Genomic DNA, 56,134 nt, shown 5'->3' with positions numbered 1-56,134 from the left:
CATTCCGCGCTAAGCTGGAACAGGCACCTCCAAAGATTGAACCCGCCAAAACACATGTGACTCAAGAGCAAGACAAGCAAGACGGAGTCAATGGTCATGACAAAAAAGAAGTAATCAATGATGATGATGATGATGATGATGATGAAGCAAAATTATGCGATCTTCACTTTATTGCCAACTGCCAGTCATGTCAGTCGTGGTACAATGAAATGTCAAACAATGCCAACGGGCAGGATGATGATAATCAAGGATGGATGTATCATGCTTTGAGCTTTGAAAAGGACAGGTTGGGCAAGGATTTGAATTGGAAGAAAAAGAACGAGGAGGAGCTGGTTGTGATTGATCCTAGGGAGAAGGCGAAGGATATCAGGGAGGAGCAGAGAGCGAAAAAAATGGCTAGGATGGGTGGGAGTAGTGCCTGGGATAGGGATAGAGATCGGGGCCGAATACCAGATAGGAGAGCGGGTGAGAAGGGGTGAAGATTCTTACACTGGATCATGAACTTAAGAGTAGATAGAGCTTAGGTCAGGGAAGTAGCCCATATAATGAAAAACCCATCTCCAACACCCACGTGGTTGTTTAAGTGCCCCGCCCTTTCCTACATGTAGAGAGAATTCAGGTTTGGAAGCTGTTGTTCATTGGTAGCTGCGGCTCGCGCTTATGATTCTCGGATAGCAGACCAATAAGAACAGCCCAATTATGTCATAAGGCTGATTGATATCATACAGGTCTTTCGGAGTTACAGATATTGTGTGATAGTCATTGCAATTGCGTCGCGCCAACTCATATTTCTATATCTGTGTACCAGAACTCTCTATTTCTTGTCCATACTTTCATGTAACCTTTCATGCGCCTCAGATATTGACTCCAAAGCACACTTGCCTCACTCCATTTCCACCTCTTTCCGGGATTGTCCCAGAGCAGTTCCTCAAATCTCTCTAGGCGCCTACCCTCCTTGAACAACAATTCTTTCATGTATGTTGCGTCCGTTGCATGTGTCTGACTGATACAGCTGCAAGAGACACATCAACAACGCCGCTCTGTGACCAAAGCCTTGCGTGATCAGGCTGCCGCCCCAAACACCTTCATAATCCTCCGTCGCCCTTCTACTAGATCGTACCGTCTTCTAGATCCTACTCCACACTCCGTGCTCCGCGCTCCGTAAGTTTCTCGATACTTTGCCTCCAACAGCGACCCCATGCTCGGGAAGCACCAACCTGCTTGAAGACTGGGACCTGGGGCCGCCTGATCCCATTGGAAGACTCGGGAAGCCGTGGCTTTATCCGAGGAGCAGTGACACATCTACGGCGTTCAGAGTACAGAGGAATTCAATGCAAGCGCAACGGGCTTCACTGAAGCGTTCAGCGTCTGGGGCCTTTGCGCGACAGCCGGAGGTACAAGAAATAGGGACACGCAATAGCCAGTCTCCAACAATGCCCACCCTCCGCGCCGGGAAAGCTATGCTCGTCCCCCACCAATCGCAATCCAATGGCCTTCCCAACTCTCCAGATATGTCCAACAGCCACGGTTACGCAGCGCGGGATCAGTATCAATACCCAACTCAAGCCGATGTACTCAGCCACATGCCCCAGAATCTTGAATCCACAGCCTTGTTGAACAATTACCGCGATCAAGGTAATCCGTACTTCAAAGAACAGATGCCCTCTTCTCCAGCACCCAGTAAAGCTATGCGATACATGCCGGACAATCAGATGGATATGGTGAAGTACCATAACAACAATACAATGAACGAATTTCCGCCAGCGCCAGGCTATGAAATGCAAGGGCCTTCACAAGGCTATTCGAATCAGGAAGATGACCTGGATCAGCAAGCTCTGCGGGCAAAGAGGGACGCGGAAGCAAAGCGCAAGCAGATACCGCCGTTCGTGCAGAAGCTTAGCAGGTAAGGCACCACAGCCTCTATGTAGGAGTTCAAGCTAACGTGCATAGTTTCCTCAAAGATCCAGCTAAGGAAGGTTTGATACGGTGGTCTAGGAAAGGAGACTCTTTCATCGTCATCGACGAGGATGAGTTTGCGAGAACCTTGATACCAGAACTGTTCAAGCACAACAATTACGCCTCATTCGTGCGACAGCTGAATATGTATGGATTTCATAAGCAGGTGGCTCTATCCGATGGTTCCATGAAAGCTGGCGAGAGAAAGAACAAAAGCCCTAGCGAGTATTCAAACCCATACTTCCAGAGAGACCGTCCGAATCTGTTATGGCTGATTCAAAAGCCGAAGAACGCTCCAATGAAGGGCACTGGGAAGGGAGGCACAAGAGCAAAGCAAGAAGATGCGGATGAGGAAGTCGATGACACCTTCAACCGAGATAGCTCGATACCCCCAAATTATGGACCGATTGACAGTGGTACCGGCATAGGCACTGGCCGGCAGCCTCTCATGCTAGGCAATGCCGGGACTAGTCTTCCACCTGACCAATTCGCAGCAATCCAGCAGGAGCTCGCAGACATCCGAGCCAACCAGGTCAAGATCACCAAGCTGCTGAACATGACACAAATAAGGCATGATCAGCTCTACCATCAGGCAAAGGCTTTCCACCACATGCATGAACAACATGATAACTCCATCAACGCTATCCTAACCTTTCTTGCGACAATCTACAACAAGAATCTCGATCAAGGAACGACAATGGACATGAGAAACCTCTTCAACGGTCTGCCAAATAAGCAAGGCCAGGGTAATGTTGTCGAGGTTGGCGATGACAATACTCAGAGTCCGAGCAATGTTCAAAGTCAGCAGCAGCCGTTCCGAAGACAGCCATTACTTCTCAAAGACGGTAGTGCGAATTCGCCAGCTACGACCCTGGACAGTCCCAAGAATTACAACCAATCCTACGGCAAAGCGACTCCAGACAGCTACGAATATCCTACCAGATCTCGCTCCAACATGGATTCTCCAGCAATTCGAGAACTCTCTGACCGCGGTACCTCTTCCAATCGGTCCTCCCAATCGCCCCAGATCAAGCCAAACCACGACGCTGACCAGCAAATGCCCGAGGCAGACATAATGTCAGTGATCAATTCGCACAACGCAAATGCGCTATCTCGGAACGATTCCACCAGCACCCGGATGGAATTTCCTGAAGCTTTCTCTCATTTGCAAAATAGTAACAATTTGACACCACGCCAGCGGGAGGACATGCTGAGCATGATGTCCAATGAACTGGCTAATAGCCCTCAAAATGGCGCAAACCACGGGAACAGTAGCTTAACGTCCTACAGTCCGATTGGCAGTACCGCCGGTTCCAATATCGAACAACTCGAGTTGGAACGGAATCGCATCAACCAGATCCAACAACAATTGCAGGAGCAATCCGCGCGTATGGAGAACCTGATGGGTAATGTGGTCCCATTGAGTCCGACTGGTTCGATTCCGGGAGTAACGGATCAGAACCACAACAATGCAAACCCGGAACTGGGCTTTGACGACATTTTCAATACGACCGACTACTTCAACGGCGACAATAATCTCAACGGGGATTATGACTGGTCGAACAGCAATGGCAACCTACCGAGTTACGACTTCAGTGTCGACGCGCCCCCTAGTGACAATGGGGCAGACACCGGGGAAAACATGTTCAGTACCGACGGCGCAGGAGGAGGCAGAGTCACGGAAGCAGGCAGCAGTGAGGCCACGAGTCCGGCTAACACGGTGGACGATGGCGCCGCTGGCGGGGACGAAGCGGTGGGAAGTCCCGGAAAGAGGAGACGCATACGTTGAATCTGGGGGGTTTGCGTGCCACCAGAACGACGCAAAAGGTGTGGAGTCGCTCTGTTACTCCCGCCCGAAGAGGCTACAAGGATAGGATTATTGATTTATGATACCCACGATCATTGATTTGCTGTGAAGCGAAGGCCTTTAATAGGGGTTTGAATCGGATGATACCTATGGACAGACATAGAGATGGAAGCATTGTATTTTTATTAGCTCTGTGAATGAATCGAAAGCACCTTTCTCAGGGGCAAATTCTAACCATTGATTCAAACCGTCCAAAATCCTCAACCTCGTGCTTTTAACCCGGACACAAACAGCGTATGACATACCGTCAATCTTGCCACCGTCGACCCAGAACCCGGACAGACGGGTGGGTGGGTGGTCAAGCAATAGCATTCGCGCGTCTTAGACCTAACACATACGTATATGTAGTAGATCCCCTTCCTTCCTTCCCCCCACAGCGATCGAAAACGGTGCACCTGGCTTGTATGTAAAACTGTTGTGTGTAGTCTCGCTCACCCTCTTGAATCGCTTCTCCTCTAGATTACAAGGTGAGGGAGGGCGGGAGGGTAATATGTATGTTCGTGTTCATGTTCTTTTGTTCATGTTCATGTTCATGTTCATGTTCATGTTCATGTTCATGTTCATGTTCATGTTCATGTTCATGTTCATGTTCATGTTAGGAAAAAGGAGTGATCACTCGGTTCTGTTGGTCTGTCTGTCTGTCTGTCTGTCTCTATCGCGGCTGCAACCCCCATCCCCATCCCCCCCCCCCATCCCCATCCCCTACACATCCCGAAGAACCGAAACGCGGAAATGGGGGCTACCCGTTACGGGCGCGGGCGCCGGCGTGCTGGACTCGACGACGGGAATGACGGGACGGTCGAGGTTGTCTGATTGGGGAGGGGGTTAAATGGGTGGGGTTGTAGGGCTGGATGTTGGGGTTGGGGAGGAGTCATTCATTCATTCATTCATTCATTCATTGATTGATTGGTGATGTTTGTTCTGGTTGCTGGGCTGTGGGGTAGGGGGGATGGGATTTGTCTAGGTACGGTGGTGGAGGTTGGTCTTGGAGGCAATGCAATGGGACGGGGCGGGTCGGAGGGTAACGTTTGGGGAAATGGGGGGGGGAGGGTGGGTTGATACGACGTGGATGGCGTATCTACACGTGTGATGGGATATTCAATGTGGTGTCATAATGGCGATGTTGCAGATGGGACGGAGGGAGTCACTCTGGGGTTGTTGGAAGGTGCACAGTGGATGAGTTTGAAAATGTAGCAATTCATTTAAACCTCGCTAACATGAGCACACAAGTCTAATTACACGCCGAAAGCACCAGCTTTTCTCCTTTCGCGAAATGCATCATCGTAGCAAAAGTTGCTCTTCTAAGTAGAACTAGGACTGGGCGTATTCGCATCTATGGGGGCGCGGAGCAGCGCAGTCGAAAGTAAGGAAATTGGGCGTGGTTGCTTTAATCGACCTCCTCAACGGTTCTGCCAAGACAGTTAGTACACGATCGACCTTGTCAGCAGTCGAAAGATTAGAACTTACGGTCCGTCATCGCCACCAGCTGCACCACCAGGGCCACCAGCACCTGGGAAGCCACCGCCGGGCATTCCTCCACCTGGCATGCCACCCATACCACCCATACCGCCTGGCATACCACCCTCGCCGCCAGCGCCACCATACATCTTAACCATGATAGGGTTGGCAACACCTTCAAGCTGCTTTTGTTGGCCTTCGTATTCTTCTACCGTAGCAGTCTGGTTGTCATCCAACCAGTTGACAGTCTTATCGATCTCGGCCTTGAGAGTCTCCTTCTCTGAAGCATCGAGCTTCTCGTCGACCTTGGGATCACCGATAGTGTTGCGCAATGAGTATGCGTATGACTCGAGTGCGTTCTTGGCGGAGATACGAGCAGATTCGGCCTCATCCTCAGCCTTGTACTTCTCAGCTTCAGACAACATACGCTCGATGTCTTCCTTTGACAGACGGCCCTTGTCGTTGGTGATGACGATCTTATTGGTCTTACCGGTGCCCTTCTCAAGAGCAGAGACGTTCATGATACCGTTGGCATCGAGATCGAAGGTAACCTCGATTTGTGGGACACCACGAGGCGCAGGTGGGATACCGGAGAGTTCGAACTTTCCGAGCAGGTTGTTGTCCTTGGTGCGGGCACGCTCACCCTCGAAGACTTGGATAAGCACACCTGGCTGGTTGTCCGAGAAGGTGGAGAAGACCTCAGATTTCTTGGTGGGGATAGTGGTGTTGCGCTTGATGAGCGCAGTCATGACACCACCAGCGGTCTCGATACCGGAGGACAATGGCGCAACGTCCAAGAGGAGAATCTCGTTGGTGGACTTGGATGATGTATCGCCGGAAAGGATGGCTGCCTGGACGGCTGCACCGTACGCAACAGCCTCGTCGGGGTTGATTGGACTTGTTCGGCTCCTTGCCGTTGAAGAAGTCGGACACAAGCTTCTGGACCTTGGGGATACGAGTAGAACCACCGACCAAGACCATCTCGTGAACCGAGGACTTGTCGATCTTGGCATCGCGGAGGACACGCTCAACGGGCTCCATGGTGGAGCGGAAGAGATCTTGGCAGAGCTCCTCAAAACGAGCACGAGTGATGGAGGTATAGAAGTCAATGCCCTCGAAGAGTGAGTCGATCTCGATCGAGGTTTGTGCTGATGAGGAGAGAGTTCGCTTGGCCCGCTCGCAAGCAGTTCGGAGACGACGCAGGGCACGGGCGTTGGAAGATAGATCTGGTGATAAACGTTTAGTAAATGAACAAGTAGTAAGGAACGGCACATCTGCCAAAGGAGGGAAGGAACCTCAGTCCATCCGAGGAAGAGGCCATTTCAAACAAAGAGAATTCAAGTAAAAGAGATGGGAGGGAATGATCACTAACCTTTCTTATGCTTTCGTTTGAACTCCCCGACGAAGTGGTTGACCAGACGGTTGTCGAAGTCCTCACCACCCAAGTGAGTGTCACCAGCAGTGGATTTGACCTCGAAGATACCCTCCTCGATGGTTAGGAGAGAGACGTCGAAGGTTCCTCCACCCAGATCGAAGATGAGCACATTTCGTTCACCCTCGGCTTTCTTGTCCAAACCATAGGCGATGGCTGCCGCGGTGGGCTCGTTGATGATACGGAGAACGTTCAGACCAGCAATCAGACCAGCGTCCTTGGTGGCTTGACGCTGAGAGTCGTTGAAGTATGCGGGGACAGTGACAACAGCGTTGTTGACAGTGCCACCCAGGTATGATTCCGCAGTCTCCCTCATCTTGGTCAACACCATTGAGGAGATTTCTTCTGGGGTGAAAGATTTCGTCTCGCCCTTGAACTCGACTTGGATGACTGGCTTGGCCGCTTTGTCAACGACCTTGAAGGGGAAGTGTTTCATATCGGCCTGCACTTCAGCATCTGCGAACTTGCGTCCAATCATACGCTTTGCGTCGAAGACTGTGTTGCTGGGGTTCATGGCGACTTGGTTCTTGGCCGAGTCACCAATGAGACGCTCTGTGTCGGTAAAGGCAACGAAGGAGGGAGTGGTGCGGTTGCCCTGGTCATTTGCAATGATCTCAATTCGGTCATCACGGTAAATACCTACGCACGAGTATGTCGTGCCCAGGTCGATACCAATAGCTGGTGCCATGATGCGTGTTTATGTGATCAAGGTGATGTTAAGTGGATAACAATTTAATTCGACTGTAGTCTATTGTCGTGACAGGCGTAAAAAGAGAGGGAGAGAGAGATGAGTAGTAGAGTGTGAAGTTGTAGAGGAAGAGTTGTGCTGTTGTGAAGAAGACAATTAAATATGAGAATGTGAGGCTGGTGAAATTTGCATCGAAACTTCTTTCTCGGCGTTTCTAGCGTCTTCCACCACCCAAGAGAACCTTCTACAAACTTCGCGACAACACTGAATCGCCGCGAAATTCCCAACTTATCTCCGAAAGCTATGGAAACTCAAGTATCTAATGAGCTTCGTCTATGCTAAATGTCACTTTTAATATTAATTTAATGATTTATAGTCAGACTTGAAAAGAATCAGACACAGAATGGGAGAATTTAATTCCATCCTTTTTTGTCTGCACTTCGCAACGTCATATTTGGTACTACGATAAGATAAAGATCTCGCTTAGAGTACTTAGCTTGACTTCGGACAGGACATATTAATTGAACTTAGGACTCTGCAGTCAGAAATCTCAAATCATCATAAGAGGGATTCCAACCTGGCCATCGCTGAAACCCCATTGATCATGTGAAAATTTACCATCAACTACAATCATGAGTCGGTTTGAAGAGCTTCCAGACAACTTCCATGAGTCGCTCAATCTCAATCTTCCCCCAGCGCCAGCTCATGCACCACCCTCCGCCCCGATGTGTTCCCAGCAGCTTCCTCAGATTCCACCCCATTTCCAATTGATGCAAGCCGGCTAGAGCAAAATGGAACCACACCGGCACTACCGCCTCATATGGCATCTGTACGGTCTCATACCGCAGATGAAATTGTACAGATGATGAACCGTACACCATTGTTTATGACTTCCCTTGAAAGCGCCGAAGGCGAAGGTATGTGGCATGTGGCAGACTTCAGTCGAGGAGCGTATTCATATCTAAGAACAGGCTAGACGGAGAGAATGTGGAGCTTGATGCTCTTCGAGCACTACAATACGAAGGCACTCCAGCCGAGATCGCCCAAGGCTTCAAAGAGCAGGGAAACGAGGTGGTCAAAATGAAGCGGTGGAAGGATGGGAAAGAGTACTATACCAAGGGTCTTGCTGTGCTTGCGCAGAGGAAAATGGTTCGCTCGCTCAGATCACCGGAGGAGACTGGGGAGAAGCCTTCAATTGCAGAAGACGAAGCAGAAATAAGGAAGCAAAAGGAGCTTGAAGAAGCTTGCTACGTCAACCGAGCGCTTTGCAATTTGGAGTTGAGTATGTTCTCCCAGTCTCCGACTCTAGCTCATGCAGACCCAAAGCTTACATCTACGCAGAAAATCACCGATCTACAACCCTCGACTGCGCATCAGCCCTTCGCCTTAATCCCAAGAACGTCAAAGCATACTACCGCTCTTCTCTTGCTCTCTTTGCTCTCGACAAGCTTGCCGAAGCTTCGGACGCCTGTACTCGGGGTCTTACAATTGACCCTTCAAACGCCGCCTTGAAGGGATTTGCCACTAAGATCGAGGCCCGGCACACATCGCTGAGCGCCATCGAGCAGAAGAAGCGGGAGCGCGAACAGCGTGCACAGAAAGAAAGGTTCATGTTAAAGACTGCACTTCGCGCTCGCAACATCCGCATGCGCAATACTGCACAGCCCCCCGAAATGGAAGACGCATCTATTCACCTGTCACCAGATCCAATTGCTCCCACCAGCACCTTAATGTTTCCAGTGGTGCTGCTCTACCCGCTCCACTTGCAATCGGATTTCGTTAAAGCCTTTTCGGAAACAGATACAGTTCCCAACCACTTGGAGTACATATTTCCATTGCCGTGGGATGAGAAACACGAGTACATGCTTGGATCTGTGGAATTCTACATGGAGACTGGCAGCGGAGGGTTGATCAAGGTGGGCAAGAAAGTGAGTCTGGGGAAGGTGCTAGGAAGTGATGGCATGGAAATCGTGGACGGCATTGTAAGAATCAATGTACTGCTCAAGGCGAGAGCAGCTGGATGGATCGAGGAGTTGAAAGTCAGGAAAGCTTCTTAAGGAAACTCCGTAACGAATCATATTGAAATCAGGCGAGAATAAGATTCTGACGCTCCTCGCTCGGCCCAATGTTTGGGATTGAGACACCTGAGAAGCCTGAGAAGCAGAAGCACGCTCGAGTTTATACCTTCCACAAGCCGGAATGCCACTCTGCAGCTCCGACACGACCTCTTGGCTGCCACCAGACTTGGGAGCCAACTTGAAAGCTTGATGACAGCAAAATCTCATTGTGCAGATTCATACCTAAGCGAACCAATCACAATCTGTCAGGGTCGAAACGTAGTGTGATTCTATAACAAGCGACATGGGCGGGGCAGGCCTGCTTCAGCTCAAGGTTCAGAAATCCTTGCTGGCACAGACGGAACGTTTTAGGTACTAGGTACTTCCCCCAAATGGTTGGTGCTCGCCCGACAGCAGCAACGAGTCCCAGGGTAATAGCTGTACGGTTTCCCCGCCTTTGGGCGCTGGTCCTGCACTGATGGACGTAGATGATATTTCGGAACTTTTGTGTGGCTCGCAGACGAAGGCCTGGGCCCGGTCAGCCCCGAGATCTGTGAAGTGAAAGCCATTGGACGGACGCAACCAGATGGGCGGCCGTCAGGAGATAAAGTCGATAGAGCCTAGAGGTCCGGGAGTTGGGCAGAGGGGTGATCATGCTCGAAGACGTGTCCTTCCAGTAGGCGCACCAAAAGTCGTATTCGGATTTTCGCTTTTAGTCAATTGTCCTCAAGCGCAATGAGTCTTGCTATGATATGGTCCATTGGCCAGGCTGAGCAAAAGCATGAATGTAGAGATGATGATCTTCCAGTCATACGGTTGTAGATTATCATTTACCAAAACACCGGCATCATTCTTACCAGTTGAAAAGACAGTATCTTTGTCCTATGATATGCATGGGAATACGATATAGGAAAGGTGAAATATCAGAGTGGAAAAAGTGGAGTGCATGAAGTTTATTCTCTATTACGCACTAATACTGCAAAGATCTCAAAAACCGCTCTTCCCATTGGTCCATCGTCGCTTATCTCTATCGAACGAATTTACTTCAAAAATCAACGGCAAAACTGCAAACTACAAAACACAACTGCACAACATCTCCGCCGCCTATTTCTCTGCCTATTTCTCTGCCTTTCTCTAGCTGGACTGGGGAACAAAGAGGAACAAACTTCCGAATACTTTACTTTTGCTTGTAGCTTGTACTTTCCGCTGCGTCATCAATCAATCCGTGGCAAAGTCGAACAGTGTGGGGTTCATTTCGCCTCGACCAATAATTTTATTTTCTTCTTTCTTACCTTTTACTTCTTCCATTTCCCCCCTCCCATAACTCTTCCCCCACAACAGCCTTCTCAAACACCTTCTTCTACCTCTGCCAAACTTTCAAGTCGTCAACCTCAAAAGTCCCAAAGGCTCTACCAAGTTCCAAATTGCAAATTACCAACCACATTTCAGTCTGCGCGCGGAAAGAATACCAACGGTCGCCCTCCGTAGGATGGGTCTCGTGGAGGAAATTTATGGACCACAAATAGAGGAAGAACAGTCGTCTGCCAGTGTATACGAGTACCAAAACACCCCGGAGAACCGGTCATGGGCCGGGGCTCTGCCCGTGAAGCAGGGTCTTTACGACCCTGAGTACGAGAAAGATGCGTGTGGTGTTGGCTTCGCTGCGTCAGTACCTACCAGTCCCGGTGGCAAGAATCTTCGCTGACCTTTCGACAGCCACATAAAGGGCAATGCGAGCCACAAGATCATCAGCGATGGTGAGCAATCTGCCACGTATACCCTTTGATCCTACAAGCCAAACTGACATATGGTGGGGCACAGCACAAAACCTACTATGCAACATGACCCATCGAGGGGCCGTTGGCTCCGACGCCCGAGACGGCGATGGCGCAGGTGTCATGACCTCGATGCCCCACAAATTCTTCATCAAGAACTTCGCAAAGGAGACAGGGTTCGATCTGCCTCCGCAGGGTCAGTACGCTGCAGGAAATCTCTTTTTCAAACCTGACACAGAGATCCTTAAGGAGTCCACAACCAAGTTCGATGACATCGCGGAAGATTTGGGCCTGAGGGTGCTCGGGTGGCGAGAGGTACCTCGGGATTCAAGCTTGCTGGGGCCAGCGGCGCTTTCAAGAGAGCCATTGATCCTGCAGCCTTTCGTCGTTTTGAAGTCGGCTTATGGCAATGGGAATGCACCGGAGATCACGGATGCTGAAAACTTCGACGAGCTACATTTCGAGCGTCAGCTCTACGTTCTACGAAAGCGCGCCACCCATACCATTGGCCTACACAATTGGTTCTACCTGTGCTCGCTGAGCAACAAGAACATCGTGTATAAGGGCCAGCTGTCACCCGTCCAGGTGTACCAGTACTACCATGATTTGGTGTCTGTCGACTATGAAGGCCACTTTGCCCTGGTGCATTCGCGATTTTCGACCAACACATTCCCCAGCTGGGATCGGGCTCAGCCACTGCGATGGGCAGCTCACAACGGTAAGCCGCAATCCACCGCATGACTATTTGAGCACCATCGACTAAGGAACTACAGGTGAAATTAATACGCTACGAGGCAACAAGAACTGGATGAGAGCAAGAGAGGGTGTCATGAAGTCAGACTTCTTCAAAGACGAGCTGGATCAATTATACCCGATCGTTGAGGACGGAGGTTCTGATTCCGCCGCTTTCGATAATGTGCTCGAGCTTTTGACCATCAACGGGGTTCTCTCCCTCCCCGAAGCCATTATGATCATGATACCCGAGGCTTGGCAGGACAATGCTGCGATGGACCCTGAGAAGGCCGCATTTTATGAATGGGCAGCTTGTTTGATGGAGCCTTGGGATGGCCCAGCGCTCTTCACCTTCGCCGATGGCAGATACTGCGGTGCAAACCTGGACAGAAATGGATTACGACCTTGCAGATACTATGTTACGGACGATGACCGTATTGTCTGTGCATCCGAGGTCGGGACGATTGCTATTGAACCAGAGAAAATTGTGCAAAAAGGCCGACTGCAGCCTGGCAAAATGCTTCTCGTTGATACTGTAGCAGGTCGCATCGTAGATGACGCAGAGCTCAAGCACAATGTGTCTACTCGACAAGATTTCAGATCATGGCTGCAAAAGGAACTCATAGAGCTTCCTAGCGTATACCAGCGTCTTGATGAGGGGGGCATGGATCTTGGGTACAAGCTCAATGAAACCAAAGTGCAGGAAGATCCGATGTTGAAGGCCTTCGGCTACTCATTTGAACAAGTCAGTCTGCTACTGGGCCCCATGGCTGCAGACTCGAAGGAAGCGCTGGGCTCAATGGGCAACGACGCACCTCTCGCATGTCTCGCGCAACAGCCACGACTTCTTTATGAGTACTTCCGTCAGCTCTTTGCCCAAGTCACTAATCCTCCCATCGATCCCATCCGTGAGGCCATCGTCATGTCTTTAGAATGCTACGTTGGTCCTCAAGGCAATTTGCTCGAGATGGGCTCATCCCAGTGCCACCGTCTGATGCTTCCCTCTCCTGTTCTTTCCATCCAGAATTTTAACGCCGTGAAGAACATTACTACACTGTATCGCGAGTGGACCGTCAAGTCGATTGACATCACGTTCCCCAAGGAGGAGGGCATCCAGGGCTACATTGATGCATTGGACCGGATTTGCGAGTCGGTAACGGAAGGAATCGAGAACAAGGACAGAGTGATCATCTTGTCTGATCGAAACACCAACGCCGAGCGCGTTCCTGTCTCTGCACTTTTGGCTACTGGCATGGTCCATCACCATATGGTCCGCAACAAGTGGCGATCCCAGGCAGCTCTCATCGTTGAGACTGCTGAGGCTCGTGAAGTGCATCACATGTGTGTCCTGCTTGGCTACGGTGTCGATGCTGTCTGTCCCTACTTGGCCATGGAGTGTATCCTCAAGATGAATCGCGAGGGGCTTATCAGGAAGAAATTGTCTGATGAGCAAATCATTGACAACTACAAGTATTCTTGCGATGGAGGGATCCTGAAGGTCATGAGCAAGATGGGTATCTCTACACTGCAAAGCTACAAAGGGGCACAGATTTTCGAAGCTCTGGGAGTCGATAACAGTGTGGTTGACCAATGTTTCACTGGAACAGCTACCCGCATCAGTGGCATGACTTTCGAGCTTATCGCCCAAGATGCTTTCGCTTTCCACGAGAAGGGCTTCCCAACTCGTGACATTCACAATATTCCTGGTCTGGCGGAATCCGGCGAATACCATTGGCGAGATGGGGGTGAACCCCACGTCAATGACCCGGTGGCTATTGCCAACATCCAGGATGCGGTCCGAACAAAGAACGACAAGTCTTATGAGGCATATTCTATGTCAGAATATGAGGCGATCAAGAACTGCACTCTCCGTGGCATGCTGGACTTTGACTTTGACCAGAGAGTTTCTATACCCATCGATCAAGTTGAACCATGGACGGAGATAGTGCGTCGCTTTGTCACTGGTGCCATGTCCTACGGCTCAATCTCCATGGAGTCCCACTCAACTTTGGCCGTCGCCATGAACAGACTCGGCGGCAAGTCAAACACTGGTGAAGGCGGTGAAGACCCCGAGCGGAGCCAGATCCTTGAGAACGGAGATACCATGCGCTCTGCTATCAAGCAGGTCGCCTCTGGCCGATTTGGTGTGACATCCAACTATCTGGCCGATTCTGATGAGCTACAAATCAAGATGGCTCAGGGCGCTAAGCCCGGTGAGGGTGGCGAATTGCCAGGCCACAAAGTTTCTGGACCCATCGCTCGCACAAGACATTCAACTGCCGGCGTTGGTCTCATCTCGCCTCCTCCGCATCACGACATCTACTCCATTGAAGATCTCAAGCAGTTGATCTACGATCTCAAATGCGCCAACCCTCGAGCACGTGTATCAGTGAAACTGGTCTCTGAAACCGGTGTTGGTATCGTTGCCTCAGGTGTCGCAAAGGCCAAAGCAGACCACCTGTTGATTTCTGGACATGACGGAGGAACTGGTGCCTCTCGATGGACTGGTATCAAGTACGCCGGTCTGCCATGGGAGCTTGGCCTTGCGGAGACTCACCAGACTCTGGTGCTCAACGATCTCCGAGGGCGTATCATTGTACAGACTGATGGTCAGCTACGTACAGGCCGAGATGTCGCAATTGCATGTTTGTTGGGCGCTGAAGAGTTTGGATTTGCTACCGCTCCTCTCATTGCCATGGGGTGTATTATGATGAGGAAATGCCACCTGGTAATGTCCCTGTAGCGGTTTCTGATTTATGCAAATGCTGACTCAACTTCCATTAGAACACATGCCCTGTCGGCATTGCGTCTCAGGACAAAGCACTTCGTGCCAAATTTCAAGGCACGCCCGAGCATGTCATCAACTTCTTCTACTACGTCTCTAACGAGCTCCGAGCCATCATGGCTAAGCTTGGCTTCCGCAACGTCAATGAAATGGTTGGCCACGTTGAGACCCTGAAGATGCGCGAAGACCTCCGTACACCCAAGACCGAAAACCTGGACTTTGGCCTCATCCTTACCCCAGCCCATCAACTGCGACCCGGTGTTGCGACTTATAACGTGCGAAAGCAAGACCATAAGCTACACGTCAGACTCGATAACAAGCTCATCTTTGAATCCGAGCTGGCTCTCGAGAAAGGCCGACCCTGCCGTATTGAGTGTGACATTGTCAACACTGATCGGGCATTGGGCGCGACACTGTCTTACCAGATCAGCAGACGATATGGTGAAGCGGGTCTTCCTCAAGACACCATCCATGCGAACATCAAGGGCTCAGCTGGTCAATCTTTCGGTGCCTTCCTAGCCCCTGGTGTCACTCTAGAATTGGAAGGTGACTCCAACGACTATGTTGGCAAAGGTCTTTCTGGCGGTCGTCTGATCATCTACCCACCTCGATCTGCAGTCTTCAAGGCTGAAGAGAACGTCTTGATTGGAAACGTTTGCTTGTACGGTGCGACAGGCGGGACTTGCTACTTCCGTGGTATGGCAGCCGAGCGCTTCGCAGTCCGGAATTCGGGCGCCACTGCCGTCGTGGAGGGCGTTGGTGATCATGGATGTGAGTATATGACTGGTGGACGTGTTCTGATCTTGGGCGGCACCGGTCGCAACTTCGCTGCCGGTATGTCTGGCGGTATTGCATATGTTCTTGACATGAACCAGGACTTCGAATCCAAGGTCAACACTGAGATGGTCGAGATCTCCAGTATTGAAGATCCATCTGAAATTGCTTTTGTCCGTGGCTTGATCGAAGATCATCATCACTATACTGGCTCTGAGCTTGCTGCTCGTGTCCTGTTGGACTTCAACCGCGCTTTGTCAAGGTTCATCAAGGTCTTGCCCACGGACTACAAGCGTGTCATGGCTGAAGAGGCTGCCAAGGCAGAGGCTGCAAAGAAGGCGGAATACCCATTGCCTATATTGCCAGGCAACGCGGTACGGTCCAACCACGAGGAATCGAGGAAAAAGATGCACGAGAAAGAAGCTCACGAGAAAAAGAAGGATATGCTCGATATTGAGGAGAGTGTGGGTGACAACAAGGCAGAGAAGAAGAGATCTGCGCTGGTTTTGGATAAGACTAAGGGTTTCATGAAGTACCAGAGGCGAAGCGAGAAGTACAGGAAGCCAGAGACTAGGACCCGTGACTGGAAAGAGCTTTCTTCTCGCCTGGATGAAGACGGCTTGAAGTACCAGGCAGCTCGATGCATGGACTGTGGCGTTCCTTTTTGTCAGTCTGATACTGGTTGCCCAATCTCCAATATCATCCCTAAGTGGAACGAGCTCGTTTTCCAGAACCAATGGCAAGATGCTCTCAACCGCCTCCTGATGACCAACAACTTCCCTGAGTTCACAGGCCGTGTCTGCCCCGCTCCTTGCGAAGGTGCTTGCGTTCTTGGTATCAATGAGGATCCTGTTGGTATCAAGTCCATCGAATGCGCCATCATCGACCGAGGATTCGATATGGGTTGGATGATACCAAACCCTCCTCAAAATCGCACTGGCAAGACCGTTGCCGTCATTGGCTCTGGCCCATCTGGCCTCGCAGCCGCAGACCAGCTCAACAGAGCGGGCCACACCGTCACAGTCTACGAGCGCTCTGACCGCGTTGGTGGGCTACTCATGTACGGTATCCCCAACATGAAGCTGGACAAGACCATCGTTCAGCGCCGTGTCGACTTCATGGCCGAAGAGGGCATCAACTTCGTCACCAGCTGCTCCGTCGGGCCTGACAGCGAAGTCAGCCTGCAATCTCTACGCGAGGAGAACAATGCTGTCGTCATTGCTACCGGCGCCACTGTCGCTCGTGATCTCAAGATTCCCAACAGAGAGCTTGAGGGTATCCATTTCGCAATGCAGTTCCTCCATCGTAACACCAAATCCCTTCTCGACTCCGGGCTCTCGGATGGCGAATACATCTCCGCCAAAGACAAAGATGTTATAGTCATTGGCGGTGGTGACACCGGTAATGACTGCATTGGCACTTCGGTCCGCCATGGCGCTAAATCGGTCACAAACTTCGAGCTTCTACCTCAGCCACCAGCTGAGCGTGCTCGCGACAACCCGTGGCCCCAGTGGCCGAGGATCTATCGTGTCGACTACGGTCACACGGAGGTCAAGACGCATATGGGTAAGGATCCGCGCGAGTATTGTGTCATGTCCAAGGAATTCGTTGGTGACGATGAGGGACATGTTTCTGGTATCAACATCCATCGTGTTGAGTGGACGAAGAGTGTCTCTGGCGGCTGGGACATGAAGACTGTTGAGGGTAGCGAGCAATTCTTCCCAGCGCAACTGGTTTTGCTCTCCATGGGGTTCCTTGGTCCCGAGGACCGCCTTCTAGGCACGGAGATCGAGAAGGATGCTCGCAAGAATGTCAAAACACCTCCTGGGCAGTACAACACAAACCTAGGTGGCGTCTTTGCCGCTGGTGACTGCCGCCGTGGGCAATCGCTCATTGTCTGGTAAGCCAACCTCGTTCGACTACAGGTCGTCAGACAGTTGCTAACATTCGGCAGGGGCATCAACGAAGGTCGCCAAGCTGCCCGTGACGTCGATACCTACCTCATGGGCGTTGGCACTCAGCTTCCCAAGACCGGCGGTATCGTCCAGCGTGCTCCGTATGAGATCATTGGCAAGCCAGAGCAGATGAAGGCACAGGCCGTGGGTGCCTAAGCACACCACACCACGGAGGAACAAAGATTACTGCATATCAGGGAGACCAAGGTGGATTCGGGAGACGCACCTGCATTTTGTACGATTGGAATGAAAAGTGACAAAGATATGCCTTCTTCCCTGTTCCGCATGCATCACGGTTGCACGGCGATTTTTGTCTGTACTTTCACGCCTTCGTTTCGACGTTTGTTTCGATTCCTTAGAAGATCGTTCGTTGCACGGCCTCTTATGAATCCTCTTTGGCGAATCCATGTATGTCGCAACAATGTATCACGATAGTCCACCCATCCACCCATCCACCCTCCCCCCCATGTTCCCTCGCTTGCCCTCCCACCCCTCTCTTCCCCCCCCCACGAATCGTTCACACCCGCAAAGGGAAATGCCCCCCCCCCTGACTAACCCATTCACCCGGATCCAGGTGACGCCCAGCGCATCGCTACACCAGCCAGGCGTTCCCAGGCAGCTCCGTCCTCCCCTTCGAACGCCTCCTCCATACTCACATCCTCCGCCCGGTTCACCGTCATCCCATTCCCACCCTCTTCGCTCAAACCTCCTTCCCATCCCTCTTCGCTCAAACCCCAGCCCTCTTCGCTCAAACCCCCTCCATTCGCTCCCTCTCCCTCTCCCTCTCTCTCTCTCCCTCTCTCTCTCTCCGACCCACGTCCGCCCCCACCCGGCACCGTCGTGCTCTGAGTCGTCGTGCCCAGCTGGCCCTGTGCCGTTTCTCGACACTCCACTCCGTCCGCGATGGCCCGTCTGCGCGGGGTGGGGTGGGGTGCGATGGGGTGGGGTGCGATGGGGGTGGGGGGTGGGGTGGGGCGATGGGGTGGGGGTGGGGGGTTTCTTGGCGAGAAGTTGTGCGTCTTACGAGTGGGTGACGGAGTGGGTGATGGGTGGGGTGGGGGTAGGGGTGAGGGGGTGAGGGTGATGGGTTAGGGAGGTGGTGGGGTGGGGTAGGGGTAGGTAGGGGTAGGGGTAGGGGGTAGGGGTAGGGGTAGGGGTAGGGGTAGGGGTAGGGGTAGGGGTAGGTAGGGGTAGGGGGTAGGTTGGTGTAGGGGTAGGGGTAGGTTCTTCCGAACTTAACGTCGTCTGTTTTTGGGATCGGATGGGGTGGAGGCCGCAAAGAGCATTCATCGTCTGGCCAACCCGTTGCTTGGCTTTTAACGATGGTTGGTCTGTTCGGTATGCCGTTGGGTTCGGTTGGAGAGAGAGAAGGGTCGAAAGAGGGATCCTGGATCGGCGAGGCTTCGGCGCCGCGACGCCGTCCCCAACGCCAGTCGGCCGGCCCTGGTCGTCATCGCGGCCCTTCCGTCGTGTGCTTCGGGGCGGGGTTCCGATCCGCACCGGCTGGCGAGCGTCAGGCCGAGAAGCCGGCATACGGGAACCTCGCTGTCTACTCTACTCGACTGGTGGTGGGGCCCGCGTGCCCGGGTTCTGGAGTCTGGTTCGGATACGGAAAAGGTCGATGCTCCATGCTGCTTTTTGACACCGGGATGGATGGCGCTGGGAGGGGTTTTCTCGGGAGCGGTTGGACGGTGTTTTTGGGGATGGCGGGAGGCGGGAGGCGGCGGGGTGGAGGGGTTGGGCTGGTTTGGGGACGCGTGAGTGTGACCCTTGTTATCTGGGGGTTGGGCGATTAGTGGCTGTGTGCGTGCGGCTGCTGTGTTGAGGATGTGATGTGGTGTTTGCTTCAACTCAACACCTCTTTTGTTTGGCAAGGGGCAGGCCGTGACGGACGGATAATCTTGTCCGAGCTCATGAGGTGAGACTGTTTGTTTGTTGTTGGAGCCGTGTCTGGCAATGTTGAAGCTCTGAGGATAAAATTTGGCTACTTGTATGGCTGTAGGGGGAATTGCGGTGGGGAACGGGGATTCGGGTTATGGTTGGAGGGCACAAGGGAGTCAGTCCTGGTGTGCTCTTGTTGGCGGCTCTGGATGATGTGTTTGAATGCAGGTTGTTGGACACGTGCAATGTAGCATTTGCACGCGGTCAGCGTACAGAAAATGAGACGCGACGTTGTCCCAGGGGGCACACTCAGATCTCGCGGAACAGGTAATCCGGCCCACGGGCGTTGTCACCCAATAAAATACTCTACGTCTGACATTCCTCTTGCTCACTAAATTCTCGGCGAGAGCAGACGCTTCGCAAACATCTGGTTGATATGGACGGCGAAGCGAATCTAGAGGAACTGCGTGGCGTCATGTCTGCTGGATCTGGAGATGATGAGAAGAGCGTAGGGTCCCTAAGAAGGTGAGGGGAAATTTCATAATGCTTGGATGCGACTGCTGCAAAGGAAGTTCAAAGAGTATCAACAACGTGGGTGCCATCCCGTCCATTCCGTCGAAAGGGATACCGTCCCCGCATCCTAGACTGGACAGTCCGATTTCCCACTTCTATCGATTCGTCGTTCTGCTTCGATCGTGGTCGGACGAGTAAACACCCAACAGACGAAGGTATTTCCGGGAATCAATAGTTCATGGTCGATGCTGTCCATCAGATACAATAAGTACCGCGCTGCCCATGCGTCGAACCGAACGTGTTGTCAAGTACACATGAAAGCACCGACAAGGAATGATGATCGGGCCGGGCTGATATGGCATGCCATTTCCACACCGCAGAGTCATAAGCCTCGAGAGTTTTTATGATTGGAATATATAGCAAACGAATTGAAGCTTGTGGATAGGAACACGGATGCAGACGATGGGCTGTTCATGGTTCGCTACTTGTGGCAGTGAGATTGATACGCTTAGACGCTGTTTCATGGTAGATAGAATTTGCGATTTATGACCCAATGAGACCTGCAATGGTCCCGCTATACTTCACCAGGACGAAGACCTCAGACACGGCTATGACTAGGACAACGAGAGCGGAACAGAGTTAGACCTTGTGCAGAACTTCGTGGCTTGTTCTTATCTACTTGAAGATCCATGTTCTCCCTAGTCTTGAGGGAAGGCTGCAAAGATACATTTTTTAAATTTTTTTAGCAGACTCGGCGATCTCGAGTGCCTGACGGACTGGCACGCTGGATCATGTGGTCAATGCCGGAGCTGTTGGCGCCGTTTAGAGCTCACCGTTGAAAAGTTCCCGGTAGACTGTCTATGGAGCAATATCCGCAGACTCTTCCTCGCCAGGACGTTTTCTCTTTTTATTTTTCCCCTCGCAGTGAGAAATCGAATCAGTCCGCTCTCTCATTCTTACCGGGGAATCATTCCGACGGGAAGACATTCAAGGCTCCTAGTGGTCCACAGGCGCGCACTGGTCCAATTCGAAGCTATTCCGAACGACTGATTCGCGTTCCTTTTCGACCAGCCCCATTGGACGCCCGTCATGGTCAGATGTTTGGCCGCCTCCGTCCCTCGAACCGCTCTACAACCGTTTACAAATTCCTCGGACTGGTCGGATTAATGGTCCGTCGAACATGTCTGGATCCACGGTCCAGAAAATGGAGGCGAACAACCGTTATGGAGCCTTGGAAGACACCACCTTCGCCACCCTTGACCTACCGCAATATCTCTTTCTCCGCCTCTTGGCCGGACTCTCTCACGCTTCCGTGCCGCAGACCTGTCTCACCTCGGTAAGATTTGCACGTCTAGCCTGTCCCTTCTTCCATCCATCCATCCATCCCCCTGCCCATCCACCGTCCATTTCATTTCGTGCTTCGGCAACCGACCGATCTCAGCCCCTCGCGTCGGTATCGCGACCGCCGCCTTTGCGCTTCTGGTAGCTAGAGACCGTGAATGACATTTGGCACACACACCCACAGCACAGGTTAAGGGATGTGTTGGCCCATCCGGCAAGCCTATTCTTCACTCAGGCCATTGTATAGGAGCGCTATGCTGACTTCCTTATTGGACCTCCTCTTGAACTTTGTCACGAGGTTAGTGTCGGTGCCCTTTTTTCTGCCGTGGTGGCGTTCTCGTAGAGTAGGATATCTTAACGACATTTTGGGTAGCGGGCAAGGTGTCGAGATCTTCCATTGGGCTGCAGTCGTCAAGGCTTTTGGTTTGCAGTCTCGAGATTCGGAACGTTGGAACCCCTGGTTGGCGGGGGGACCGCAGCGGGAAGCCAGCACTGGGAGGCAGGCAGGCGATGGTGAGATGATGAGATGAATCTGGAAGTTGCAGAACCCTTTGCTCTCCATGCTTCTCGACTTTGAACAGCATCTACGCAAATGCTGCTGTGTGTGATACTCAACCAATCATGATCAGCACAGGTGAGACAGTATGCCCTCATCGACCGAGCTTAAGTTCTCGTACCTACTCGGTAAGGTAACTCTCCACATCGAAGTTTACACCCCTCGCCACTCCCCTCACGAATTCCCACCCCACGTTAACCCTCCATTTTCCCCCTCCCTCCAGAACATCCCCTCCCATACCCGCTTTCACAATCAATCGCAGCCCCACAAGTGTAGCGACTTGGCACATCATGTCCGCCCCTCCACCCGTATACGTATGGGGCAGTATAGCGTGGAATATAGCGCACAACCTTTCCAGAGGAAATGGCTGTGGTCCTAATAGTCTTCGAGAAACTTTCCGGTGTTTCGAAGCTCGGTTAGATGTGAGTGCTGTGCCGCCGCCGCGCTTGCGCCGTTTGGAGAGGGATGTTTTGGAGAAGAGGGTAATGTCGTGTTTTGGGGGGTTGTGTGAGGCGAGGTAGGCGGAGATCAGGAGGTGGGTTGGGTAGTAGGGGAGGGTGTATGAGAACTCTGTTGTGAAGTCAGTAGTGCAATCGTGGGGTACAAGGCGTCGACAAACGTTTCTTTGGCTTGCTGATGGTTGAGGAAGGATTAGTGGGCACTATGGTATCGATGAGAGCATCTTCGCTCTGGAACAAACTCCTATTCTTCACTAGTAGTTTCGAGAATTCTCGCGCTCCGTAGTGGCCGTCTACAATTGGCTGTATGAACGGCGGCCAAAGTCGCGCGCATACGTCGCGGAAGTCTGGAATAGATCTTGCAGCGGTTTGTCCGAGGGAGTCCCAAACCGCGGCTATGAAACGCGTCCAGAGCCATTCCGTGTCGTCGTCGTTTGCGGCTGTTGTAGTATTAAGCGACTGAGACGAGGCTGAGCTGGCATAGAGCAAGAGCGGGGTGCGGGAGAGTATGGACAGCGTTTCAGCGCGTGTGTACGGTGGGAAGTGGATGTGTGGAATGCAGGCGTGGTGGAGGAGGTGCGGGTGTGAGGTTGTGGTGATCAGGATGGTGGTCAGGTTGGGTAACTAGGGGTTGTGAGCAGGGAAGAGGTGAGTGTGTGCGTCAGTGTGGTCATACTATTTCTCCGAGCCGTGCAATAGCTGGGAGCAAGGTTGGCGCTGCCTCGCGCTGACGGTCGATGCCGTTGAAGACGAGTATGAATTTCTCTTTTCCTTCTAGTAGATGCTGGAGCTCTACCCTGAAAGCGCTGATGTTCTCACATCTTCCACCAAGGCCATTGGCTTCCTCGAGGTGTCCATGCGCGGCCAATGCCTCTTTTACCACGGCAATTGTCCGTTCGAGTAGATGTCGGGTTGTGATGCATTCTTGCGATCGGACGATGGCGGAGGGGGTATCAATGGCCTCCAAAACGGCCTTGATGGTTAGGCTCTTCCCTGTCGCTTCGACGCCGTGGAGGAGGATAGTGGAGGGACTGGGCAAGTTGGGCTGAGGGAGGTTAGCGGGGCGTTAAAGAGACGGATGGGGAGACGAACGGATAGGAGGGCAAGGATTTGGCGGATTTGGAGCGCTCTGCATGGAGCTTGGTCCAGCAGGGTCAATGATAGGTCCTCTGGGAGCATTGAAGCCATGATAGTCGTGCCTTGCATGAATCAGCTTCGTAAAAGTAGGGGTACTTTAATGTCCGCCCTCTCAGCAGCGGGAGGGTCACTAGCGTGATCAAGGGCGGACCCTGGAAGTCTGTGATTCTTGAAATCCTCCACGATCGGGCCTAGTGTCTCTCGACAATGCGAGGTGATCACGATGTCCAAAACTACTTTAACGGGTCTCAAAATTCTCCTTGCTCAAATGGGACAAAATAGTAATCACGACGCTCAAAATTGACAGGGTTCAAAATCTCTCGATTGGGATTACGACCTTAACATGCTTAGCGGCAAACATATATCTATTCACCAGCCAGGTCCTCCAGTAGGACCACCCACCCCGTCAGACCCGGTCCTTAATCCCTACACCGTTCAGTTGTAATTCGCCCGTCAGGAACTCGAACGAGAACAGGCCGACGAAAACAACATGCTTCAGGACCGTGACGAACTCGCCCGCATACAGAGCGAGGTCAATAAGATCCGTATCCGTCGCCAGTCGGCTGCCCCTACCATACACCAGCCCGTACCCCAAGCCCCCATATTACCGGCCCATCAGCCGTTCCTATTCGCTCCACCTCCCCAGCCGTCACCTATACCTCTCCAGGCCCCACAACCAACTTTGGCCCTGCCGCAGCAGAGAACGCCAACACCGTCTGAGACGGAAGCAGTGCCGCGTCGCTCCTTCTTATACCAAGGTAATAACCCCATGATAGCTCCCCTTCTTCTTCGTTTCAAAGCGGTGGACCTGAAATACATCAAACAAATCTACCATGGGCCGGTGATACGTATGACGGTGTTGGCGTTCTCTGCTGCGGCAGGGCCAAAGTTGGTTGTGGGGCCTGGAGAGGTATAGGTGGGCTGGGGAGGTGGAGCGAATAGGAACGGCTGATGGGCCGATGGCATAGGGCTTGGGGTACGGGCTGGTATATAGGGGAGGCAGCCGACTGGCGACGGGTACGGATCTCATTATTGACCTCGCTCTGTATGCGGGCGAGTTCGTCACGGTCCTGAAGCATGTTGTTTTCGTCGGCCTGTTCCCGTTCGAGTTCCTGACGGGCGAATTACAACTGAACGGTGTAGGGATTAAGGACCGGGTCTGACGGGGTGGGTGGTCCTACTGGAGGATCTGGCTGGTGAATAGGAGGCATAGCGAGAATAGGGGGGGTAAGGGTCCATCAGAGGGCCCTCCCATGGGTTCAGTGGGCGGTTCTTGTGGAGGTGGTGGTCTGGTGGCGGCAGCCTGACGTGCAGCTATGGCCTTTGCGGTAGGCTTGCGAGGACGCTTGGGGGCCATTGGTAGTGGCTGAATAGCAATGGTGTAAGTAGAAGAATAATGTGTTTTCCAAATGAAAAATTGCTTTCGTCTGATGTCAGGAAAGAGAAAAGTCCAAAAAACCCTCTTCTTGCGACGAGAGGAACAAGAATGAGGAGCAAAGGCTCTTCCAACATGGCAATCTCGGCTATCCTGCCATAAGTGTGTGCTGTGCCTCTCCCTCACTAGCCCCCAGTCAAGCTGTGGCGAGAATTCAATTAAGCACGGGTTACATCGGATAGGGGTGAAAAAAAGTGGCAGGGTGCAAGCTCCGGCAAATGCTCGTTTCGACCACGGCTGAACTCTGGCAATACGCTGTCACTAATTGGGCATCCATTTGAGGCCGGACAATATTACTAACGGCTACGTCGTTCCCCCCCCCCCCCCCACCCCCCAAAATATTTTTTTTATTTGGGGATATGGGTATATACTAAGCATATCCTCAATCTCCGCTATGCTCTTTCAGTAGACCGTCAACATTATTCAATCATTGGGTAATCTCCGGCGCAGCGTTATGAACTTGTTAGGCTGTTGGCCTCAGCTGGAGGTGTCTGCGCTTGACTGCCAGAACCCCTATTTGAAACGAACGGTATCAGGCCTGCCTCATATCAGGCGACGCCTCACGGCCTACTTGCCGTGAGGCCTCTGCGAGGAACGCTTGGGGGCCTATCTGGTAGTGGCTGAATAGCAATGGTGTAAGTAGAAGAATAATGTGTTTTCGAAATGAAAATGCTTTCGTCTGATGTCAGGAAAGAGAAAAAAGTCAAAAACCCTCTTCTTTGCGACGAGAGGAACAAGAATGAGGAGCAAAGGCTCTTCCAACATGGCAATCTCGGCTATCCTGCCATAAGTGTGTGCTGTGCCTCTCCCTCACTAGCCCCCAGTCAAGCTGTGGCGAGAATTCAATTAAGCACTGTCATCATTTCGACCGCCACCTTCTATCAGACAAGTCAAAGAGGTACCATAATACGGTCTCGGAGCTTCCTACGCTACGGAAACCTCCGTCGCTGTCCCCAAAGATAGGCTAGAATAGCTGGGTCAAGGCCACGAAGTCGGCCCTAAAGCAGTATCGGAACTCATGGAGTCTGCCCTCACTAAAAACTCGAGAAAATGCCACACTTTCCAGTTAAGAGTATGTTCACCGCATTGCACAAGAATCTCCTTCGCTACGCTAATTCCATGGACAACACAAATGCTAGAAAACCATTCTCGCCTTCACAGCACTTCTACATTTTGCCACTGTGGTGCTGTCGAAGGACACTTTTTAATAGAAGCTTTGCCTATTGTTGAGTGTGACACGACCCAACTCTTTGTTTTTCTCATCTTCAAAGACGTGACTCACACAGACTGCTGCATCTACGAAGATATCGAAAAGGCTCGCAGTTTTCTCATCAGCGAGGCCGATCCAAAAATTACCCTGAGGGGCTGCCCGAGGAAGCTATCGCCCATGAATGGATTTTGATATCTCGCTCCTGTTGACGAGAGTCTAGTTTAGTGGTCGAGATGTAGTTCAAATATTTTACCCTGGCACAGAGGCTGATGATGTTGCTACCCAACAGACCATTGTAGATCCATAATGCCGTGCTCAACCAATGCCTCGGAGCCATCTATCACATAGATAATACTACCTAGGGATCCGTGGCTCTTACATGCTTCATACTATTCTTACAACATTTTCCAGAACAGCGAGGATCAGCCAAATATATGCTAACCAAACTGCCCCTCAGATGACAGGGATAGCTTTTCAGTAAGCACCCTTCAACTGTCCACTTAGCCAAGCGGAGGAAACGACTCATCCGCCAAAGTGCTAGTGCGGACTATCAACTTCCGGAGAGGATTGACGCGGAACATTAAGAGATCTCGCCTTTACGAGGCTCTCTCATGGAGGTAAGGCGAGCAGTATATGTGACTCAAAGCACCTTAAGGCACTGAAAGACAGCGCTCGTAGTTCATACTACCAGACACAAATTACGATCCTAAAATTGTCAATCTTCAACAAACTCAAATAGTTGAGGAAGCACGCTAAGAAGTCAAATTTGATATGAAATGCAACAGCAAAAACATTGATGAGAATGTCCTCCAGGGCTCAGGTGGTGATCGCTCATTGGAGGTTTTCGTTCCAGATACTTAACAGAGAGGGGATGACCCTGAGTACCACGCAGACAATGCCGAGACACGAGATATTCACACAACATTAACTCGGTTTTGGGACGAAATGAGTCGACCTGCTCAGTGGCCCAGTGACATCTCGTACGGGGAGTTGCAAGTGTGCAGGGAAAGTCAAGACTGGTTAAAGAAACACGCGCTAGGCGAACTCATGCTCTGCTGTTTTGGCCTGGATTCAAGTCTCGAGGGCCAGAGAATGCTCTTGAAATACTTGAGCACCGTTGTCGACACGGAGGGTACTTTCATCATTAACCAAAACCAACAGGCGAAATCAGACACTTATCGCTAGAGCATGTCAGTCCGGCCAAGCTCTTGCGATAAACTAGAGGTTAAACGCTTTCTTTCGAGAGGGATCTCTGGATTACCTCTACTGCAGCGGTTTTGGAAGGAAAGATGTTTGAACCCGCCCCAAGCAGCTGGATCCACACCACTCCACCTAGGAGCCACCAATGATGCGGCTGCAGCTGTCAGCCTCCTCATTGACCGGGGCGCCGACCTGAACGTCAAAGGCGACAGCAAAGGCTAGCTGGCGGCTGGGGCGAGGGATGTGCATAATTGGTCTTCGTTTCTTGAACCCGGAGATCGGGGGGTCGTGCTTGGTGGTAAGAAGTGATCGTGAGGTTGGTCTAGATGAGAGCAGTGAGGTCGTGGATTGTTATAGGGCGTGGACGCTAATGCTTAGTGGAGATGGTCTTGTAGACTTGTAGAGAGTAGTTAGGCACAACAGACTGTCCTCTGTCCTTTAGTCACGAAACGTGATTGTTGTGGACCGCTTACCATTAAACACATGCTCAAAGTACGGACTATCATACGAACTCAAGGTTCTCGATGGTTTGCCCCCATTTCTAGACTATTAATCCGGACCAGAGCAATGGACCGAATGTCCGAACCATTCGTCCGGCCTATTTTTCTCTTTACTGATAGCAGGAACAGCAACAGTAATAGTAATGAGCTTACGGTCAGGGTAAGCAAAAGATTCCTTTCAAACCACCTTGGTCACCATTCTGACTCAGACTGACTTGACGTCATGTCTAGAGGCAAACCAGACAGCGAAGACATTTTACATATGATAAAAGAAATAATAGAAAAAAAAGGGAAGAAAAAAGGGCAAGCCACGGGAAGCACGGCAGCAAAGGGGGGCGAAAGCATAGCAACCAGCACGCGGCAGCAGACAAAAAAGGCAGCCGCAGCCACGGGATTATTAAGAAGATGAAAACGGTGATATAGGAGGGGGTACATTTATAGAAAAAAAATAAGAAAATAAAGGGAATGGAAAGGAAATTAATGAAAAAAAAAAAACAAAAGAAGGAAGACCATGGCTGCAGCCCATTAGCTGAAAACCGAGACCCCGGCGCGTACCAAAAGGTGGAATGGTTGAGACCCCGGGCGACAAAGGGGATGTGAGCCGCGATAGCAAAAGGGTATAGTGAGACCTCATAATGCGATAGCCTAAATAGGTGGTATAGTTAAGACCTCCATGGCTGCGATAGTCTAAAAGGTGGTATAGTGAGACCTCTCAGGCGCGGAGCCCAAATGCTGAAATAGCTGAATATCTAGGCGTGAGAATCAAATATAGACTTTTTCGCAAACGGTCCGTTAAATTTTAAAACTCGTATTCGTAGGAGGAAGGATGTTTAAAGGATAAGAGGTTAGTATATATAGTTCGAATCGTTAGAAAAATCGCGTCCAAGCGCCCCAGTCTTCTTATGCGCTTAAGTCTATTTTAAACACGTTAAGCGCGTAAACCATTAAGATATGTTTTATGCCTCTTAACTCAATATACTCTAAGTGATAGATGTGTATAAGGATAGCTAGCTGATTTTCATTAGATAGTGATACGGTCAACTGATCCAATCATTACACTACCCGTTATATGACCTTTTAATAGGAAACGTGCGCTATCGTTGGAATTTAATTATCGGAGGGTGATGGCTGGAGGTGGGTCTATAACGCGGCGAGAACGCGTATTCGGATGAGCTTATGCGATAATAACGAGTTATCTGATCATAATAAAAGTAGATATACTTGTTCAGCGATCTCGAAAGCCGGCCTAATTATATTAAAAGATTATGTGGTATGGCTAATGGAGGTGCGACTTCTCATAACGGGGTAATTATGCGGTGGGTCCATATAAATTAACGGTCAATAGCATTCCTTTCTAACTCAAAGGTTGCCGTACAGCTTCATGACCCTCAAGCACGATTGTACGCTCATAGTCCTAGCGAGGATTAACTACCAGACACAGCCTTCTGGAAAATCGTGCACCATTCTCCAAGACAGACCCTTCCAGATGCATCGAGGGTCCTTCTTTTCACCAGTCTTCTTCAGCATAGTCCGAAAACATTCTCGAAGGGTGAGATACGAGTGGTGTAACACACTTGGCACATATTGGAGTACTGAACCGAAATGGCCAGGCCAGCAAATTACTGTACCTGGTTGTGGCTTGATATCTATCCGTAGCTGAGCTCGTGCTTCCATGTGGGTTGCTAGGCAGCAGACCCGTGTTTTCGGCTACGGTGCCCAACCTGGCTTTCCGTGGCGGCGGTTCGGGGTTACAAGCCGTCAACCCGGTTGGCCGTCATCACAGGGGGGGGGTTAGCCTAGCATATATATTTTCAAGCTATCGCAATGTATTACAGAGGGAGCTCGTTCTACGCTGAGTCCGATGCCTAACATTCTATTTGATGGGGTTCAATCAGGGGTCAACGGATTGATGGGTGTACCCCGAAAGTCCGACTTGGGGTGGGATCTCAAACGAGGGTCTTTGATCCGCCCCGAGGTTCCGAACCCAACCGCCCTCCTTCGAGATCCCACCCCGGCCCTGACCCCGAGTCCGACCCCGCCCAGGGCATGGAAAGCGGACATGGCGCAAATGCCGAGTGGGATTATAAGGGTCAGCACCTCGTGAAGAAGTAATTCACACCCCTCCCTGGTCCATGCCCTCTAGGTGTGGTATCCGGACGGTCCCGCTCTAGGATATAGGGTAAGAGGTCCGCCCTTTCCGCATAGGAAACACACACACACACACACACACCCCCAACCCACCCATCCACCCAGCCCACCCACATCACTCAACGGACATTTCCCCCCTACTTTCCGAAAGACTTGGTGGCTTTCGCCTGCGTCGTCGGATCTGTGACCAATCAGAGACCTGATTCTGAGGCCCATCAAGCTGTGGCAGAATTCTCAGAACTGTCATGCTGACGGTAAACACTGTCATCGAGGCCTACGATCGGTAATCCCACATCGCTAAGGGAATCCGCCGCCGAAATCCTTCCTTGAAATATCAACACAACTCAACAACAAGCGAAGTAACAACAAGGGAAGTTACAAAGGAACATTCAGTGGCGCAATTGTTCATCGTGCATGGCACGATTATCCGTAAGCAGGCTGAGAAATTTTTCGACCTGGTATTCTAACTGTAGAGTTTCATCGTAAGTTATGGCTTTGCGAAGACTTGGGGGTTTGGATGTTCTTACCAAGCAAGCAACACGAGAACCCAGTGCACTAGGACATGCGATGATCTAATCTCGTCAGATTCCTCCTCGATTGTACAGCTTACATGCAGTCATTCTCATAAAGTCGCTCGGGGAAGCCGATGCCTTGAGCTTGACTTCCCGTTCTATCCGTGTTCATATTGCGTTGATGTCTTCGTGAGTTTTCTTATCTTGTGCCCACACGGTCGATCTTGCTATTGTAATTACGCGGACTGACGCCCTCTCGATGTTTTTTTTATTCATGTCTGTATAATATATAGTGCATGAAGTGCATTTTTATCTTATAATGGGTGCTAAGGTTTCTTATATTCATAATGTCAGTCTGTAGTCCAGGCCGTTTCTTCTGGAGAGTGCTCTGAAAGTCTATCTCTCGCCATCGGGTAAGGTACTATAACTAACTTCTTGCCAGGACACGAGATACCTTGAACGTTGACATTTGTGCAATTGACAAACGGCAAATTACCACTTCCGCCTTATCTCGTCTGAATCTCTGACCCAAAACGAGATGGGATGGTAGCTCCCAGAATGCGTCTTAATCCGCCGGTACAGATATATATATGATTTATGAATGAGAGTTTGGCCTTTCAGCCTCTCTGCTATCTGCTAGCTAACATGGCTTATACAATACTAATCTACACAGGGACCTAGCTAGAAATTAGATCTAAACACAAGATATCAATTCTTACCAATTTACACCCCAGTGGATGGCAAAATATCACTTCATACCCCAAGTTAGGGCGGAGGGGTAAGAATTCATGATACGAAAATTGACTGGTAAAGATTCATGTCTTCGAGTCTAAATTAGTAGTTTGCCTAACCGACGATATTACAAATTTCAACCCATATCCCATAACTTCAATTTTAGTTCTTTGTGGTTGATAAGACATATACGTACCTATGTATCGGCCAGCTTACTAATCTATGACTGTCAGGGGAGCTCTATGACAGGTATTTACGCAGTAATTAGTGCTAGCGGTAATTACTGTCACACGCGACCTGTATCCTTACCTCGCGCAGCGGCAGTGTCATTTCTATTAGCGCGCTGACTCATTATAGCTATCGAACGACGTTGCAACTCCCACGAACCTCCCACATGCAGCAACAACGGGTAGTGATCTGCCCACCCATCGCCTGTGAAGAGATCGCTGCCTCACCATTGCCCTACCCGTATCGATCCCCTGCCAGCCGTAACCTAAGTAACGCACTCAAGTGGCATACCGAGCTCCGAAGTCCGAAAGACAAGCCAACAAGGCTGAACACCAAACTTTGGGCTCTAACGATGGTGCAGTGATCTGTGCAGACCCTGGACCCGTACTGATTGCAACGAGGATGGCGGACTCATTTTATGTAAGACCCGGGCTGACGGTAGCAAATCCCAAAATCCAAAAAAGGCTGCCAGATCTTGCATCCGTGGTCTGAAACCCCCACCGGCGATGTTCGGGTCAGCAGTCAGCACGAGGAGGCTGCATGTTTTTATGGTACGCATGTAGGTACGTATGCAGGTCCGAGTCAGAATCAGCCTTCAGCAGGTGGAGCGTGCATAAATTTCATATTAGTATATGCAGGTCCGGCTCAGTAGTCAGCCTTCAGCACGTGGAGGGCGCGTGTTTTCATCTTATCGTATGTAGGTCCGGGTCAGCAGTCTCAGCACGGAGAGGGCGCATGATATCATCTTACTGTATGCAAGAAAGCGAAATGCCGAGACACCAATCCATCAAGTACTCATTCCTTCAAGGAAGTAAGATCCATTCTTTACTATTTAAACGTTAGTTGCCCTCACTCTGCGGCAGAACTTCACCCCAGATCTTTCGACCAGCATAAGATGCATACCTCTCTGCAAGTCATAGTGACCCTGCTCGACCTCGTTCCTCTTATCGCTGCCATTCCGTCTTTCATTGGGCACACTCGCAGCGACAACTTCACTAGGCTGCCACCGAGTGTATCCACTTATCAGCAAGAGCTCGGGCCCCGCTTGTCCAAGAATGCTACGCTTTACTTTCCGAATAGTGCCGGCTACATAAACGACACGGAAAGGTGGGCTGCGAATACGAAATCAAACTTCTCCGTCGTTGTTGTACCGGGGACAGCTCAAGATGTAGCGGCAACGGTATGTTCAAGCCCGACTCAGGTTTGTATGAGTTTGAACTAGCTGACAGGAGAGAGTAGGTCAGTTTCGCGGACACCTACAATGTACCTTTCCTTGCGGTCAATAAAGGTCACGGTGGTGCGGCTGGATTGGCGACGGTCTACAACGGCATTCAGATTTACATCCGCGCTCTAGATGACATTGAGGTTTCAGAGGACGGTAATTCTGCCTCAATGGGTGGTGGCGTTTATCAGGATCAGCTCGTCAATTATCTTTTTGATCGAGGCAAAGCTGCATGTTCGTAAACCCCACCGTCCAATCTATTGGTAGCATCTGCTAATCAAATGCCAAGCTTCTGGAGCGTGTGCTTGCACCGGTGTCATGGGTCCTGGTCTCGGTGGCGGATTTGGTCGTTTCTCAGGGTATTATGGTTTAGTCTTGGACAGTATTATAGAGCTGGACGTTGTCTTGGCCAACGGCTCAATAATCACCGTCTCCGAATCCTCTCATTCAGATCTCTTCTGGGGCATGCGAGGCGCTGGGCATAACTTCGGCATCGTCACTCGCTTCAGCTACAAGATTTATGACATCCCGCATCCAGATTGGTTTTTTTCAACCATGACTTTTACGAACGATAAGCTGGAAGCAGTTTTCGAAGCACTGAATACTTTTGGTGCGAATGGCACTCAGCCAAAGGAGGCAGTGACTTATACTCTTTACACCCTGAATCCTGAGATAAGCGCTACTGAGGTGTGTACTCCGAGCCAAAGGCTTCTAAGAAACCATCAACAAGCTGACTTTGGCCCACGCACATAGCCAGTGGTCATCTTTGTCCTCCAGTTCGGTGCTTCAGCGGCCGAGGCAGCACCCATACTAGCCCCATTTTTCGCGCTGAAACCCCTCTCAGCAACAAATGAGACTGTACCTTACACCGGTGCAGCGCACGCCGCGGGCGCTGGCGATACGGATGCGACTTGTCTGCCGGGAGTCAGCGCGCAGTTGTACCCTGTCGGCTTGCAAACTTATAACATCAGCACTAACCGGGCCATATACAATCTGTACAAAACTATGGTCAATGAGAACCCGGGTTTGAACACCTCTATCGTTCAATTTGAGGGATACGCGCAGCAAGGGATCAGAGCTGTTGAGCCGGACAGCACGGCCTATGCCCATCGCGGGGATAGTTTGCTTGTGTACGTTGTCCCCCATTCCCTACCCTCGTGCAAACTTCACTCTAACACATAACCCAAAGTTCCTACGGCCCCATCCTATATTCTTATTATATATTTTCTATTTACTCTTTTATTTTTTCTTTTATAAATAGTTATATAAGATAATTATATAGACGTTTAATATATATATAGCTATATTAATTTAAATCTAGAATTTTCTAAAGCTTAAAGAATAGAAAAACTATTAATCTTAATTAAAGAAGATAAAGAGTATTTTAAAGTATTACGATCTATAGAACGTAGTAAAATAAGAATTAATACTATTTTTAGACGATTTATTAGAGAAAGTTATTATTATAAATATACTAGCTAATAAAATCTATCGTATAAAAACTATTATATCGAAGCTCTATTAATTAATAGATTTTAATTTATAATATCAAAATAAAGATTTAAAAAAATCTTAATAATTAAGTATCGAAATTTATTTACTCGATATATAAGAATAAATTAATCAAAGTAATAGAAGATAAGAAGATAGCTATAATAAGATAAATTAGACTTTAAATCGACTATATCGACTTCAAATTTATTCTTCACTTTATTAAATTATAGAAATTATAAAATATTATTATAATTAATAATAATAACTCGATTAAGATTTATATTATTAATATATATATAAAATTTAAAAATCTTAAGCGTATAAGAGCTTTAATCGATAAATAAATTCTTATTATTCTATTATTAAATAATTTAAATAAAAAGTATAAGAACTTCGTATATCGTCTTATTATATAACTTAATAATATATTAAACTTTAATAAAATTATTATACTTCTTTATAAAGAAGATTATCTTCTTAAGTGAGATAATAAGAAATAAGCTATAGTCGTTATTATAAAGAAATATTATAAGAAATAAAAGAATAAGAAGATCTTTAGAGATAATAATAATTTAGAATATAAGAGTAATACTTTAGAATAAGGTCGAGATAAAAATAATAATAAAAATAATAATTATAACTTTAATTCTCTTATTAAATAACTTAAATAGTATCTACTATAAGAAATTAGATAATATATCTAAGTATTTAAAGTATTTATTACTATTAAATAAGAGTAAGAAGAGATATTAGTTATTTAGCTATTAAACTCTTTATAATAAAAAGATATTTAATTAATTTCGAAATAATAATAATAATAATAATAATAATTCGAACTTTAAGTTTAAAGCGAATATAATTAATATAATTAATAGATCGAACGATTTTATAAATTAAAATTATACTTATATTTTAGTAATAGTCTATATTATAATCGATAATAGAGAATACTATAGAAGATAAAGAGTATTAGAACTACTTAGTTAATAGCTTAATATCTAAATTAGATAAAGAAATAATAAATAAAGAGCTCGAAATTAAGTCTCTTAATTATCTCTTAATTAAAATAACTAAATTATAAGAACTATAAGAGAATATAGAAAATTAATTAATATCTTAGCTTAACGTTAGTCTAAAATTAAATAATAAGATAAGTTAAGAGATTAAAAATATTCTTAACTCTTTATCTAATTCTCTTAGAGAATAAAATAATTAACGAATTATTATACGAATTCTTAACTTACTTTCTCTTCTATATAGTATATATAAATAGTTAATCTACTATTATATATGAAATAAATAATAAACTTAAACTATATTAATTATATATTCTTCGATAAGAATAAGTTTATTAATTATTAGTTATATTATATAGATATTATAATAATTAATAAAACTATTATTTAAATATAGAGTCGCGATATAATCGAAATAAAATAGCTATTATAGAATAAATTTAGTAATATTATAAAAATTAGTAAAGTCTTATATATTTCGAATCTTATATATAAACTATTTTCGATTAATTAGACTATATAAAAAAGAATTAAAAATTATCTTTCTTAATAATAACTATTATATTTTTTAAGATAGTAAGCTTATTAATAGCGCTTCGAAGATAAATAATATCTATATTCTTAATATCTTATAATCTATAATTAAGATTTTAATATTTATTTAAAAGAATATAAGAGTTTTAATAATAAGTTTAATATTTAATAAGAAAGCTATTAAGCTATAATATTATTAAATAAAATATCTAAATAAGATAAATTTTAAGAGATTAATTAATATAAGTAAGAGATATTATATTAACTTAGAAACCTCGAGTTAGATTAATATATAAGATCTATTTTAAAATTAAATCTATATAAAAGATTTTAAAAAGAGTATAATATAAGATACTTCGAAAAACTTAATAAGATTTATATAGAACTTAGAAGAATCTTTTAATATATTATCTATTAATAAAATTAAGTATTATATACTTCTAATTAATTAAGTAATTTTTTAAATCTAATACTTTATATATAAGTATAAAAATAAAATCTTTAAATTATTTCGTAATTAGAAAACTTAGATAAAAAATAAATTCGATTATAAGATTAAGATAGTTTGTTTAAATAATAATATCGAATTTATTAATAGTAAGTTTAAAGAATACTTTAAGAACTTCGAAATTATATAAGAGTTTATTATATTCTATACGTCTAAGTAAAATAAACTTAGTGAGATATAAAATCGAATTATTATAAATAGAATAAGAGCTATACTTTTTAACTCGAAGTTATCTCGCTATTTATAATTAAAACTACTTTATATTAAAATATATTAAAAAAATAGAAGTTTTATTACTCGTCTTTAGAATATAATATTATATAAGATATAAATAGACGAATAATTATATCTCGATTATATAAAGATTATCGATTATGTTATCTAGATATATATATCTAAGAAAAAGTATAAGAAGCTCGATAAACGTAGTAAGAAGTATTATCTAATTAACTACGAAGATATAAATATCTTTTAAATATAGAATTTAGTTACTCGATAAGTAAAATAATTCTCTTATATCGATTTTAACGAATTATAAATAATAATTATTATGATCTTAAATATCGACTATTAACTAGTCGAGATTATTAATAATAATATAATAGATATATTTAATATAGAGAATAACTCTATAGTATATTAATATATATATCTAAGATCGTCGTTAATATCGATATAAGCTCTATTAATATAAATAAAATTAGAAATATTCTTTTTAATAAAAATATCGAAGAAATTAAAGAAGTTAAAGATATAAAAGATAGTAATATAAGTTTAGAAGAATTTAACGACGATAATATTAAAGAGATATCTCGAGATAGCTCTATTACTTATCTAGATTTATATCTTAATATAATATATAATTCTCGACTAAAACGAACTTCTATATCTTTTTAGAAAGTTCTTCTAAATAATAAATAAAGTAATATTAAAATATAGATTTAGAGAGCTATTACTTATATTAAGTATAATAAGACTCTTAAATTAAAACGTCTTTATACTATAGATAAGCTATATTAAATTATAAGAATTTAAATTATTATAACTTTCGATTTTATCTTTAATCTCGCTATTACTATTTAGTAAATAACTAATATAAGATATTAATAGATTACTATAAAGATTAACGATTTTAAATTATTAACCTATAATTAAATAATAACTAGCCTCTATATTAAATAATAAAAAAAGATTATAAATAAGTAAATAAATTTCTTTATTATAATAAATACTTAAAAGCTTATTTCGAGAATAAAGAATATATTAATTCTTATTAATAGATAGATTTATAAGATAAAGAAGAAACTTAATAACTTTATTCTCTATAAAATACGCTAAATAATTTAAGATTTTAAATAAATCTATAATATTAATTACGATTAAATCTTCGTCTTAATTATTAAATCTATATTATTTAAAATACTATTTATAATTATAATATACTACGATCTAAACTATAAGTAAATAAATATTATTATTATATTTCTTAATATATTATTAAAGAAAATTATTTATATAAAATAGTTTAAAGAATATAAGAAGAAAGATAATAAGATATATCTACTATTTAAAGTACTATATAGTTTAAAATAATCGCTATAAGAATAATACTTTACTCTATAAAACTTTCTTATATTTAAAGAATTTAAATCTAATTAAATTTAATTACTTACTCTTTATTAATAAGAAAATATAACTTATTATTAGCGTATATATAAATAATATTTAAATTTATAATTTAAAAGAATTAAAACTAATATTAAAACTTAAATAAGAGATCTTTATAAACGATTCGCTATAATCGATCTTAGAGCTATACTTATATTATTTAAGTATAAAAATCTAGAGAAATCGAAGAAAGAGAATTAGTTCGAATTACGTAAACGACGTATTTAAGAAAAATACTATTACGATTTAATATAACTAATTATATATCTATCTCTATATTAATAATAGTAAATATTTAATTATAAGAGAAACTAGTCGATAAGACTAAATTAGAAGTTATTTAAAAGTATTAATTAATAGTAAGATTGATAATATATCTTATAATTTAAACTCGTTTAAATATCTATTTTATCGTTATAATTCTTTTCTGATATAATTATAATCTAAATTTAAAATATATTATAGTTATTAAATAAGTTATTTATTATCTAAAGAGAATATTAACTTATAATATTATATATAAAATAGCTAATATATTAAAAGACTATATAAATACTAATTAAGTCTTAGATTAAGAGACTTATTAATCTCTTAAAGTCTATATATTCTTACTCTATAATAAGATAATTAATTAAATATCTAAACGATAATAGTTTATTATATTATTATCTTATAAGATAAATATATAACTTAGACTTAAATAATAAAAAAAGTTATTTAATTAATTAGACTTCTAAGCGAATTAGATATTAACTTTAAATTATTTAATAAACTAATACTAATTAAAGTAAATAACTAGAGAGCTATTATATTAATTAAAAACTCTTACTTCTACTTACGTATTAAGTATATTAATATTTAATAATATTTTATATAAGATTAAGTAAAAATAGAAGTAATTATATTTAAATAAGTACTTACTAACGATATAACTACGAATAAACTTATTAAAGTTCTTATTAATAATAAATTCGCTATATTTATATAAATCAAATGCCACACTTGGATAAGGAGTTATAGATGCCACGGGACGACGTCGCAAGGGTTTTCCGGCAGTGACTAGGGTATAGGGTGTGCTTCGGACGGATGGAAGCATTAGGCTTAGAACTCAGCCTGTTGTAAGGACATTCAAAAAAACCCCTCGGCGAGTTGTTCGCAAGGCTGCGAAGTAAGAGAGCCAATTCAGGAATACGAATACGCTCCAGATGAGGCATGTCAAATGGCTCCTGAGATTTCAGTACGCGTTCAAGCCTAAGACTTCCGTGACCACCAATTGATACTCCACAGACGGGGTTTCTTCTATTATGGTTGCATCTGTGAAGTTTAGACCTGAGAATCTGAAAAGTCCCCGCATCCTTTGCGTAAGCGCTAATGCGAGAATGTGGAGCACAACCTTTTCATAAAACTACTTCATGGCTGTGTATGCTTCATGCTTCGCCGAGGATGACTGCGCAGCGAGCACAATATCGAAAACCGGCAGCGACTCCGCCTTACGACTTTAAAATGGAAGTTTCAAAGTACCTGTGAGCGGTTTTTCGGTCCAAGATTCTGTGTGGAGCAGGCCTCTAGGCCCTGGAGCTTCTCCGAGAGGTGGACCTGGCATAAAGTGGCAAAAGACAGGAAGCGAGCATCACGATCAGGCATCAAATATCAACAAGGCTCCCGACATCTACCATGACTGACAGTTCTGCGTTCAGATTATTTGGATTGGGCTCCTCATGTCGTTTTGTGCTCAGCCGGCTCACCGTTACGGAGGTGCTACGAGTGGCGCGTCAATGAACAGTAAAATCTTACATGCGCTGCGTCTGCGTCCACGTCCGGATACAAGTACAATGGCGCTGTACGAGTACCAGGCTGACCTTGGGCTGCCAGTGGAGCTGCATACATGATAGTCAGTGGGGTATTGGGGCTGATCATTAAGGCTCTGCTGACCTTCAGAAGTCTATAGAATGCCAATAGTTTAAATACTTGTTTACCACGACAAATTTGTGTGCGTTGCCAGCGTTAGGCCTGGCCAATTTGCGCGTGCGAGTCTACAATTCATTCAGGGCCACTGTGTACAAATTTGACAATCGTCATGGGTCTCTTCCAGCGAAAGAAGGCCGCCTTTTTGAGTTGGACTTTACTGCACATTTCAGCGATCAAAGCATTCTTCCGCGCTGTTGGGCTAGAGTCATTAGTTTTGGTACGCCAATTCATGAGGTCGAACACCAAAATGGAAGGGAAGAAACCGGCGATAAGAAATTCGTTCTTGATCGCGCTCGGCAAGTGTGGCGTTCATTTCCTACCAGCGGCAGCTTCTATTACAATGTTGTACATCAATATCAAAGGTTACTGGATCGGCGCGCAAATGGTAGCGATGCATGGAGAGAGTAGCGTCTCCATTGCTCTTTTACAGCTGGTAGCTAAGATGCAGGAGTTACTCATTGTCGCCAGTCTTGCTACCGCCTTATTCGATATCCTCCGCTTCGAGCTATTGTATGGTTCCGGCATTCCTCTTGGCCTCTTGGGGTCTGGCATCACGTTCACCCAGATCAGCTACTTCTGGTCGCCAGACTTCCTAGGAGCGCTGAGGTATGGCATCTCTGAAAAGAAGAAAAAGAAGCTCTGCGTTTGTGTCGCCTTGCTACTTGCAGGTCTCTTAGCCACTACTGCCGGCCCAGCAAGCGCTATTCTCATGATACCGCGCCAACAGGCTTGGGCAGCTGGTACCCTGGACTTCTATTTAAACGGCACGAACAATGACTTTTGGCCTTCTCAATTAACGTATGAAGGTCAATTACAAGATTGGGGTATCTCAGACTGTCGGAACTTCAAAGCCACCAGCACTGCAGTGTGTCCCGCAGGAGGGTATCATTCACTGTGGGACCATTTCACAGCAAGCACCATCTATAATGTTAACGATGTGCTATACGAGGTCAACAACCCCGATACTAGACAAGTCAGGATGGACATTGACAGTCCCCTCGGATACGTGCCCACTCACACGATATCTGGCAACATTAGGGGTCTATCCTTAGAGACTTGGATGTATACAACGCATGCAGCTACGGACAGACTGCAGAAACTTTTGAATGACGTGTGGCAATCTGAAATCTTCCAGATGCGCTACTCTGCCCTCCACGATCGTTCCCGTTACGAATTCTTCTCGACGAGTACATCAACACTCCGAACGCAGGTTCCAGTGGTGCGAGTAGGCTGCGCTCCTGGCCAAAATCTTTCGGAGGGGCAGACAACTATAGAATTCCCTGTCGTGCCGCCATTTGATTATTGGATCAACACAACAAATTTGAGTTTACCAGAGATTCTTCTGAATGCACGCCGTCGAGATCATGCGAAGATTACTTGGTTCGAACTTCCACCTGACTTTGGAGCCACGACTGCTGGTGCTCTTGTCGAACTTCCTTGGGATACCTACACATCCACTAGAGTCGCTTTCGGCTGCTCGATCGATGCGCGATGGACCGATGGTATCATTTCCTACGATGGCCAAGCACCACATGAGGCTCATATCTTACATACTCGTCCAAGCAAAAGGGACAAAGAGTATTTACCGGATAGCAACCATTGGAGAAGGATCGCAGTAGATGCAGATTGGCTCGCAGCTCTCACTCCTCCTGTCCCAAAAACCGGCCCAGGATACGAGCCGTGGGACCCTTCCACCATAGAAAGCATCTTTCATGCTACTGGTCCCACAACATGCGCCTTTTCTCAGAAAAACTTGTCAGCGCACAATCAAACCTATAATTGGAACCACCATAGCCCTTCAGCGATTACTTTCACTGAATACGTGTTGGCCATAGTATTCGCAGATGGTCTCTCTCGCGTAGGCAGTTTCCGTGCCTTCAACACCACTGTGTCGCCAATAACTTCGTGGCTGGTACAGAACTACACCAACATCCTCGACGACCGTAGTCTGAGGCCCCGTCGCCATTCTACAACCCTGCCGAGTCTCCACGCAATGAAGGACGACCCAAAAGCCATGTACAAATTTCGGCTCTTTGCGATGTGATACGTGCTATGAATAAGGAATGGATCCAAAGACTCGCCTTGAGCACCAATATCCCACAGCTGTCTCCAGAGCAAGATGCATGTGGCGGTGGCTTCTTCGTACATCGCCCATAAAGATGATCACGCATATTCGTGGGATACCTTTCTATATGAAGCGTTTCAATGGCAGCACCTTCTCTCTGACGTGATCGAAAAAGGGGCTTTCGTTAAAGTCATGAGTCGGCTGTGTGACCCGCATGGATCTACAACATCGTCATCGTTCCAAGGTCTTTTCATCGACGACGTCCTCCTGCCTGCTGAGCAGGCGACGCTTGTTCGTCTAGTTCGCCATCTGTCATCTACGGGTGTAGACGTGAATATTCAAGAAGAGGGTGATAAAAGTCGAATACATTCCACGACCGACATTAAACAGATTAGGTTGCCCGGAACACTTCAATCAAACATGATAATCAAGGGATGCACGGAATTTCTTGATAGTCAGTCTCTCAATCTTGCAGTAATGGAATTTACTGATCTGTTAACCTCTGTTAGATTTTGGGCACGCCATCATTGTTGAAAACCTCGCTAATCGCCATATGCATTCTTCCTTGTACATCGAGCAACACGTGCCTGGCATTAAAATGCTGGATAGCAACATCATCGGGCGCCTCCAAGAATGGGAGGGGCTAGAAGTATTCCATGGAGTCGTCACAGAAACCCAAAATATGCTCCGACGTGGATTGCTGCACAGTGCTCGAGACGTCGAGGTCATGCTCGTATGGGTAGGCAAAGTGAGCTAAAACCCCATCCTTCTGACATCGAGCTTCTTTTTAAGTGATGTCAGTCGTATTCCAAATCTCCTCAGCTACTACAAAAATACTTGAACGTTGTCAAAAATCTCTGTGACACGGTTATGCAAGAATGGGGGCTACATTGGCGCAATCACTTCTACGAGATCATTTTGGGGACGGTGCTTGCAACGGCCTCGGAGTTCAGCCATTGCCGAGGTCATGCACTTCAGATCCCTCTTGCTAAACCACTCGGCAACCTCAACGTGACCTGCAATGCTCATACGCCGACCGCCAGCACCGCCATATCTCCAGCCGAGCTCGATGCATCCTCATCGTCCTCTTCTTCTTCGCGCCAGACTTCCCTGGCTCGAAGTGAGGACGCCTCTTATTGCCCAGACCCATCCTGCAAGGCTTCCTTCACAGGAACCTCCCAGAGGACAAACTTCGAGCGACACAAAAGGACAGCCCTGCACCACAACCAAGATGCTCGGTTCAAGTGTGAAGTTTGCCACAATCCTTTCAGCCGCTCGGACAATCTGCAACAACATCTACGAAACATACATGGCTTGGATCCGGCGTCGAAGGGTCAAAGGACAAGTATTTTTCCAAAAGAAAGACCCGTGACAGGCTGACAGCTATGGCCACTCGCTCTCTTCCATGGACCCTACCACCAGCTACGATTTTCATATTGTCGTCGTGGCAACAATGACCGTCGTCAGGGGACCAAGAATTGGATTGAGCTTGTGGGGCTCTCAGCCCTAAATAGTTGCAGGGTTTCATTCGACAACGCTGCGCTGGACGGTTGGACTGGCTACTAAGCGTGGGCTTTTGGGGGTTCAACGGCTGGTATCGAATTTTATACGCATTGTCCACCAGATCAACGTTCAACACGTGAAGCTCATGCATCTATTATACACGAGATCTAAAAACGTATATGCATCAGATCGTAAGGAGCGTAGGAGTATAGGGCGTCGCAATAATGCCTTGGCTTTGAATTTGCGGCTCTGAATTGCCAAGATCTTTGCCAAGATGGTGATTTAGCGTGTTCATAAATGTAGCAAATGATGGGCGTCGCGGACTTGCTCCACATCCCACTTGTATTACCTGAACGTTGTCGTTACTTAGATAGATTTCACGATTCCAACGTTGCTGGGTAATCAAGAATCGACTGTAAAGCTAGCTATGTCTGATTCTGTTACGATATCATGTCGTAGTTATCAGGAACAGCATAATATATAATAACTATTTTAAAGTATATATCTATTTAATATTATATATATATATATATTTTAAATATATATATATATATTTATATTATTTATTATGAAAAGCTTCTTTCTTCTAACTAAGAATAAAATCACTTCGTGCCAAGCCTCGCTGTGAGACTATTCTGGGAAACTCTTACCTTATTGAGAAGTAACTAAGGATTTAGTGAGTCTTGACTAAGAACATCAATTTTCTCTCTAATTTTCTCTATTTCTCTCGTCATCCTACAAGTAACATGTCTCAATCAATTTTAGATTTTGGCCTCGCATCCTCTGCAGCTCGACGTACTGCAAATCGACATCAAAAGAATCATCAAAAAAAAATACCGAGCGCGCTCTCTCACAGTTACACTCTCAAATTCAGCTACGATCTTAGAGAAAAGCCCAAAGTCGATAGCAACGTCGATTACCTTCATGCGATATCGCATTACAATCTCAACCTCAGCCTGCGACACCTTAAAATCTTCCCCAAACTACTCTCGAAGGCATTAATTCTCTACGTATTATCGAGACGCAAATGGATATCTTCAAGCCCGGTACTCAGACCCCGATATCAAACGCCCTACATTCGATGTCTACAATACACATCTACGGAAAAATCAAGGTCTCGACGCTCTAAAACGCGCTTACGGAAAAGCCGAAACAAGTCATTTTCATCTTCAACGAGAGGTTGCCGAGGATTTGTGTGATGATCTCGTACATTGAATACGTCTTCAAGAAGAGCGATTCTTATAAGGGCCTATTAGTACCGAATTACAAGACGCCTTAGATTACGTATTTCATATTGTGGAAGATCAGTGTATAGCGGCCGATCAGCCTCAAATTAAGGATCAACCATGAGACTTTGTTATATACGGCGATTCGGCATAGAGATCTTAAGGCTATTCATAAGCAACTTCGGTTTATAATTGATAATCGTTGTAAGGAATTTCTTCAGAGGGATTATAGTTATGATCTTGACGAAGCGGACGACCCCATACCGATCTCAAAATGGGCTTTATGTAAATAATTTCGAGCTTGCGAGGACGGCCCCTCCGGCAGGAGCCCCGGAGGGCCCTCGGAGAGCCCCGGAGGGGAGGGGGTTTAGGGGTCTCCCTTAATAGAATTGGTATTATGCAGTAGTAATCAGTCTTCTCAGTCTTCTCAGTCTTCTCAGTCTTCTCAGTCTTCTCACATTCTCGGTAAGTTTTCCACTACTGGGTAGCCCCGCGCCCCAGCACATATTATCTCTCTTATTAAAAGGCGTAGTCAGAGTATAACCGTTTTTATCTACTGATCTAATTATATTCGATATTTATATTCTATTAAGATATAATAGATAATCGTAATCTTATAAAATACGGCTATATATATTATATTAAAATTTAAACTCTATTATAATAGATATTATTATACTCTATATTATACTCAAACTTTTCTTATTTCTTAAGTTAAGCTTAATCCTTTATTTATATACTCTAAATACTTAATACTTATTATATATTATTATATAAGAGAGAAATAGTAATATTTATAAAACTAAAGTCGAGAATAAATTAAGCTCTCTTCGATTTTATAAAGATATAAAATTAATTAAGTTTATTTATACGTCGATACAATTAAAAGATATATAACTATTACTTATTACTTACTAACTCTATTAAAAATATTTTAAGTATATTAGATTAACTTATCAATCTTTTATAGAAAATCTTTATAAATCTTAAAAGTAACCGTTTATAGGAAGTGAATATTTATAATATTAGAGAAGAGTTATTAATTAGCGAGAGAGAAGATATTATTTAATGAGAGGGTAAGACTCGTCGTTATATGATAATATCGAATTCTTAGAGAATAGTTAACGATCAACGGTTTTATTATTCGATTTCGTTTATATATAATAATCGTTATCGTAATCGAAAATGATTATATACTATATATAAATATATATTTTTAAATTTAATAACGTATTAGACTATAATTACCTTATTAATAATAATTAAATAATTAATATATAGAATAAAATATAAAGTAAATTAAAATATAAATTTATTAATTATAGCATATTATATATAAAAACCTTATTAAAACTATTAATATATAAATTAATATATACTACTAATCAAAACACCATTATATTTATTTTTATCAGGAACAGCATCTCGAACTCAATAAATGGATAATGTGAACTTGTGAGAATCTTTGCAACGGCAAGCGAAAGTCCATGGCTGAAACCGGTGCTAGACTTGTGAGTTTCTCTCTTGGAGCAGATCGACTGGAGAAATGTTATCGTGGCTATCAGCTGTGTGGAAGGAGGGGCGGAGGCAGCAAGTCGCAATGCCAAGCACTCCACATTTATGAACACGCTAAGTCTGACACTGGCGCGGAAACTCGATGTTTCATACAACATTGTGCATATCCGACGACGGCTGTTGCTTATATTCGATCATGGGCTATCAGAAACACTACAGGACCTGCTCGTTTGTTAGCATTACTGGAGAGTTCTCTCCTCTGCAAAGACTCCTTAGTCTAGCATCTACGGAGAATTGCGCTCTTGGCCTCGCAGCGCACCTGCTCGATTCGGAAAAGCCAATATGCAGTGAGCATGCAGGGTAAGATGAAATGGGAAAGAGCGAGTATTACCTGCATTATGTACAGTTTTCGCTATCGTCTCCACCATCGTTGTTTTTTCAATGCGAAGAATATGTCCGGAACATTAATTTGGACTCGTTGTAATTTTGCTTGGGCACGTTCTGGTCTGTACGATATCGGTCGTCATGCGTTCAATCTGTAGCTAGGTGATATGTTCATGGCGCCGAAATTACTGCATCACGAGGTGGGATTCGCTTATGCAGAGATACGGCAGATCTCATGCATAAGCTAATCTTTCGAACGTCTCGGCCCTGCACTTCCCTGTCGATCTTTGACGCCCGGTTTATGTGGTGCTTGCGCAACCCGCTTTCATTGGCTCGACGTGCAGGCTGGGGACCCCACGCCTATCTTTCCGACCTCTGGAGATTGCACAGCCTTGCGGTTGAGGGCTGTGTATATGGGCTATTAAGATGAGTGCATCATTCAGAAGGTGGCTATGTTAATTGCTTTGTGCTATATGTATAGTCGGCTCCCTCGACCCCTTTTTAAATGGACCTCTGTTCTCATTCACCATCTGAAAGAAGATTTTCTCAGGATGTCTTCAGCAAACTATTTCTCGCTCAGTCCGTGCCTCTCGTCCCGAGGCAGGCCCCCACTATGTTTTCAACACCATCAGATCTTTAGGGAAGCTTTGCCGGCTCAAAACCCTGCCGTGTGACGCACCCTGCGCGAAAGAAATCTCTTGGCAGGCTTCTCGGTGGATGACGAAGATATTATTGGAACGCTGCAGCAAGCCTATTCGTAAGGCCAGGCCTGCATAGGCACTCAGAGTCGCATTCTAACAATTTTATTGCTTAGGATTGCTCCTTTGGACCTCGTCAATCACTTTAAACGCGTCCTCAATCTAGTACAATACTACCCCGTGACTCGAACCATACGCACAATTGATTCAATCTCTAATCATACACGCAATGTTGTCGGATGAGAAAGAGGGTAGGATGCCAAGGACGTTCGTGTTTCCTTGTCCCGACACAGGACTCGGCCGCCACCGGTGACAACACACCGAAACGCCTGCCGTTAGCTCGGTAGCCTCATCTGATGCCTGAACGATTGGCGCTCCTATTGAATGGTCGTTGCTTCTTGCCGCTCAAAGTGCATGAAGGTACCCAAATACATCAATCCTGGATGGAAACACAACCCAGTGCTGGTAGTGAGGATGAAGAAGGACTTTCTGGTGAATCACTAGTCGCTTACCTTTCTTCCTGTCCTGGAGTAAGCTTGCTTTTATCCGCCGGTATCTACAGAATGGGACCCGGCCATGCAGGGCCATTTGGCACGAGTCCTCCGGCTAGACCTTCTGGAGTCAGACCCTCCAGTTTCTTTTCCGGATGGCGCCCTCTCATTTGCCAATCGAAGCGATGACTTGAATTAGCTAGGTTAACAGAGTCCTCCCGGATCTCTCTTCCTGCATGTCAATACGAGGAACCTGAATCTCGGCAGGACGACAATCATTCGAGCTCCCCAATCTACTGAATCTCACAAAGTCCTCCAGCAGCGCATGCCGCTTGCAGACTGAGGCTCAACAATGGGATCGCTCTCTTGATGGCCGTCCTTCTGCCACTCTGTCTCCAGCACGCAGGCTCGTCGCTATCTAAATGACATACTCCTTTACTGCACGGCTACAGAGTAGTCCATTTTTACAATCAGCTGGCTCCCACTCCATCCGTTCTATCACCGCAGTGCATCATGTCTGCACACACGGCCCTTAATTATACTCAGAGAGTACCTTGCGCGTGAGTAAAGTATCTGTGAAGACGAACAACGTCCGCTAACACTGCAACAATAGACTGCAGCATTACCTTCGCCAAATGGACCCAAGAGTACCCAGCCATGCTCTCTCGCAAGGCGAACGTCAAATGGCTTTTCAGCATTGGGTGGCATATATACGTGGCGGTGATTGTGGTCACCCGTCAGACGTCACGGCAAAGGAGCACCTGAGGTGCCCATTACTCTGGTGTCGTGAAAGTTTCGAAAATTTGGCTTCTACCTTACAACACGTTTCAGAGTGTCCTTGGCTTTCGAACGCATGGTATTGGTGCCCATACTGTTGCCGCCCCGAAAGCTTTGTGGCACCCGAGGAATCTTGCGCAGATCCTATGCAACCCAAGGTCCAAAGGAAAGACTCCAAGCTGAAGCGTGCCGTGACGTTCTTCAAGCACCTAGGCCTCAAAAGCTACTCCCGGCACAAGATTTCTAAATCGTCCTCGGCATACGAAACGAACTCTTTCGATTCGTGGCTGGCTAAACGACGGCGATTCGAGATGGAAGATACGTCTTACGTGACTTCAACGCGCGCTGAGCTTGCAGACAGCAGCAGCCATGCCCATGGTCGTGCATCGTATTCCGAAAAGAAAACCGAACTTGTATACGAGATGGATGGCACCACGCTTCATACTTCCCAGGACATGGATTACCTACCACGATATACGCAGGAGGCAGGTACAGCCGTCCAACCTTGCGAGTTGGATGTTCACCTTCTAGTCGGGGAACCGCGTTTTAAAGGTGCAGCCGCAAACCCTGCCAACCCTTTGACAGGTATTGGTGCTCAATTCGACGCCGCCCGACATGATGTTGAGCCATGGGAGGAGATGCTTGTGTCCCCTGTCTCAATTATCCCGGGTTCATTCAATTACCAGAGTGCCGGACTTGATACATCGCTACCTGCCGAGTTCGGTTCGGTCAATCCAACGTACAGTGACTCCAACACAGTACCGTCGTTTGAATCCGTTGAACACGACTCGTTCCAGGGTAATGTCACACCGGCCCATAACAAGTCTCTGCCGTCGTCTGAAAATTATGGCACCCTCTGTGACGGTGTAACGTTGTCAACGCACTTGCAGGTCGAGGAACTTCGTGAGATGGTGCGTGTCTTGAACGAGGAGTGGATGCGGAGATGCCAATCAACCCCAGATATTGTACTGCGCGCTTCAAAGTTGTCCCCACGATCCCTATTCGACACAGGAGCTCAAACCTTACAGCTCGTCTTCCAGGGTGTCCTCCCACGGACCTTCGACGCTGTTTTTGCCCTGGCGCACGTCGCTTGCGGGGCCGCGTACCTCGCGCACGGAGAGGATGGCTCGCATTGCTGGAACGAGTTCTTTCAGGATGTCCTCAGCTGGCAAAGCCTGATGCTGAATGAGAGCGACGCGCGACTCTTCATTCAGCTCGTGAACTTACTATGGTGGCCTCAGGGTTCATCAGCAATATCATCCTGTGGCAACTATTTTCTCGATGAGACGAGTGGAACGCTTGTGCCATTGCGAAGGCCTGTTGTTGGCCTCGAGCGATTAGGCACCAATGATATGCAACCACCACGACGGCCGACGAAGCCAGCTTCGATGTCAACCTTGAATTCTCTCAAAGATGGGGTAGTCCTTCAAGAGTGCTCAAGGTTCCTTGATGGTAAGCCAACTTATCAACACTTGTTCATCACATCCTGATCTGACTTAACTTTGTAGGAGTTGAGTATGCCGGTATCTTGGAAAGGAGCAGAAAATACCCCACCCATCTGCCTTGGTACGCTCAGAATCATCTCACTAATATTGAAGAGATATTGAAGACAATAATCCTTCCACTTCAACATTGCGACGGTATCGAAGCGCTTCACGATACTATCAGTTATACCGCCATGGAGCTCAGTAATGGATCGCTACGCAGTGTTCGCGAGGTTGAGGTCTCGCTGATTTCAAATGGCAAGGTCGGCAACACTCATACAATCACCTCGTGGAGACTTTTGCTAATCGATGATGAAATATAGCCGTCTTGCCTATCCACACAGATCTATAAGAGATACCTTGACACTATCGCTTCTATCTGTGACCACATCATGCATGAAGCAGGCCCAAATTGGCGCGATCGATGTTATGCTACGGATTTAGACACGGTCTTGGCTTCAGTCGTGGAGATGGACAATCGTCAGCGGCTTGAACATATCGTACCTCGCCATCGACGCGACACCAATGTCAACGCTATGCCTGGCATCAAGCAGACGTGGGCTGAGAGCGTCCCAACGCCATCTTCCATCGAAAATCAGACGCTCATCGGCTCATCACCATCCACCGTTGCATCTCCAACCTTCACCACTGGATACTCACCCGCAAGTCAACCTAGCTCAACCACATCGCCCGAGTCGTCCTTCTCGGCTCAGTCTCCTTCCTTGCCACGCACCGAAGTCACACACTGCCCCCTCTGCCCCGCGCTCTTTACTGGCTCTGCGCGCGACCGTACCTCCAATCTACGTCGTCACATGCGTACGTCGCGCGATCACGGCAACGCGGTGGGGCTTCTATGTACAATGCCTGGATGCGGTGCTAACCTAAGCCGTTCGGATAACCTGGGCAAGCACATAAGGACGTTACACCAAGGGGATACGGGTACAAGGTTGAGACGACAGGGCGCTAGGATCAGGAGGAGGGGTGGGTATTCTGCTGGGTAGATTTCCAGAGCCCCGGCTCAACCGAGACAGCGTTGAGCTGCTAGACCATGGAAACCCTGATCTGTCGATTGGAGTTGCTCTGCAATTCGTCTAATTTCCCCGTGATTTCTCAATTTATCGCACGCTGGACGACTCTTTTAGGAGCTGGGACGCATCATACTTCGATAGTTACAACGGTCAGAGACCTCTAATACAAGTTTTTCACCTACGCTACCCCATGTAATAGACCAACCGAGTTCATTCTCGTTAATGCGTCTCGACTAAACAAGCCCCAATCTTTTTTAAAGTATTCCTCGCTTCAAGCCTCCAGTTACGAAGACCCTTACAAGCAACTCAGCATCCGTACAAATGAGTCAGCAAGCAAAAAAAAAAATTTTTTTTTTTTTTTTTTTTTTTTTTTTTTTTTTTTTTTTTTTTTTTTTTTTTTTTATTTTTTTTTTTTTTTTTTTTAATTTATTTTTTTTTTTTAAATTTTTTTTTTTTTTTTTTTTTTTTTTATTTTATTTTATATTTAAAATTAAAAAATAAATTTAAAATTTAAAAAAAAAATTTTAAAAAAAATTTTTAAAATTTTTTTTTTTTATTTAAATTTTATTTTTTAATAAAAAAAAAAAATTATAAAAAAATTAAAAAATTTTTAAATTTAAAAATATTTAAATATAAAAAAATATTTTTTTTTTTTTTTTAAAATTAAAAAAAAAAAAAAAAAAAAAAATTAAAAAATAAAAAAAAAAAAAAAAATTTAAAAATTTTTTATTATTAAAAAAATATATTAATTATTTTTTTTATTTATTTAAAAAAAAAAAATTATATTTATTAATAAAAAAAAAAATAATAAAAAAAAAAAAATATATATAAATATAAAAAAAAAAATATATTTTTAAAAAAAAAAATAAAAAAGAGGATTATTTTTTTTTTTTTTTTATAAAAAAAAAAATTTTTTTAAAAAAAAAAATTAATATAAAATATTTAAAAAAAAAAAAATTTTATAAAAAAAAAATTTTTTAAAAAAAAATAAAAATAAATTTTCTTTAAAATTTATATATAAAAAAAAAAGTAAAAAAAATAGCTTTAAAATCAAAAATATACTATATAATTAATATAGTTCTTTAGAATAAAGCTTATATATTTTTTTATAGGGGTATTTTGACTATAGCTGAATTTAAACTATAGGCCTTTAAGAGTAATAGCTTAACATCGAGTTATAGATATTAGAGTATTACTATAATAACGTAAGTACTATAAGTAAGTACTATAAGTACTATAAGTACTATAAGTAAGCGCTATAAGTATTATAAGTATTATAAGTAAGTATTATAAGTAAGTAAGTATTATAAGTATTATAAGTAAGTACTATAAGTAAGTAAGTACTATAAGTATTATAAATAAGTACTATAAGTAAGTAAGTATTATAAGTATTATAAGTAAGTATTATAAGTAAGTAAGTATTATAAGTAAGTAAGTACTATAAGTAAGTAAGTATTATAAGTAAATAAGTACTATAAGAAAGTAAGTACTATAAGCAAGTAAGTACTATAAATAATTAAATATATAAATAATATAATTTCTTTATAATTATCTAGCATACTTATCTCTTAATCGTTTAAGACGTTATATAAATAATAGATACTTTAAATACCACTCTTTCGAGCGTTTTAAAGTCCGCTATGAAATTAGTTATATAATTATAGAGTAATTTAATAATATATATTTTTATTATATAGAGGAGAAGAAGTTTTTATATCGGCGGCGGCGATAGTAATATTATACTTTCTAGATTCGCTATAATACTCTCTTCGAGTATATCATCGAAGCGTTAAGGGGCTTTAATTTAAAATAGAATTATTATCAAATAAGGAAGTAATAGCTAAAGAGATATTTTACTCTAAAATAATAGAAATAATTATTCTAATTTTAATATTTCATAATTTTTATAAGATAGAAAGTATTAAAATAATGCGATTTAATTAATCGAGGTCTCTTAAATCACTTCCGAACCGTAGCCACTAAACTTTAAATTAATAATAAATAATTATTAATAGTTTTCTCTATAAGATACTAAATAGTCGATATCGATTAAGGCTATTAACGGCGATAGCGAGATCGATGAATAACGCGGTTGTCAAGGAAATGGATGACTGGGTCATGAATTCATGGTGGTGTAAAAAGATGTTCATTATTCTATGTGCCTGCAGGGCAGATATGTGTGGTGCCAAGCCACACTAGGTAGCCCTAGCCCTAAGGCGAGGCAAGGTCTTGGCGTACCGTGACAACATGCCCGCAAAAGAATGAAAAAAAGACACGTCCTCGTGGCCTATGTCATTGACCAATCAAAATGCATGGTTGCTACTGGCCATGATGCTCCTGATTTGCCTCCTCATCTTCCTCATAGATCGCATAGCCATCCGGTGTGACGTCAGCGAGATATGCATGGCTTTTGTCACCAGTTGGTACCCTTGGTGGAAATCGATTGTTACCTCCCTTGAATGACTGCTGCTGTGGAGGGTAGTTTCTCTGTCCATTTGTATGGTGGCTCGGTGAAGAATTTTGGAGAGCAGGCTTATTTTGCCATTGCTGTTGCGGAGACGACTGTCGCTGTGCCAACTCCAGCCAAATAGACGTCTTGCTGTCTACCTGTTCCATGAATTGACGTAATGACGTACTTGGCCGGGGTTCAGGTATATCACGTCGTAGATTGATAGCGAATTGATTCCATAATAGCGTCAGTTGATTGAATGTGGAGTGAAATTCGGCTGATTTGGCTAAGTGGAGCATTTGTTGAATAAATGCTCGGGGAGAGGTATGCTTCATGTCGGCTAACGAGTACGTTTGTCCTACTAATTGGGACAGGGCCACTGCTGTTCTCGTTTTGAATCGACCAATCAGAGTAGTATACCACTTATCCAAGTCTGCATCACGTAGTAGGGTACGCTCCAATTCAGTCAACTCCATGGAGTACCACATCAATGCAGAGCCACGAAGGCATGCAGTCATGACTGATTTCACGTCGGTTTCTCCGTGCTGTACAGCCAAATCTTTAAGGCGATCCGTGAAAAAGTAGACGTCCTTGTAGAAAACATGCTTGCCAGCATTGACAACCGGGCCCAGGGTACTTCCATGCTCTTGCTGATACTCCGGATCAAAATATCCTACTTCTTCAGCTCGTAGGGCTTGACGGGACGTAGTGGTAGTGATAGGTGAGGAATTTTGAGATGGGGGCGTCATTTCGATTGTGGAGAGCGGAGTCGATAATGTAGGGGCTTGATTGTGAGGAAGAAACTGCTGTAGAGTCGTATGTAGCATATTCTGAAAAAGGCCCATCATGCTATTGACTTGTTCTTCTGAGAAGCCTGGGAGGACTGGGAGCGATGGTGATGTGTTGGCCGGATTTGTCATAGTAGTGTGACTGGTGTTAACCAGCTCTCCGCCATTTTCTCCGCTACTTTCTCCGTTATTTGAGCCTTCAGGTTCCACAGTAGGCTGCCGAGTCTTATCCTTCTTGGGAGGCATGATGTGATGTCAAATGGCCTAATGAAAGGATTGACTGTGTGGTCTGGTAGGCTGGTGAATAGCCTAATTGTCTGATTGCGTAGCGGAAGCGCGGGGGGCTGACTGTCGGTATATTGTGACTACTGGTCGAGTGACGATATAGACGACTTGGGAGGACCTGGGTTAGGTGTTGCTACCAATTGTCAAGGAAATGGATGACTGGGTCATGAATTCATGGTGGTGTAAAAAGATGTTCATTATTCTATGTGCCTGCAGGGCAGATATGTGTGGTGCCAAGCCACACTAGGTAGCCCTAGCCCTAAGGCGAGGCAAGGTCTTGGCGTACCGTGACAGCGGTACTACCTTAAAAAGATCTTTATAAATAAAATCATAAGAGGAGCGTACTCGGTAGGTCTTATATAAAATAGTTATTGAATAATAAGAGTCTAAGCAATCGATTTTTAAATACTAAAAAGTAAGATATAAGCGTAATTTCTAAACTTCGAATAAATCCAATTCGTTTAAAAACACGTTATTCGAGGTTTTTTAAGGTCGTCTATTAATTTACTAAGAAAATAGAAGCCTTACTTACTATAGAAGTAGTATACTTTAATAAGTCTCTTTTAATATATATCTAATAATATGCTAGTAATATCGAAATTACTAATTTATTATAGAGCTTCTAATTATAAGTAAAAGAGAAGTAAAATATCTCTTTAAAAGGGAATTAAGCGAGATAGAAGATTAAACTATTAAGGGCTATATATATATACTTTAAAAACTATAATATCGTCTTTATATATCAATATATCGATTACGTAATTAGCTTATATTAATAAATTAATCTAGAGCTAAATCGATAGCGTAGAGCTATATTTACGAGTCTTCTTAGATAATAGCTTAATCTACTTCTTAGATAACTATTTATAAATAACGAGTAAAGGCCTATGAATTAAATTCATAATTTTTTTTTGATTAGGGCTATCGAGTAAATAGGTGAGCGATCTTTAGTGAGCGAACTTTGGTGAGCGATATTTAGACTCCTTGCTTATTAATAACCATAGGACCAAATTTCAAAATTCTTAAAAATATGAAAAGCGCAAACGACGCTTTATAATTTAAAAAAAAATCTCAAAATTTCAATAGACAACAAAAAAGTTATTCTATTCGTGAATAACGTACACCTATTTTTGATAAGGGAGACACGGGAGGGCGAGATTTTGATGGTTGCGGACGCTAATTTATTTATCCGCGATGACTCAGCCGGTCTAACCAAAGAGCGTAGTGACCCTGAATTTATGATTGACTGCACATACAAATTCAAGGTTTTCAAGCTCAGCCCTACCTTATTCTGTTATATATACTGATAGAGATTATTCGCTTACGATCAGTCTTCGTACTAGTCTTCTATTATTTATTTCCCTACTCTTTTAAAACGCTCTCTTCTTTCTTATATATTTCTTATTAATCGACTTAAGCAATAACGATCTTAAGAGAAAAAGATTATCGTCTATAGTAAGACTCTAAATTTATTAAATTCGATATAAGAATTCTTAAGAAATAGAACGAGTTATTTATAAAATCGAAATTATCGTCTTATAGTATATCCTATATATCCTTATTCTTACCCTTATCTATACCCTTATTAAAAATACCTTTTAACCCCGCTTACTTTTCTTCTTCTTCTTCTTATTTAATAAAGTCTTCTTTTTCTTTAATAAAGTTATCGCTATAAGAAATCTCCTTCGAGGTATATTTAAA

General features: G+C 45.1%; 11 protein-coding genes across 11 annotated transcripts in view; 8 read left to right on the top strand and 3 right to left on the bottom strand.

The window, feature by feature from the left end:
* Window positions 1-479, top strand: part of HO173_009625 (uncharacterized protein) — a gene marked incomplete at both ends in the record, with an annotated part of 762 nt that extends 283 nt beyond the window's left edge. The window contains one exon of the mRNA XM_037311515.1: window positions 1-479. This exon is cut by the window's left edge and continues 283 nt beyond it. Within this exon, the coding sequence (XP_037161671.1) occupies window positions 1-479 (479 nt within the window).
* A 954-nt stretch (window positions 480-1,433) lies between these two features.
* HO173_009624 (uncharacterized protein) lies at window positions 1,434-3,745 on the top strand (the record flags this gene model as incomplete). The annotated part of the gene is made up of 2 exons (XM_037311514.1): window positions 1,434-1,903; window positions 1,951-3,745. The coding sequence occupies 2 exons, from the start codon at window positions 1,434-1,436 to the stop codon at window positions 3,743-3,745; spliced, it is 2,265 nt and encodes a 754-aa protein (XP_037161670.1).
* Window positions 3,746-5,210: 1,465 nt separating this feature from the next.
* Window positions 5,211-5,802, bottom strand: HO173_009623 (uncharacterized protein; the record flags this gene model as incomplete). Its single annotated transcript, XM_037311513.1, has 2 exons — window positions 5,211-5,232; window positions 5,291-5,802. 2 exons carry the CDS (start codon window positions 5,800-5,802, stop codon window positions 5,211-5,213), a joined length of 534 nt encoding a protein of 177 aa, XP_037161669.1.
* Window positions 5,803-5,980: 178 nt separating this feature from the next.
* Window positions 5,981-7,401, bottom strand: HO173_009622 (uncharacterized protein; the record flags this gene model as incomplete). The annotated part of the gene is made up of 2 exons (XM_037311512.1): window positions 5,981-6,507; window positions 6,654-7,401. 2 exons carry the CDS (start codon window positions 7,399-7,401, stop codon window positions 5,981-5,983), a joined length of 1,275 nt encoding a protein of 424 aa, XP_037161668.1.
* Window positions 7,402-8,221: 820 nt separating this feature from the next.
* Window positions 8,222-9,458, top strand: HO173_009621 (uncharacterized protein; the record flags this gene model as incomplete). Its single annotated transcript, XM_037311511.1, has 3 exons — window positions 8,222-8,318; window positions 8,378-8,683; window positions 8,743-9,458. The coding sequence occupies 3 exons, from the start codon at window positions 8,222-8,224 to the stop codon at window positions 9,456-9,458; spliced, it is 1,119 nt and encodes a 372-aa protein (XP_037161667.1).
* Window positions 9,459-10,947: 1,489 nt separating this feature from the next.
* On the top strand, window positions 10,948-17,635 carry HO173_009620 (uncharacterized protein; the record flags this gene model as incomplete). The annotated part of the gene is made up of 6 exons (XM_037311510.1): window positions 10,948-11,123; window positions 11,175-11,215; window positions 11,280-11,951; window positions 12,007-14,693; window positions 14,750-17,424; window positions 17,479-17,635. The coding sequence occupies 6 exons, from the start codon at window positions 10,948-10,950 to the stop codon at window positions 17,633-17,635; spliced, it is 6,408 nt and encodes a 2,135-aa protein (XP_037161666.1).
* Window positions 17,636-21,891: 4,256 nt separating this feature from the next.
* On the bottom strand, window positions 21,892-23,416 carry HO173_009619 (uncharacterized protein; the record flags this gene model as incomplete). The annotated part of the gene is made up of 4 exons (XM_037311509.1): window positions 21,892-22,340; window positions 22,390-22,852; window positions 22,905-23,273; window positions 23,321-23,416. The coding sequence occupies 4 exons, from the start codon at window positions 23,414-23,416 to the stop codon at window positions 21,892-21,894; spliced, it is 1,377 nt and encodes a 458-aa protein (XP_037161665.1).
* A 439-nt stretch (window positions 23,417-23,855) lies between these two features.
* HO173_009618 (uncharacterized protein) lies at window positions 23,856-24,528 on the top strand (the record flags this gene model as incomplete). Its single annotated transcript, XM_037311508.1, has 2 exons — window positions 23,856-24,275; window positions 24,334-24,528. 2 exons carry the CDS (start codon window positions 23,856-23,858, stop codon window positions 24,526-24,528), a joined length of 615 nt encoding a protein of 204 aa, XP_037161664.1.
* A 7,697-nt stretch (window positions 24,529-32,225) lies between these two features.
* On the top strand, window positions 32,226-33,734 carry HO173_009617 (uncharacterized protein; the record flags this gene model as incomplete). Its single annotated transcript, XM_037311507.1, has 4 exons — window positions 32,226-32,510; window positions 32,570-32,786; window positions 32,842-33,239; window positions 33,306-33,734. The coding sequence occupies 4 exons, from the start codon at window positions 32,226-32,228 to the stop codon at window positions 33,732-33,734; spliced, it is 1,329 nt and encodes a 442-aa protein (XP_037161663.1).
* A 6,115-nt stretch (window positions 33,735-39,849) lies between these two features.
* HO173_009616 (uncharacterized protein) lies at window positions 39,850-41,784 on the top strand (the record flags this gene model as incomplete). The annotated part of the gene is made up of 1 exon (XM_037311506.1): window positions 39,850-41,784. The coding sequence occupies one exon, from the start codon at window positions 39,850-39,852 to the stop codon at window positions 41,782-41,784; it is 1,935 nt and encodes a 644-aa protein (XP_037161662.1).
* A 6,761-nt stretch (window positions 41,785-48,545) lies between these two features.
* On the top strand, window positions 48,546-50,884 carry HO173_009615 (uncharacterized protein; the record flags this gene model as incomplete). The annotated part of the gene is made up of 3 exons (XM_037311505.1): window positions 48,546-49,851; window positions 49,908-50,146; window positions 50,207-50,884. The coding sequence occupies 3 exons, from the start codon at window positions 48,546-48,548 to the stop codon at window positions 50,882-50,884; spliced, it is 2,223 nt and encodes a 740-aa protein (XP_037161661.1).
* Window positions 50,885-56,134: the final 5,250 nt, after the last annotated feature.

Source organism: Letharia columbiana, assembly GCF_014066305.1.
Source record: "Letharia columbiana isolate WasteWater2 chromosome Unknown Sc0000041_s0, whole genome shotgun sequence".
NCBI classification, from domain to species: Eukaryota; Fungi; Ascomycota; class Lecanoromycetes; order Lecanorales; family Parmeliaceae; genus Letharia; species Letharia columbiana.
The sequence above is the reverse complement of the archived record's forward strand: the minus strand, read 5'-3'. Positions and strand labels throughout refer to the sequence as shown.